General features: G+C 47.1%; 4 protein-coding genes across 12 annotated transcripts in view; all 4 read left to right on the plus strand.

Annotated features, from left to right (window-relative positions):
- Positions 1-17,311: 17,311 nt before the first annotated feature.
- On the plus strand, positions 17,312-23,735 carry LOC131815665 (protein CD300H-like). Of its 2 annotated transcripts, none has more exons than XM_059147451.1 (3): positions 17,312-17,523; positions 22,020-22,377; positions 23,469-23,735. In XM_059147451.1, exons 1-3 carry the CDS (start codon positions 17,391-17,393, stop codon positions 23,482-23,484), a joined length of 507 nt encoding a protein of 168 aa, XP_059003434.1. In that variant the 5' UTR covers positions 17,312-17,390; the 3' UTR covers positions 23,485-23,735. The 2 variants fall into 2 exon arrangements, with proteins under 2 accessions (XP_059003434.1, XP_059003433.1); XM_059147450.1 differs by having other exon boundaries at positions 17,317-17,523; positions 23,423-23,735.
- A 10,954-nt stretch (positions 23,736-34,689) lies between these two features.
- On the plus strand, positions 34,690-44,247 carry LOC131815663 (uncharacterized). 2 transcript variants are annotated; one of them, XM_059147438.1, is made up of 6 exons: positions 34,690-35,311; positions 35,837-36,172; positions 37,619-37,765; positions 40,939-41,296; positions 42,335-42,592; positions 43,245-44,247. In XM_059147438.1, the coding sequence occupies exons 1-6, from the start codon at positions 35,002-35,004 to the stop codon at positions 43,474-43,476; spliced, it is 1,641 nt and encodes a 546-aa protein (XP_059003421.1). In that variant the 5' UTR covers positions 34,690-35,001; the 3' UTR covers positions 43,477-44,247. The 2 variants fall into 2 exon arrangements, with proteins under 2 accessions (XP_059003421.1, XP_059003422.1); XM_059147439.1 differs by lacking the exon at positions 37,619-37,765 and having other exon boundaries at positions 34,708-35,311; positions 43,245-43,504.
- Positions 44,248-45,933: 1,686 nt separating this feature from the next.
- On the plus strand, positions 45,934-53,574 carry LOC131815667 (CMRF35-like molecule 6). Its single transcript, XM_059147455.1, has 4 exons — positions 45,934-47,470; positions 48,582-48,923; positions 51,046-51,124; positions 52,864-53,574. Exons 1-4 carry the CDS (start codon positions 47,410-47,412, stop codon positions 52,946-52,948), a joined length of 567 nt encoding a protein of 188 aa, XP_059003438.1. The 5' UTR covers positions 45,934-47,409; the 3' UTR covers positions 52,949-53,574.
- An 11,998-nt stretch (positions 53,575-65,572) lies between these two features.
- Positions 65,573-69,946, plus strand: part of LOC131815664 (CMRF35-like molecule 6) — a 17,232-nt gene continuing 12,858 nt past the window's right edge. The window contains exons 1-5 of one of the 7 annotated variants that reach the window (XM_059147442.1): positions 65,576-66,016; positions 66,515-66,850; positions 68,475-68,598; positions 69,105-69,158; positions 69,665-69,946. The exon at positions 69,665-69,946 is cut by the window's right edge and continues 1,872 nt beyond it. In XM_059147442.1, the coding sequence (XP_059003425.1) occupies positions 65,956-66,016; positions 66,515-66,850; positions 68,475-68,598; positions 69,105-69,158; positions 69,665-69,731 (642 nt within the window). In that variant the 5' untranslated portion in view covers positions 65,576-65,955 and the 3' untranslated portion in view covers positions 69,732-69,946. Of the gene's footprint in view, positions 66,017-66,514; positions 66,851-68,474; positions 68,599-69,104; positions 69,159-69,664 lie in introns of all 7 variants that reach the window. The other 6 variants (XM_059147440.1, XM_059147444.1, XM_059147447.1 and 3 more) reach the window with 6 other exon arrangements.

Below are 69,946 nucleotides of genomic sequence, written 5' to 3' on the forward strand. Positions count from 1 at the left end.
CAAAGTCATGAGATGGGGACCTGCCTCGGGCTCCATGCTGGGCACGGAGTCTGCTTGGGATTCTCACCCTCCTTCTGTCCCTTCCTCCTCCAGCTCGCATGCCCACTCTCTCTCTAACAGAAACACAGAAAATAACTTCAAACCCAAGTCCCTATGCTTTTCTTTATCCACTCCTGGCTATCAATGAAATTTCCCATCTATAGGAGGGGAGCCCTCACTGGGAAGTCTTGGAGGGGATTAAAAGGCATCATCCAGGTCTCTCCCTTCTATTGTCTCCCACCTCCCAGTTTCTGGACACATTGTGACTCTAGTGTTGGATTTAGACTCACTTCAGACCCTCTAGTATGGTCGGGTCTTATTCTCACTACTATAAACATTTGGGTGCATGTGCCCCTTTGGATCACTATGTTTGTATCTTTAGAGTAAATACCCAGTAGTGCAATTGCTGGGTTTTAGGAGAGCTCTATTTTCAACTTTTTGAGGAACCTCCATGCTGTTTTCCAGAGTGGTTGCACCAGCTTGCATTCCTACCAGGAGGAGGAGGGTTTCCCTTTCTCCGCATCCTCGCCAGCATCTGTCATTTCCTGACTTGTTAATTTTAGCCATTCTGACTGGGGTGAGGTGCTATCTCATTGTGGTTTTGATTTGTATTTCCCTGATGCCGAGTGATGTGGAGCACTTTTTCATGTGTCTGTTGGCCATCTGGATGTCTTCTTTGCAGAAATGTCTGTTCATGTCCTCTGCCCATCTCTTGATTGGATTATTTGTTTTTGAGTGTTGAGTTTGATAAGCTCTTTATGGATTTTGGATACTAGCCCTTTATCTGATATGTCAGTTTGCAAATATCTTCTCCCATTCTGTCAGTTAGTTGTCTTTTGGTTTTGTTAACTGTTTCCTTTGCTGTGCAAAAGCTTTTGATCTTGATGAAATCCCAATAGTTCATTTTGCACTTGCTTTCCTTGCCTTTGGCGATGTTCCTAGGAAGATGTTGCTGTGGCTGAGGTCGAAGAGGTTGCTGCCTGTATTCTCCTCAAGGATTTTGATGGATTCCTTCTCACATTGAGGTCCTCCATCCATTTTGAGTCTATTTTCATGTGTGGAGTAAGTAAATGGTCCACTTTCATTCTTCTGCATGTGGCTGTCCAATTTTCCCAACACTATTTGTTGAAGAGGCTGTCTTTTTTCCATTGGACATTCTTTCCTGCTTTGTCAAAGATTAGTTGACCATAGAGTTGAGGGTCTATTTCTGGGCTCTCTATTCTGTTCCATTGATCTATGTGTCTGTTTTTGTGCCAGGACCATACTGTCTTGATGATGACAGCTTTGTAATAGAGCGTGAAGTCTGGAATTGTGATGCCACCAACTTTGGCTTTCTTTTTCAATATTCCTCTGCCTATTTGTGGTCTTTTCTGGTTCCATACAAATTTTAGGATTATTTGTTCCATTTCTTTGAAAAAACTGGATGAGATTTTGATAGGGATTGCATTAAATGTGTATATTGCTTTAGGTAGCATAGACATTTTCACAATATTTGTTTTTCCAATCCATGAGCATGGAACATTTTTCTATTTCTTTGTGTCTTCCTCAATTTCTCCCATGAATACTTTATAGTTTTCTGAGTATATATTATTGGCCTCTTTGGTTAGGTTTATTCCTAGGTACCTTATGGTTTTGGGTGCAATTGTAAATGGGATTGACTCCTTAATTTCTCTTTCTTCTCTTTTGTTGTTGGTGTAAAGAAATGCAACTGATTGCTGTGCATTGATTTTATATCCTGACACTTTACTGAATTCCTGTATAAGTTCTAGCAGATTTGGAGTGGAGTCTTTTGTGTTTTCCACATATAGTATCATATCATCTGCAAAGGGTGATAGTTTGACTTCCTCTTTGCCGATTTGATGCCTGTAATTTCTTTTTGTTGTCTGATTGCTGAGGCTAGGACTTCCGGTAATATGTTGAAGAGCAGTGGTGATAATGGACATCCCTGCCATGCTCCTGACCTTAGCAGAAAAGCTCTCAGTTTTTCTCCATTGAGAATGATATTTGCAGTGGGTTTTTGATAGATGGCTTTGATAATATTGAGGTGTGTGCCCTCTATTCCTAAACTTTGAAGAGTTTTGATCAGGAAGGGATGCTGTACTTTGTCAAATGCTTTTTCAGAATCTATTGAGAGTATCATATGGTTCTCGTTCTTTCTTTTATTAATGTATTGCATCACATTGATTGATTTGCAGATGTTGAACCAACCTTGAAGCCCTGGAATAAATCCCACTTGGTCATGGTGAATAATCCTTTTAATGTATTTTTGGATCCTATTGGCTAGTATTTTGGTGAGAATTTTCGCATCTGTGTTCATCAAGGATATTGGTCTGTAATTCTCTTTTTTGATGGGATCCTTGTCTGTTTTGGGGATCAAAGTGATGCTGGCCTCATAAAACGAGTTTGAAGTTTCCCTTCCATTTCTATTTTTTGGAACAGTTTCAGGAGAATAGGAATTAATTTTTCTTTAAATGTTAGGTAGAATTCCCCTGGGAAGCCGTCTGGCCCTGGGCTCTTGTTTGTTTGGAGATTTTTGATGATCTGCCCCTGATTTCATCCTGCTTTTTGACTCCTCTCCCACAATTCATCTCCACCTCTCTTGCAGGTCAGCCAAGCTGAAGGGTTTGCCTTTGCCCATCTTTCTCATCCTACTTGTGTCCTACCTTGTGTCAATTCTGCCCAAATTTCCTTCTGTCATCTAATATTACCTCTTTGAAGCAGAGGAGCATTCCCCCACCCCTGTCCATCTATTTATTAACCTTCAGGGTTCTCCAGGGAGGGGTCTCTCCCAGCTTCACACCCCCCATGGTAGCATTATGGGGTGTACGCTCATACATCCTGTATAGTGTACAGGGTTCTAGATGGATGATGGGTCTTGCTTACATGTGTCCCCCTGGTGGTCCCTCTCAGTATCCAAGAGTCTGGATCCCTCACCCTTGACCTCAAGTCTTCTTCCACAAGCAGGACCAGGATGCCCTGCAGGCCAGCCCTGCTCTGTCCTTCATCCATGAGCATTATGGGTCATGTGGATTTCACAGGTGGTTTTTTGGAGAGAGGGGCATGCTGCTTTGCCTTTCCTTAAAATATCCTTTAAGGCCTTGTGTTCTTTTCTTAAGTTCCAATCTCTTTGGGGATGCTATCCCGTCTTTCCACCCCACAGGCTTCTTCCTGTGCTGCTTGGTCTCCTAAAAATCCTGCATCTGTCACTCCCCACTCAACAGAACAACTGGTCTCCAATAGTCACCAGCAGGACAGAAGCTCATCGTCAAGCGTGAACCCAGTGCTTTCCTCGTTCAGAGGATTGACTGAACAAACTGTCTACAGGGGCCAGGTTCGAAGGAATAGGGCCCTGGAGAGGAAAAGAACTTGGACTGGAGCTGGAAAGGAGCTGGTGGAGGGTGTTTCTGGGAGACGGGACCCAGAGAGGGAATGCACCTTCACCCTGGTCTCTGATGGGGTGAAACTGAGACAGTGTGTTTGCCCTCTGATGAAAGAGCAAATTGGCTGCCTTTGGATGCTTCTTCGCCCGGGGAGGGGGGGGGGCGGTTGTTTCAGGTTGATGGCCCAGCCTCTCGGCCATGTTGGGAATGTGAGAAAGCAGGAATCCCAGCTTCCCCCTCCTTCCCAGCATTTCCTTAACGCTTGGGGAGGGCAGGGCTGGATCCATGGAACAGGTGCCCACCCATGAGTGTCTGTGGGCATAGTAACCACCCCCCACCCAGAGATGTTGTAAACCCCAGACCCATGAATGTGTTAGGTTAAATAGCAAGGGGGAATTTCATGATGCAGATGGAGATGATTGCCAACCAGCTGACCTTGAGATGGGGAGATTATCCTGGGTTATCGGGTGGACCTTATGTCATCACCAGTGTCTTTATAAGTATAAGGACTGGGGAGAGCCAAGCCAGTGTCCCAGTAATGTGGTGTGTGGAGGACTTGACTGCCACTTCTGGCTATGAGGATGGAAAGAACTCCAAGCCAGGGGGTGCTCGGTTTCTAGATGCTGGAAAAGACAAGGAAGGGCTTCACCCTTAGAGTGCCCAGAAGGAACCAACCCTGCCAGCACTTTGATTTTACCCCAGGGAGACTTATTGCAGACCTCTGATCTCCAGAACCATAAGGTCATAAAACTATTTGTCTTAAGCCACCAAGTTGGTGGTGATTTGTTCTAGAAGCCACAGGAAAAGAATACAGAGCATTTCCCTCTGGCATACTCGAGGCTGGAACCAACTACCTCTCTTTGAGGTTCTTGTGGGTTGGGAGGCAGATCAGAAGGAGACCAGAGCCTTCTCTCCCACAGCCCAGCTAAGGCACTTTGTTAGTTTCCTCATAGGGTGTGGGGAGTTCTTTAAGTGCTCAGAGGTATAAAGGATGGAGGTCAGTGTAGACCTTGCTGATTCTCCCCTCCCAGGAAACATCAGTGGGGCCAAGGGGGCGGGTTCCTTGGTAGATTGTCCTGAGGGGAGTGGTCACAGGGCTGCCATAGAAAGCCCCATCTTTTAATGCCCTGCTCACCTGTTGATGGGGTTGATTGGAGTCATGGGCTGGCTGTTGTTGGTGCCCTGGGTAAACAGAGGTGAGGAGTCCCAGCTGGCTGGTGTGCTGCTTAGCACAGGCTTGGGAGAGTCTGTTGGATCCAGTTCTAAACACACAGAGCAGAGCAAGGCTGTGAGAGTGTCGCAGGTGGCTCCCATGGCCTTCTCCACTCCCCACCCCCAGGGTTGAGAAGCTTCTGTCTTAGGGACATCGCTCAGGCACATTGGTCTGTTCTTGCATCTTTTTGGTTTCTCACCCCAAACCTGCAATTACGTCATTTGCAGGGAAACACCAGTTCACCACTGTGGGAGGTGTGGGGGGGGTGGGGAGCGCTGTAGCAATTAAAATCAGCTCAATCTCCTTTTGGCATCACTGAGCATGTCTGAGCCACGTCCCCAACCCTGGAGCTTTCAATCAGCTTTTCTCTGTGTCTCAGCCTTGCTCGAAGCACTGTGACCCATGAGCTGACTGGCCCAGGGTCCCCTGTCTCCTGCAGCTGTCCAGAGCCTGGAGCCCCCGCTGTCCCCTCAGTCCTGTGCACCTCGCCGGGGCCTTTCTTCCTGCACCAGGCCTGCCAGCGAAGGCTTGTCTGGTTGGAGGATCCAGACTTCATGTCTCTGGCCCCAGCTCCTCCTGCACTCCTGTACACATCCACCCACCTTTGTTTTCTTTTTCAGTTAATCTCTGGAACATTCTACACCAGCATAGCTGTCCACTGCCCACATTCACAGACCATATTTGCATATGCTAACTGTGAGAAGACTAACGAGTAGCAGATGTATTTCCCATTTAGTCTGTGTGTCTGCATGTTGGGGAGAAGACTGAGGGGTCCAGAAGTGGGGCTGTGTGGAGGGGGGCCCAGCTGAACACCCTATCGAGGCTTTTCTCCAGGGAGGCCCTAGTGCCTCTGGGACAGCTGTGGGGGAGCCCAGAGTCCCCTCCAAGGCTCAGAGGCAGCCAGAGAGGGGGCCCCTGCCCTCTGCTGGAGTCTGCCTTTCCTTCTCCCAGAAATGGGTTCAGAGTCTCTTGCTCCTTTGTGCTTCTCTTGCCAGAGGAGGGAGAGGGAGAAGGAGTGGGCAGGGAGAGGGTCTCTTGTCCTGCAGCTGAGACCATCAGGATCACAGCTTTCTAGCACCCACTTCTCCCTGCACACCTGACAAGGCCCCACTCAGCCTGGGGTAGAAAGGGGATACTGTGACTAGGGAAAGAGGAGCTGCCTTCCCCGGACAAGTCTAGCCGAGTCTCTGCTTCTCTGCTGCCTCTGGGGAGAGCAGGTGGAGACATGCAGAGATGTGGGGCTCGCTCTTTCTTCCAGTCTTTCCCAGAATCTTGGTGCCTCTAATGATGCTTGCACATGCACACACAGGCACACACAAGGACACGCGTGGAGTCTCAGGCTTGTTTGCAGACTCCTCTCCGTCCATTGGGGAAGAGAGAAGAGCAGTTTGACTCCTCTGCAGGTGGTACCAGGGTCCCCGAGCACAGAAGAGAGTAGTGCCTACCTGGGTCGACAATCTCAGATAATTTGTACACCGGGTCAGCGTCTGTTCTCTCAGTCCCACACCAGTAGGTGTCTGCGTCATCTCGATGGCGTTCCTCCAAGGTCATGGTGAATGTGCATCGGCTGGGATTGTCCTGGGTGGACGCTCGGCCATTCTTCACCAGTTTGTCTGTCCCGGTGGTTTTTATAAGGATTCTGCAGGAAATCCAGCTCTTCCTGCAGCACCACCACTTCTTGTAGGGTTCCCATCCTTGGCCATACTCATAGAATGTGGTCAGTGTCCTCCCCTCTGTGCCCCTCACCATCCCCTCCTGGCAGATGGAGAAGTGTCCCAGAAGACAGAAACCCAATATTTGTCTCATCCTCCCTTGAGCTCTGGGCTGGTCTGGATGCTTCTGGAGCGTCTGACGCTGCCCTGAGGACAGGCCAGGAGTCTCTGGTCTCTGTCTATGTCACATTCCTCCTGTTCCTTCATCCCTGTGGTATGTCTTTAGCTGTCTCTTCTCTTGGATGTTCCTCTTGGGGCTCCTAATTCCTCAATACAGGATCCTGTCCTCACTTGCCAGCTACTGATCACCACCCCTCCCTTGGCCTTGACCAACTCCTCTCCCCAGCAGCGCAAAGCCCACACTGCAGTCCCAGGTGTACTTCTGAATCCGAGAGCTGGTGAGACAGAGAGACCCCTCCCCACCCACCCCCTGGCACTCTAACCCCTAAACACTTAAAATACTTCACCTTCTAATCAACATGTGGCACAGAACTAACACACACACATTCACTCACACAGGTGACTGCTTGTTATTTTACTACACATTTTGCTCTTCTGAGTTTCCACACCTTTGCACAAGCTGTTCCCTCTGCCTGGAATGTTCTTCTCTGCTTGAAAGAATCAAGCCTTTATATTCACCCCTCAAGGCTTGGCTCAAACAGTGTCTCTTCTATGGTGTCTACGATTCTGCAGCCAACTGGGTCACTCCTGGTGCCATCAGAGCATTTGTCCCTGTCTCCATTGTTGTGCTTACAACACTGGATGGTGGTCTAGTCCTTGGCTCATGCAGAGCAAGACTCAGGCAGCCTGATGTGTGGGGTTGAGCAAGTCTCCAGAGAGCCTGTCACACCCAGGTTTTGCTGCCTGTCTTGCTCCCTGTATCTGAGCTCTTCAGAAAAGAAGATCTCAGCTCTAGCTACAAGTCAAGACCAGTTATGCAGGTTTATAAATGATCCAGATGTCTGAACCTCACTTTGACTGAGTAGGTATCAGCTGGAGGCTGGGCTTCTGGTCTCCTTCAAAGTTCCTCTTGAATTCATGCATTTATATATGTGTGTACATATGTGTGCATGTATGTGTCTATCATCTACCCATGCATCCATCCATCCAACCATCCATCCACTCATTAACTCTCTATGCATCTCTCTGCCAGGGTTGACAAGTAATGCACTAGAAAATGGACACTATTTGTGTTATTCATTTTTATTTTCTTTCCCCAACACAAAACTTATTTGTTTTCACGTAACAAAACTTTAAAAAATGTTTTTTTAATGAATAAGTGTCTGGATGAGTGAAATGCTCTGCCATTTCCCCTGGGACAGGTCCTGTGCTTGTCCTGCCCCAGCTCTGGAAGTGCTCCCTTCTGAAGCCCCAGCCCCACTCACCTTGGATGAGGAGAAGAAGCAGAACTCAGAGAAGCCACATGTCCGGCCTGCCTGGGTTGTCTCCCTGGTGCTCAGCTGATGCCTGCTGCTCTCCAGTGTCTGGAACTGAACTCAGGGGCAACCTGCCTTCTATTTTTCTAAAAAAAATTTTTTTAAATATTTTCTCATCTATGTTCTTAATTTTTTTCTTTTGTTATTTCCTAACTTCAAAATTAGGAGAAAGGCAGGGTCATTTGGGGAGTGTATGGCTTACGTGATGAGGTGTGCTCTCTCCCTCTGGCCCCTCACTGCAGCATCCCCTGGAGTCTGTCCCTAGTGACCTTCTCAGGAGGTTCCCTGCCTCAGTCTCTAGCACCACCTTCAGTCTGTGGGTACCTACTTTCTGCCACTCCCATCCCTCAGCCCGGGTCTGGACTTCCATTGGCTTCTGGTGTCTTTGTAGAGCTGTCTACCATATTAGCAGCTCAAATGTGCTCAAAATGCAATTTCATGTCATCTTCACTCCTAAAGTCAGGCTGTCCCTACACCTGGTCCATGCATCCAGGGCCTCCCTCTCCACCTGCCTCCACCAGACTAGCCTTCCTAAGACAAAGCCCATGGGGTCTTCCTGACATCTGTTGCCCTCAGAAGGCCTTGCCAGGATGGGGGGGACAGGAGCTGGAGCATCCAAGGGCTTTGCCAGCAGGAGGAGGAGAGGGTGGGGTGGGTCAGCTCCAGGCAGTGAAGAGGAGGAAGAGTTCTTGTATCCTTCAAGGTCTTTCTAGCTGGGCTAGGAATCAAACTGATGTGAGACAGATTAACAGGAGACTATCAATTTAATAGCATATGTTTGGGAAACAAACACAGACATGGCAGTCAGACATAATGGGGTACAAATGCCATCCTGAATTAAAAGAAGGGGGTAGGGGTTTGGGTCTTCAAAGAGAAGGAAAGCGATTCACAGGAAGAGGAAAATCAGTAAGTTTGGTAGTCAAGTCTTTGCCCTGCCATGTGCTTGTGTTACTCAGATAAGATTTATTCCTGATAATAATCCTTATTCAGCAAAGCCCCTGCAACTGAGATTCCTCTATGTAGTTAAGGGAGGGGCAAAAGTTACTCTGGAGCCTGCAGTGTCTCGAGGGCCTTTAGCTCCAAATAATGACAAAATGGCCCATCTTCAGGCTGCCTGACTCAGGCCCTAGACCTCTGTTTGTGTTCACCTGTAGAACTGAGCCTTCTCCTACGATTGGGGAATCTCAGTGAACCCTGGGGTTTCTGCCTGAGGCAAAGAGTTTCTGAAGGAGTGGAGGGCAGCATCATCCACCTCCCCTCAAAACTACCCCTCCCACTCTTTCTCTATTAAGTTTTAGTGAGGTGTAAGGAGAAAAAAAAAAAAAAAAAGAAACCACATCCTTCTAAAGTATATAGGTTGAACCATTTTTCCAAATTTTACATGTGGTACGATTTTGGGAGTGGTGTTCAGTTCTATGTGTTTCACATACACACCATTTCAGGGAACCACCGCACACATACAAAGCAATGCTAGCCCCTTGCCAGAAAGTTCTTTAACGAAGACTTCCGTTTCTCTAATGGCAGGCAGACCCCCTGGTGAGGTTAGGACTTCAAGTGCTGATGTGGCTTCTGTGGACTGTGGTTCCCACGTGCTCTGGTTCAGCTTTCTGGAGCCCTGCAGGTGCTCCCCAGATGTGCCCCCACGTGCAACCTCTGGTGGCCAGTCTGTGACCAGAGAGGGTCTTCCCCAAGCTTTTAAAGTGGGTATTCCTTCCAGGGCCTGATCAGATGTGCACAGCTGGGCCGCAAGTCTGGGAGATCTAGGGTCACTTTCTTCAGGGGCTTCCTCTTGTCCGTCCCCCTAAGGCCCAACCTCGCTTTCAGAGCCTCCACCCGCCCCTTCCTGGTCCTTTGGCTGGGAAGCTTGGCAAGCTGGGGCTCTTCTCTCCCCAGTCTGCTGCGTACTTCCTGCGATTGGGGTTTCTTCCAGGACCAAGCAGAAGGAGAACAAAGAGAGAGAAGAGGCAGTGGTGGTTTCCCCTCCAGGTTCTGGGACCCTAACTGTTCTGGGCAGCCAGGACTCTCCTCCTTCCGCGTTCTAGCTATCGGCCCCCAGCGGCGGCAGGTGGAATTACAGCTTCTGTCCTGAGGCTTGCTGGGGACCTGGTGGGAGGGAAAGAAAACATAAACCCCAAGAAATCTCCTGGATTCTGACCCCTCTTCCCTAGGGCCTATTTTCTCTACTCATCCTGAGCTCTTAGGGCCCCTGATAGGGTTCATTTTGCCGAGTGCTCAGGTAGGTGGTCCGTATAATGTGTCTGGGTTCTTAGCTGTAGTCCGGGAAGAAGTCTGTGGCATGTGATAACGTCATCTCACCTATCTGGAATCCCGTAGCACAGATTTGCAAGAGGAGAGATGGAAAGGGTCAATGCCAACAAAACAGGAATAGGTAATTATGCTACAGCCACATAATGGAATACTGAGGCTGCTATTTAAAGGATTAAGTAAGCACAGGCTTGGAGAGATTTCATGGTAAAATTTAAAACCTTTTCATTGGAGTATAAAGTACACACAGAAAGCGCACACATCAGAAGAGCACAGCTCAGTATATTTGCACATAAAAGACCCAAACCCATGAACCAGCACTTAGATCAAGAACCAAACGTTCCCATAGCCCAGGAGGTTCTTTAACTTCATAAAATATGTGGGGAAACCGAGGCAGCTAGAGAGGATGCTGGGGGCCACCATCAGTTCTCTTCATTCTGGAATTTAGAAGACCCCCTGTCACCACCTGTGAAAGCATAGCTTATAGTTCAAGAAAGAATGGAAGCTCAAAGAATTTGGCACCCTCTAACCCCCTGTTTCACATACTCAGAGCCTTGATCAACTATGTTCTGGCTCATTTTCCATTACAGTCAGACAACCAACAGTGATCAGTCATGTGAGGCATATGTGGGATATAAAAAAAGAACCAAACCAGACCAGACCAAACTCAACACATGACCACACAGTGAGGAGAGTTTTGAAAACATCAGCAAGCAGAGAACAAAAAAAGAGGTTTTTAAAAAAAGATTTTATTTATTTATTTGACAGAGAGAGAGATCACAAGTAGTCAGAGAGACAGGCAGAGAGAAAGGGGGAAGCAAGCTCCCTGCTGAGCAGAGAGCCTGATGCAGGGCTCGATCCCAGGACCCTTAGACCATGACCTGAGCCCAAGGCAGAGGCTTTAACACACTGAGCCACCCAGGCGCCCCCAAGAAAGGAGTTTTTCAAATGAAATAATAGTTCCTAAACTAAACATTTCATCCAAAGATTGGAAGAGAGAATAAATACACAAAACCAAACCAAATCCTCCCAAGAGGTAGAACTAAGCTGACAAATGTGGAAAACATAAAAGCAAAAAGGGGACAGAAGAATTGACTCAGAGTGGAGAGGGAAAGGGGACAGAGGACAGAGGGAGGAGAGGACATGTGAAGGATGAGGAGACCTTTGTGGGAAAAGCACTTAGGAGGGCATTAGCACAAGCAGTCTGGGGCTGGGAAGAGGTCTTAGTCCGCAGTCAGGGGAAGTAACGCCAAAAGATGGCAGAGGAAGCATCTAGGCCACAATGAGGCTGATGGGGAAAGGCTACTTCTTCTTCCTTAAAATCTCCCATGATACCTGTCAGAAAGACTCAGGACCTCATGAGGAAGACTCAGAGGGAAGGGTAGACTCAGGGCTGGACCAGGGCCCAGGGAGAGAGGGGTGGTCTGGGATGCCCTCAGGTGGGCTGCCCAGAAAGAGACTTAAGATGGGGCTTTGTGTCCAGCAAGGCTGAGTGTAAGCCCTGAGCACTGCGCTCTTCCCCACGTGCAAACCCAATGTGTCTCCATCACTTCCTTGGACCCACACTCTGAGGGTCAGGTATCTGGTCCCTGTTGCACTGTGTCACCTGGTTTGCTGGCTGCCGGCTTCCCAGCTCCTCAGGCACCCTGGAAAGGGACACCCTACCCAGTGAAGTATCCTTGTTCAAACCTCTGGATCAGAGTTAAAGAAGAACATTGTGTCCATCAATCAGGAAAAACACACATTCTCCATGACCATTTGGGGTGAATAAAACAACAATGTGTGTGTGTATGTGTGTATAAGTTCTATGCATCTAAAGCATACATAAGGGTATTTATCTTTCCCTCCCTCAAAGAAAAACAACATGTATTCTTCTGAAGCTTGCCTATTTTCACTGAATGTATTTTGAAAATCACTCCATATCAGTATCCATACATGTTTTAATGGCTTCACTGCATTCCATGCTATCTACATATCATGATTTGTTTTATTTTTTTTGCTCCTGATGGGCATATCCATTGTTGTGGGTTTTTTGCAACTACATGCAATTGTGGAATGAATCTCTTGTGTATGTGGCTTGATATCCATTTATGGCTATGCCTGTTGGGTATCTTCTTACAAAAAAAAATAGCTGTATTATTGGTTGGTGCATTTTTCCAATTTTTCATAAAGGTTGTAAACATTTCTACCCTTGTCTGAATCTGTTAATGGACAGTCAGCTCCCACCCCCAACATTGGGTGTCGTCAAGTTTTTGTCTTACACTCTGATTGGCAGACTTGGCATGTTGACAGCATGTGACCTGGGCTCCCAGGCAGAGGAGAGCACTGTAGGGGTTGGGGGTGAAGGACAGTGGGGAGAAGGAGTAGCGATAGGCACCAAGCAGGAGCCACCAGGTAGGTGATGCTGGGTGGGCTGAGAACCAACGGGACACCTGTCCTCAGGGTAGGGGAGGTTCCAGGTTGCAGACCCTCCCAGCCACCTCCCTCCCCACACTGTCTTTAGCAAGTACCAACTTTTATCCAAAAGGGGAGTAGCACCTTCCAAAGCTTACAGGTGGCAAGAAAAGAGAAGAATACTAGCACAAAACTAATACAGAGCATATATCCTGAGCGGAAATGCCCAAAGGAAAACTGCTCATATAAACAGCTCTATTTAGTCTCAAGGAAATGACAGAGAATGGGATGAATCTAGAAATGTAAAGAGACTGCAGTAAAAATAGGGCAATGAGAAGCAGGCAGGCCAACCTCCGGATAGAGAAGGAGCAGAAGAGCAAGACAGGGCGTAGCCGGGAAGAAATAGCGAGGGGAAGGAACCACAGAAGTCAATGATTAAGCATGTCTGCACACACAGATGTGGTTTTTTGGGAAAGTTCATGAAGGGAGATTTAAGTGAACACAATAGGCACCTGGGTGGCTCAGCTGGTTAACCGACTGCCTTTGGCTCAAGTCATGATCCTGGAGTTCCAGGATCGAGTCCCACATTGCACTTCCTGCTTGGTAGAGAGTCTGCTTCTCCCTGGGACTTTCCCCCTCTTGTGCATGCTCTCTCTCTCTCTCATTCTCTTCCTCTCAAATAAATAAATAAAATCTTTAAATGAGCACAATACAAAAAAATGTGGAGAGGCAGAAAACTAGGTATAGGAGACCGGGAGGTGATTCCACAAATGCACACTGGCTGTTGCCTTGGAGAAGAGAGAAGCCAAAGTAAACAATTGAATTACAAACTAACCAGAAATAAGGAGACGTTTCAGGCTGTAACTGAGAGCCCACATGGTGACCCAGGAAAGGACTATACAGATGATCCACACCTGGAATATTATAAAGTTACAGAGGATAAAGACAGAATCTATGGGCTGGTATCAGCAACGGTGATCGAATTAGAAGATCATACCAGAAGGAGCTCATTGTGTGCGACACAAATAGGCTAGCCTCAGACATGATAACCACACCCCTTTCCAGAAACAGTCAAGGAAAATTTACATGCTCTGAGCAAATGAGAGAATATCCTGGGAATATTCTGACAACAGACAGTCCTTATGAAATACAGCACCCGTGAGCCCTTTAAAAATAGAAAATTTATATCATGATAAAATTTTGCCAACAAAGGGGTAAGTTAAATGTAAAAAAAAAAAGAGAAACTGTGGTCAGCGATGAATGTATTTAAAAAGAGAAAACCCCTAAGCAATGGCGGGAAGTATTACAGAAGAGAGTATAAATAACATAGGTGCAAAGAGCACTGTGCTAGCAAAAACAGCACTGGAAAGAGGAGGGTGGACAAAGGGTGAGATGCAAAAGTCTTCATCTTTTTAAGGCATGGAATCAATAGATAATTTAAATGTGTTGATTTTCCATCTACTACCATCTCTGGGACCCGACCTTCACAATACCATGGAGAACCTCAGGGAGGTTCTCCTGATAATGCAGGCAGTGGATATTTGAAATTAAATGAGACCTCTCCTACTGTGAAAGTGACTGTTGATTTTCCCTGGCAAGTTGCTCCTTGGTGCCATCACCAGGGGTCATCTCTCTTGAAGGCACATTGTGCATCTGGTTTAAAATTGGTTTCTGGGAAGGGGAACCCTCTTATACTGTTGGTGGGAATGCAAGCTGGTCCAGCCACTCTGGAAAACAGTATGGAGGTTCCTCAAAAAGTTGAAAATAGAGCTACCCTATGACCCAGCAAGAGCACTATTGGGTACCCACCCCACAGATACAAATGTGGGCATCCAAAGGGACAACTGCACCCCAATGTACAATAGCCAAACTATGGAAAGAGCCCAGATGTCCATCAAGAGATCAATGGATAAAGAAGATGTGGTGTATATATGTATACAATTGGATACTACTCAGCCATCAAAAAATGAAATCTTGCCATTTGCAATGACATAGATGGAACTAGAGGGTTTTATGCTAAACTAAATAAGTCAATCAGAGAAAGACAATTATCGTGTGATCACACTCATATGTGGAATTTAAGAAACAAAACAGGGCATCATAAGGGAAGAGAGGGAAAAATAAAACAAGAGGAAATCAGAGAGCTAGACAAATCATAAGAGACTCTTAATTTTAGGAAACAAGCTGAGGGTTGCTGAAGGGGGTGGGGCAGGAGGATGGGGTAACTGGGTGATGGACATTAAGGAGAGAATGTGAGGTAATGAGCCCTGTGTATTATATAAGACTGATGAATCACTGGCCTTTACCTCTAAAACTCATGATACACTATATGTTAATTAATCCATTTAAATTAATAAATTTTAAAACTAGAAAAGGTAACTCTAAGGGAAATTTAAAAAGTTATAATTATAATTCAGTTGCCATTTTAGGTTTAATATACACTTTGTCATGACTTCTATTATATAATATTATGTTCATTAGCTATGTATTAATATCTCGTAAGACAATCTAAGAGGTTGTTAACACACAAAAAAATTTAAAAAATAAATTTGGTTCCTGTCCTATTGCCATGGCCTTTGCATACAGCCAAGTGTCCTATCTGTGGCTGAGGAAATGAACCTGGGTTGGCTAAGTAGACCCTGCAACCTCTTCCTGCCTTGACCTGAGACCTAGAGGAAGCCATGACGCCAGCATGCCATGGAGTAAAATTCCAGCTAAGCTAATAGAAACCTCTGGTTGCAGGTTTGCAATTCCTTCCATCTGTCCCTATGAGGGGATTATGCTACTTTGTCCTGTTGACATCAGGGTTGGCCAATGAACGAAGAGCCCAAGAGACATGTGCCCCTTCAAGCCAAAGCTCTGGGAGCTGCTGTGTGGTTTCCCTCTCCCTGTTGCAGACAGGGAGGTCTTCTTTAGAGTGGGTTCCTAAGTAAAGGTGGCCCACTGCAGACATGTAACATGAGTGAGAGAGCAACCTGTGTGATTCCAACATTCTGAGGGTTGGGAGTTTTGTTATAGCAGCATCACTTAGAAAAAGCTGACTGATACAGCCATGAGTTCAACAGCCCTACATTTGCTCAGAATGTGGATGGTGAGAGTGCCTTTCTGGGAAAGTCTGTGGCTATGAATTATCCCCTTCACAGACTCAGACACTGCATTCCAAGGAAGGAAAGTTAAGTAGTGCTCCCTGAACCTGCCTTGACCCAAAGGGGCTCCTCCCAGGAGACTAAGGAGCAGGTGCCCTTTTCCTTGTTTCCAGGGCCATGAGAAGCTCTTGGGGGCTCTGCCCTGACAGGGCTGGTGGTGTAAAATGGGTAGTGGAGGCAGAGTGGCCTCTCACTGGCAGACAACAGTCACAGAAAGGACAGATATGTCCCTAAGAAGCCTGTCTGAGCTGTCTGAGCCTATTGCGGATGGAACCATCTTGGGGCTCAAAAAGGGACACACACCCATGCACACACACCCTCACCTACTGTCAACTGCATCCAGGTGGGGTGAGCTGAGAAGGAGGAATTCAAATCCTGCGCTGAGAGCAATCATGTGACTTGCTTAGGATCCCCCAGCTAATAAATAGAAAGATGGAACTTTCTGGGCATGTCACAGATCACATCGGGGAATGATTTTCCTTCAAGGTCATGTTGAAAAGAAAATAATAATTCTCAGGCAAAATGTCACAAGGACTAGTGAAATAAGGGTATAAAAGATGAATATGAATCTTTGTACCTCTTCAGGTACCCAATCCCTAAGGGTCTTACTTCCCAAGTAAATGGAAGCTAATGAAATGGAGAATCCTTCAGCTTCTGGCAAACTTCCTCCTCTCTAGCTCTGTCAGTTCCATGTCATTGCTGAACACATGGTGCGGGAGATGACTTTCCACCACGAAGGGGAAGGTGCATACACACACACACACACACACACACACACACACACACACACCCATGCACATGCACACAAAACATCAGACTGTATGAGGTCTACCAGTACAGCAAAAGCAAGCAGGCAAGTTATTTACTGAAACATCCAGCTAAGAATGTTTGGCAATAGGATTCCAGAATTTTAGACTTTTCTATTTATGTGAACCTGGGTTCTTGGTTAAGACATCCCAAATTTGCACCTACCTCTATAAGTACCCCATGGCTGTCATGTCATTGGGCACATTTCTGGCTAAGTGCACCTGAGTTACCATTCAATATACTGAAACTCTTGTAGCCATGGGTATCTTGGGGCTCATTTAACCACACAGAATAAAGGTGAGGCTTGAGCATGGCTTGGTGCCAGAGTGCTGGGCCCTGGTCAAGAGTGCATGACCAAGACAGGAAACCATTCAAGGTCTCTGGCGGAAGGCCAGACTGAGGGCTGGGAGCTGAGAGGAGCAGAGTATACCCGTAGAGGGGACCCAGCCTCACACTCTGCTCCAGCAAGGGTTAGAGACAGGTCTGGCCCATGGAGGTGCACCTTTGCAGACGTACCAGGCCCGCACTCGGAAGGTCTTGAGTTAATACTCCACTGTTGTTATCTTGATATTATTGGTAAATGGGACAAAGGCATTTTCATTTTGCACTGGGCCCTGCAAATAGAGGGTCTTGTCCAGAGAAGTCTTGGTCATGCCTTTTCTTCTCAGGACTGCTCATGCCAGCCACACCAGCCACAGGACATTTACCATCCATAGATGGGGGTTGGGGAGGGGTGGAAGCTGGCTCAGAAAATCTAGATAGAAGTCAATGTGACAGCCTGGCCAAAGGCTCGAGGGTGTGTCAGCTGCGGGTGAAGTTATGGTAAAGGCATCATCCTCAGAGGGAACAGAAACAAGAACTGTGCATTCAAATGTGTTTCTGAGGATGAAATTCAGCAGGCCGTCAGCTGACTTCCCAATGCCCTGAGCTCCTCGCTTCCTCCATTTTCTGAGCAGCTCTGAGAAAAAAACTAAGAGGCTAAAGAAGGAAGCAGAGAAATGCCAAGAAAAGCAGAAGAGGGAGATGGGGTGAGTGGGCCCCAGATGAGGCGGCTCCAGCTGCAACTGGAGACACACCAGTGGGACAAGACTATGAGGCTGCCATTAGCTCTTCTCTTCCTCTGTGTCCCAGGTGAGCGGGGCTGGGCAGGTCGGGGTGACAATGGTGTGGGGCAAGGCTGGCGATGGGGAAGGGAAGAGATGAGGAGATAAGCAAAGCGGGGAGGAGGTGAGCACGGAGATACCTCACCCAGGCAAAGAGGAGGAGTTATGGATGATAAGATGATTCCCACAGGAGAGCGCATACTGAGCGCTAAAGAAATTGGCCCCTTGAATCATCATTCCCACCATTTTGAAAAATGGGAATACTGTCTTAGGCACCATCCCGGGGAGGGGAGCAGAAAACTAACAGGAATTGACTAATCCTGTACTACCTGGCTTTCCCTGTAACCGAATCCAATTCTTATCACAATCCTTGAAAACAAGAGACCAAGATGCAGAGAGATGCAAGTTATTTACTCTAGATCCATTCATAAAAGGCAGCTAAGGTTCCAAGTAAAATAATTTTATTTCCAAGGCCATTGCTCTTCTTATAATACTTCTTTTCAAGGTCATCACCTTTTTTTTTTTTTTTTTTAAATAATACATTGGTTACTTACTTCATAAGCCTCCTTGTGAATGGTGTTTATATATGCTGTGTGCTGATGGAGTCCCTGTGTCTCTGACAGGCCCAGGCTGGCCTCAGGGATCTTGCACTATGAGCTGCCTGAAGGTGAAACTGTTGGGGACTTGTGAGCAATCCTACTTTGAGAGCTCCCACAATGTTGTGGGTTCTGAGAGTTCCTATTAACACAATTTTCTCTCTCTTTTGTGTTTGAACACTGGAAGGAAAATATTTTATTATAAATGGGAGAAAAAATCAAGACAACTCACCAGTTTGCTCTGATCCCATGCAAACACAAATGTAGGAATTAGAATACAAAGTAATCCAACACCAGAGCCAACCTTCAGAATCCAAGTAGGAAAAAAATCTTTATTACATTAATCCCATTTCCCTCCACCTCTAGAGGTATTAATCAAGGTGTACTAAGACCCTTAAGAATATTATTCCTAAAACAGGACACTAAAATTAAGAACATAAAGATACTCTGCATGATAAAACTGACTGAACAAACACATCTTAGACTTTTAAACCTTGACCAACGTTTAAATAATAATGCCTTAGTGAAGTGATTAAATTAAAACCTACATTAAAAAAAATGCACATTTAAAACACCAAGTTTGGTGATCAGGATAGGTAAAGTAATTTGAGGATCTAAAAAGTAATTTCTTACACTTACTAAGACAAATCTGAGATGGCCCACATCAAGCACGTGTGTCCTACAGTGACACTGGGCATCTCAGGCATGAAAAGACACAACACCATAGCCCTTTAGGGATAGGATCATTCAGATGGAAAAAAAAAATTAAACTGACTCTCGACTAGGTCATACTGATGAGGATACTTTTGGTTTATTGCTTTGGCACGGGGATGGTGAAGAGTTCAGGGAAGAATCACATTCTTGAAGGTAGCCTCCAGCAGTGCAAGCTTCTCTTTTCCTATTTTTCATCTCAATGATATGTAGGAGACTTTCTGTAATTAAGGAGAGTTATGATTCAATTGGTCTTTAAGCCTGAGTCTGAAAATGCACAGGAGCTGGTTGCCCAGTAGGAAGACTGATGGCAGAGAAAGGGAAAACACACAAGCCTGGGTTCTAGACTGTGACCTTCCAGCAACAGAGATGCTGTGAGCAAGTCACTACAGCCCAGCAGGGAGGCCATACACACAAGAGCCAGAAAAGACCTCAAGCTAAGCCAGCCTCCTGCTTCTCAAGAAGATAGACCTCTCTATCTAGCCAATATTTGCCTTTACACTCATAGGCAGAGAACCCGAGGTCTCTTAGAAGTCAGAGCTGTAGGAAGCATCAGGGGTTTAATGGGTATAGAGCAAGCACCATCTGTGGGATCCTGGAAAGAACCCAGTGTGGGAGAAGGCTGAGCAGCACCTGAGAGGCAGCTGAGATACAGGGGAGAGTGCTCTCATGCTCCGTGACTGACAGGTAATAAGCAGGAGACACCACAAAGGAACAGCTGCAAAATACAGCATGCTCACCAGGACAGAGGACATGCCAAGGACAGGAGCCCACAGTCTGCCCTCTTGCCTGGGAATTTCTACCCCAGCTTCTCCTGGATAAACCTTCTTCTAAAGCGGTGGCTCTCAACAGGGATGACTTACTCCGAGGGGACATTAGGCAATGCCAGTTGACAATTTTGGCTCTTGCCACTGGGGGAAGGGGGCTACTGGTATTTAGTGTGGAGGGGCCAAGGGTTTTGTTGAATGTCCTATAGTGCCCTTGGGAGCTGGGAGTTTCTTTCCCAGGCCCTGGTGGGCAGGAAGCCTGCTGTGGGGGTAGAGGAGTGGAGTGTGGGTGAGGGGGACACGGTGCTGGCTCAGGGTCATGTCTGGGTGTAACAGAGCATCCCTGATAACGTTTTCTCATCCAGCCCTGAGGAAGCAGGCCCATATCTTCAAGGCTGGGCCTTAAGCGACTGAAAGAGGAGGCAAAGTGGAAAGCTTGCTCTGAAGGGTCCACTCACCCCCACCAGGCACTCCTATAGCCTGAGCCCCTGTTGGCAACAACCACAGAGAAGGTTGAGTGTTGATGCCCCCACTCCCCCAGCTCTAAGCCTGTGTCTGGAGGACCTCAAGTTGGGGCATTTCGTCCTCTTGAGCGCAGTTCCTCAACCTCCCAACTGCTGACAATGGGACTGGATCATTCTGTTTGAGGGGCTGTCTTGTGCCCTGTGGGATGTTTAGCAGCATCTCTGGCCTCTACTCCCTGGATGCCAGTAGCCACTCCCCACCCCTCAAGCTGTGACAACCAAAAATGTCTTCAAACATTGTCAAATGTCTCTCGGGGGAGCACTGTCACCCCTGGTTGAGAGCCACTGCTTTTCAGATTATTGGTGGGAGAGACAGATGGCCTTGTGATGGAGAATATCTGTCAGTAGGTCACTTGAACTTACTTGCTGGGAAATGCAGTGAGAAAATGTAAGGTATTTAATAGGAAGAAACAAAAAATACAAATTTTCTTCTAATTATAGCATAAAAGATAGGAAAGCCTCACATTCAATGGATGACAATATATTGCCTGGATAGGTGAATAGAGGGAGAGAAGAATGGATGAATGGGTGGAAAGATGGGTAGACAGACAGACAGATGGATGATAGGTAAGTAGAGGACATGCACAGTTCTTTTTCAGAAGTTTGGTATTTTGCCCAAATTATTTCTCAGTGTCCCTTTGCCCTGGGTTACCACCCTTCCTTGTTAAGAGAAGGTCAGACAAGAGCCATGCATTGGAGTAATGAGAACCCCTTGGGTGTCTGGGGCAGGCATGGCTCTCTAGGCAGGAAGCTAGAGTTTAGGGGGTTGCATCCTGATTATTTGAAACCGGAGCCTCCAGGGTGTCTAGATGAGGGAAGACAATGTCAAAACTCTGGCAGTGGCACAGGGAGCCTGAGGCTCAGTGGGTTAAGCGTCTGCCTTCGGCTCAGGTCATAGTCTCAGTGTCCTGGGATCGAGCCCCACATCGGGGCTCCCCCTTCATTCCCCCCTCTCTCTGCCCGCCTCTCTGCCTTCTTGTGCTCTCTCTTTCTCTGTCAAATAGATATATTAAAAAACAAAAAAACTTGAAGGTGGCAGAAGAGCTAGAGATGAGGCCAGGACATGCCAAAGTTGGTAGGTGGCTGCCAAGGGGTGGGGGAAGGAGCAGCATGGGGCAAGAAGTCCCTAAGGATGTTAGGTGATGGCAAGTGTTGTCACAGGATTCTGTTCCAGGAAAGAAATAAGGAGGAAGTTGTCCTTAAATCATAGCCAAAAGGAACCCCTTCCTGATTGCCTCTTTATACCCTTTGGTCAATAGGCTTCCCTTGAGTGACCCAGACTGTGAGCAGGAGGTTCCACCTATACAAGAGGGGGCTATAAGCTTGGGGCCTACATGTGATCATTTGGGAAGGGGATGTAGTCAGAACCTGAAGGTTTCCTTCTAGCTCTCAATTCTGTGCTTCAGCTGGACTTTCTTGGTTCCCATTCTTTTTTTTTTTCTTGGTTCCCATTCTTGTTTCCTTTTTCCTATTTCAACTGTCTATCTCTCCGTCCATCCATGCATCCATCCATGCCCCATCCATGTGTCCATGCATTCATGTATCCATCCATCCATCCATCTATTCAGAGTATGCTCTGTAGTGTCATTCAGGTCTTGGCGATTGATGGGCATAGCTATCTCCTCTCACTACTGACATGTCTGGGGACCCAGAACCTGTCTGGGGCCACCCAAAATCGTTCTTCCCCCACATTCCAGGTTGACTGACCACATGAAGGCTGGACATGGCCTCTTGAATCCCAGAATCCCACACCAAAATCTCCTCAGGTCTCCCCACTTGTGTCTGCCAATAGCCCATAAGCTCCCTGGTTCCTGTCCCACCCTCTTCCAGCCTCAGGGTGATGTCTGGGCTTCCAGTGGACCCAACCCCACAATGCACCTCCAGCCCAGGTCTCCAGGTGAAGAAAATACTGATGGTGTCTTTCAGGCTCTTTATCTCTGAGTGGCCCCAGCACTGTGATGGGCACCGTGGGGGGATCCCTGAGCGTGCAGTGTCAGTACGAGGAGAAGTACAAGACATTTACCAAATACTGGTGCCGGCAACCATGCTTACTACTTTGGAACCCGACTGTGGCCACTGGAAGGTCTGAGGAAAAGATGAGGAGTGGCCGCGTGTCCATTGTGGACCATGCTGAAGACCTCACCTTCACAGTGACCTTGGAGAACCTCACTGCAGATGATGCAGGAAAATACAGGTGTGGGATCGCAACGATACTGCAAGAAGAAGGACTCCATGGTTTCCTGCCTGACCTCTTCTTCCAGGTTCAAGTGTTTGTTTCCCCCAGGTAAGACCCTGCTTTTCTCTGCTCCCACAGAAGAAGGGATCTGAGCTAATCCCTGAAGAGCATCGGAGTAACTTAGGAGTGCAAACCAGACCTGGTGTTTGTGCCTCAGAGACTGGGGACCAAGTGGGTTGTGTGGGTGTGAGTGTGAGAGAAATGTGAGTGGTGGGAGTGCACAGGAGTGTGAAAGAATGTGTGTGTGCTTGTATGCATGAGAGAGTATGTGTGCAAGCCCCTGAGAATGAAGGATGGCGGGACTGTGACATCCAAGGTCCCTGCCATGAGCCCAGTCTCCTGACAAGAGCCTTGGGCCTCGGGGACTCTGAGGGTGGTGTCCACAAGGGGAGTTCTGGGCTATGCATCTCTATTAGAACTCAGGCAGCTTGTATACCCTCCTGTCCTCCAGGGTTGTGTGTCCCATTAACAAACTTCCTGAAGTGACCTCTGCAGTCTTCTGGCAGGGTGGACAAGGCAGGGGGATGCACTGTCTGGGACTGAGACCTGAGGTCTTGCTCCAGTGCCAACTTTCAAACACTCCCGTTTCCAGTGAGATGAGGGACGCTGTAATGCTTGATGGGGAAGGTGATGATTCTCTGGTCCTGGTTTATGATACATCCATTGCTGAGCAGATTGGGATGGTGTTGAATGGGGCTACACCACACTCTGGCCAGCCCTGGGTCTGGCTAGTGGGAGATGATGGCCCCGGAAGCTCTGTGCCGCTCCTTCCCTGAGTTCCCTCTGCTTTGTGAACTCTGAGAGTTTCTGGGAGCCAGAGCCTCCTGGGTCCCCTCTTCTCCCGTTCTCTCCATTCCTCACCACCACATCCTCATGTGTGTGCTCTGTCCTGATGCTCAAGGTCAGGTCTTGAGCTGAAGGACAGGAGTCTGGGGCACTCAGCAGGGGCTGTCTGGTGCTGATACCAACCAGATTTGATGCAGATATTGACTTTTAGGGCCACAGAATCTGAGCTCAAAGGCAGGGGCAAAAGGCAGAGCCTGGGCCTCCTGTTCAGGAGGAAACTCCTGCCAGTCACTGTGTCTTCCTGTAGGTCTCTGCTTAGCAACGTCCATTTCCTGCTTCTCATACTCCTGAAGGTACCTCTGTTTCTGATGATGCTCAGTGCTGTGCTCTGGGTCAACAGACCTCAATGGGCAATTTGTGGGACACAGAGTCGGCCTGATGAAGACAACATGCAGCCCTACTTGTCCATCGACATCCTGTCCAGAGACACTGCCACTCACACTAGAAGAGGAAGAACTTCTGGCTCCCTTGTTCCCAAAAACTGGTAAATTTAAGAAAAGCTTGAGAAAATGCAATAAAATATGCCACATGCACATACACACAATTGTGTGTATAACGTAGATGTGCACAGTGCTTGGCTGGGAGAAGGGGGAAAGCATCCCATAGGACCCCTAAATGCCAGCAGAGAGTGTCAAGCACAGCCTGGTTGGCCAGAGGAGCCCAAGGTGAGGGCCTGCTTTTCAATGATGCTGCCCCCCTGAGAACCCCCAGGGCAGCCTCCCAACTCAACATTCCTTTCTTCCTCCATCCGAATGTAGAACCGATGTAGCACCAGCCTATATAGACATTGACCTATGAGAAATCACAAAAAACAGTCCCAGCCTGAGCTGGGTTCTTGGGAGCGTGGATGGTAGAAGGAGGGGCAGGGCTTAGGACAAAGCAGCTGTTTGTGGAGCCCGGTCCTGCCCAGGCAAACCCTCTCTCTCTTCTCAATATTGGACCATCTAATGTCCAAAGTCAACTACTAAGCTGAGGGGTTGGGGTGAGTATATGTCCAGATATCAAAGTCTGGCCCAAATGTGGTTATTAGGTGTCCAGGGTCTTGGATCAGAGACATCTGGGGGCAGAAAGGAGGGACCCGGGCCTTCCTCTTGAGGTGGCAGCTCAGTGTCTGTCCCCGTGTCCTTCCCTCCCAGGTTCCTGCTTAGCAGGGTTCACTTCTTGCTCCTGGTCATCCTGAAGGTGTCCCTGCTCCTGACCATGCTCACTGATGTCCTTGGTGTGTCCTCTCTCCTTGTGGGGACCCCGACCAAGAGAAGCTTCAGCCCTTCGTGCCTTTGGATATGCTGCCCAGACACACAGCTCTTCAGAGGAGAGAAGAGAAGATTCACCACATCTGATTTACCCATTTTTCTGTTGATGGCTTAGGGTTGCTGCCCGCTGGGGCTATTCCACAGTGAGTGCTGCCATGAACTTTCTTGTACAGGTCACCTAGTGTATATGTGACATGAATTCACTAGGGTACATACTTAGGGATGGAATTGCTGGGGTTTAGGGTTTGTGCACACTCAACCACACTAGATAATGCCAAGTGATTTTCCAAACCCAAAATTCATGGTCCCACTTAGCTCCCATCAGCTATGACTGAGGGCTCCTATTGCCCTGCCTCTCTGTGTGACTTCCTAGAATATCAGACATTTTAATTGTTAACTTTTGCCAGTTTGAAATAGTTCTTTGTTGCACCATCTACAGGGTGGCCAGGCAGTGCAGCCCACAGTCAAAAGTAGCTAAGTGTGAGCAGGAAAGAGGCCAGTGCAGGTTTTGAAGTCGGTGAGAAGAGACACAATGCACACAGGCTCAGGGTGTGCAGAGTTTCCTTACAGCAGAAGGAGAGAGGGAGGGATCAGGTGGTACACCCTCCCCCATGGTGGGTGCATCCCCTCAGTGGCCAGTGTAGGCCGTGTGGCTGCATGCATTCCACTTGTCCTGTGGTAGAATCCCGGCCCTAATGGTACACCCGAGGGTCCCTGGCTCATGCATTTAAGCAGAACAGAGGAGCCCTCACGGAGCCTGGAAAGTATTCCCACAACAGACAATAAGCTCAGCACTGTCCTTGTGGGTTTTTTATCTCTCAGCGAGGAAGTGTTCTGGCCCCAGACATATTCCATGTGGCCAAGCAGGAATCAAGGAGGAGGCTGCCTTTCCCAATCTTCCAGTGTTTTAATTTGAGTTTATCTGGCTGCCTCATGGTGAGTATCTTTTCACTACTATTGCATTCCCTCTTCTGTTCAAGTCTTACCCGTCTTTCCTGGGTTTCTCTTTTCCTTACTGAAGCATAGGAGTCCTACTCTGGTTGGTGAAATTCTATCAATGATGCCTTTCAAATATGTGCTTCCATAATTGGTGGCTTTTTCTTTTCTGCAAGGTAGAGGTGTGGAGAAATGAATCTGATGTGATATATTAGAATATAAACCACAGGGGGAGAGAGACTCCATCAGCCAGCACCAGGAAGTGATACAGTAGCAGAGCACAAAGTTAGAGATTTTAGAAGTCTGCTCCAGTGAGGGAAATCCATGCTTTGTAGGTGCTCAAGTGGTAAAGAAGAATAGAATCCTAACTGGGACAATGTGGTCTCAGGATCCCCAGGATCATAGAAGACCAGAAGTGCCTCAGTGTCACCTAGTTCCCAGGCATCAGTGAGGAAGCTGGCTGCAATCAGCAAGCCCAGGCGTTGGCTCTCAGTTTGTGGTTGTCATAAACCACAAACCGCAGCATGGTTAGGGGACTGCTTTCCAAGCCGGGGCCCAGCAAGTGGCAGAACCAGCGAGATCCCCCTCCCTTTCCACCCCCACCCACCACAGGATGAGCAGCTCAGTGTGAGCTGCAGGAGTCTGCAGGATTTGGAGACTCAAAACTGGGCTGTGTGCCTGAGATACAAATGCTCAGTCACAGGCTGTTTGAGCAGAGAAGGCAGAAACAGACCAGGGAGACAGGAGTGACTGACTGTATTTCCCTGAGGAGGCACTGAGTAGTGGGGCCCCTAGTTCTCAGCTGGAGGACTGGAGATTGGGAGCAGGCATTTTCATTCTCAGTCTCTAATGCCCTCCGGAATGCCTTCAGGGAACAAAAGCCACACAGAGCAATCTGAAGCAGATTAATTATCATGCCCCCCTGGCAAGGATAGTGCAATTCCCCCCGGGGCAAAGACACCTGAAAATCAGTGTAACAGGCCCCCTCCCCGGAAGATCAGCAAACATTAGCTAAGACCAAGTTTACCAATCACAGAGAACTGCAAAACTCCAGAGCTTAGAAAATAATACATGTAATTCATGGGTTTTCCCCGACGAGTCTTTAGTCTTTTAATTTTAATGTTTTTCCTCTTTCCTTTTTCAATGAATTTCTTATAGTATCAACTCCTTTTTTAAAAAATATTTTTAAATTTTTATTTTTACAGTTACATTCTATCCTTTCATTGTATGTAATTTTATTTGTGTGTGTGTATATATATATATAGATTATATATATACATATATGTACATATATACATATACATGTGTATATATATACACACACATATATAGATGTATATACATACATATATGTACATATATACATATACATGTGTATATTTATACACACACAAATAAAATTACATACAATGAAAGGATAGAATGTAACTATAAAAATAAAAATTTAAAATATTAAAAAATATATATATGTATATATACACACACAAATAAAATTAAATACAAATTAAAAATTAAAAAATACAAAATATGAAAATACCAAAAAACAAATTAAAAATTTAAAAACTTCTATATATGTATACATATATGTATACATATACGTGCATGTATATATGTATATACATACATGTACATATGTGTATACATGAATAAGTGTATATATACATGTATGTACGTGTATATACGTGTGTGTGTATATATATATATATAGAGAGAGAGAGAGAGAGAAGTTTTTTATTTCTTTACAGCTTTGGGATATAGCTTCTTCTAACTAACAGACCAAAATACCCCCAGAGTCTAGTGTATGGCTCTGTTCTCTTCACTTGTCTGATGATATCATTTCTCTTTTTTGTTGTTAAAGTCTTTTTAAATTTTCATCTTTACAGTTACATTCTATCCTTTCAGTATATTTAATTTTATTTTTGTATACATATATAAGCTTTTCTTTCTTTACAATTTTTGAGATGTAATTTCTTCTAACAAACTAAGCAAAATACACTCAGGATATCATATATTGCTCTGTTCTGTTCACCTGTCTATTGATATGCATTATTTTTTCTTTTTTTTTTTGTCTTTTAATTTTCATTTTCACAGTGACATTTTATCATTTCAGTGTATTTAATTTTATTTTTGTACATATATAAGTTATTCTTTCTTTGAAATCTAGGGATCAAGTTTTCTAACAAACAGACCAGCATACATACACACAGGACCCAGTGCATTTCTCTGTCCTGTTCACTTTTCTGATGAACATTTCTCTCTATTTTTAATTTTATTTTTATTTATTTATTTAGATTTTTGGTTCGGGTCTCTTCTGATTTTCTTAGTGTATATTTCTCTGGGGTCATTGTTGTCATTTTAGTATTCTGTTCTCTTATTCATCTATTCTTCTCTGGACAGAATGATAAGATGAAAAACTCACATCAAAAGAGAGAATAAAGGGCAGTACTGACTGCTGGGGACATAATCAGTATGGATATAAGTAAAATGTCAGAACTAGAGTTCAGAATAATGATTATAAAAACAGTAGCTGGGCTTGAGAAAAGCATAGGACACACTAGAGAATCCCTTTGTGGGGACATAAAAGAACTAACATCTAATCCAGTTGAAATAAAAAAGCTATCAATGACATGCAATAAAAAATGGAGGCTCTACCTGCTAGGATAAATGAGACTAAAGAGAGAATTAGTGATATTGAAGACAAAATGGTGGAGAATAAAGAAACAGAAAAACAAACAACCACTGAATCACAAGGGGAGAACTCAAGAGATAAATGATACCATAAAACAAAACAATATTAGAATAATTAAGATCCCAGAAGTAGATGAAAGAGAGAGAGGACAGCGGAAGGAATATTGGAGTAAATTATAGCAGAAAACCTTCCTAATATGGGGAGGGAAACAGGGATTCAAGTCCAGGAGTTACAGAGAACACCCCTCAAAATCAATAAAATAGGTCACCCCAACATACAACAGTGAAACTTGCAAATCTCAGAGACAAAGGAAAACCCTGAAAGAGGCTCGGCACAAGAGGTCTGTAAACAACAAGGTACAAACATTAGACTGGCAGCAGAACTATCCACAAGACCTGGCAGGCTAGAGAGCACTGGCATGATATATTCAGAGTGCTAAATGAGAAAAATAGGCAGCCAAGAATACTTTATCCAGCGAGGATGTCATTCAAAATAGAAGGAGAGAACAAAAGCTTCCAAGACAAACAGAAACTAAAAGAATCTGTGATCACTAAACCAGGCCAGCAAGAAATAGTAAAAGGGATCTGTTAAGCAAGGAGAGCTCCCAAAAGTAACATAGACCAAAAAGGAATAGAAACATACAGAAACAGGGACTTCACAGGTAATACAATGTCACTAAATTACTATCTTTTAATAGTTATTCTGAATATAAATGGGCTAAATGACCTGATCAAAAGACACAAGGTATCTGAATGGATAGAAAAGCAAGACCCACTGACATGCTGTCTGCAAGAGACTCATTTGAGACCCAAATCCACCTCCAGATTTAAAGTGAGGGGGTGGAAAACAATTTATCATGCTAATGGACATCAAAAGAAAGCTGGAGTGGCAATCCTAATATCAGACAAATTAGAGTTTAACACAAAGACTGAAATAAGAGATGAGGAAGGACACTGTATCATAATTTAAAGGGCCTATCCAACAAGATCTAACAACTGTAAATATTTATGCCCCTAACATGGAAGCAGACAATTATACTAGCCTATTGATAACAAAATCAAAGAAACACATTGATAACAATACAATAATTATAGGGAACTTCAACACCCCTCACTGCAATGGACAGATCATGAAAGCAGAAAATTAACAAGGGAATAAGGTCTTTGAATAATATACTGGACCAGAATGACTTCACAGATATATTCAGAGCATTCCATCCTAAAGCAAAAGATACACATTCTCCTTGAATGCACGTGGAATGTTTTCCAGAATAGATCACATACTGGGCCACAAGTCAGGTCTGAACAGGTACCAAAAGATTTGGATCATTCTCTGCATATTTTCAGACCACAATGCTTTGAAACTGAAACTCAAACACAGCAGGAGATTTGGAAAAAACTAAAATATATGGAGACTAAAGAGCATCCTAGTAAAGAATGAATGTGTCAACCAGGATATTAAAGAGGAATTTTGGGGTACCTGGGTGACTCAGTGGGTTAAAGACTCTGCCTTTGGCTCAGGTCATGATCCCAGGGTCCTGGGATCGAGCGCCACATCCGGCTCTCTGCTTGGTAGGGAGCCTGCTTCCTCCTCTCTCTCTTTTTTTTTTTTAAGATTTTTTTTAAAGATTTTATTTATTTATTTGACAGAGAGAAATCACAAGTAGATGGAGAGGCAGGCAGAGAGAGAGAGAGAGAGGGAAGCAGGCTCCCTGCTGAGCAGAGAGCCCGATGCAGGACTCCATCCCAGGACCCTGAGATCATGACCTGAGCCAAAGGCAGTGGCTTAACCCACTGAGCCACCCAGGTGCCCTCTTCCTCTCTCTTTGCCTGCTTCTCTGCCTACTTGTGATCTCTGTCAAATAAATAAATAAATAAATAATCTTAAAGAAGAATTTTAAAAATTCATGGAAACAAAGGAAAATGAAAACACAAGTGTTCAAAACCTCTGGGATGTAGTAAAGGTGGTCCTAACCTGGAATTATGTAGCAATACAAGCCTTTCTCAAGAAACAAGAAAGGTCTCAAATACACAACCTAACTTTACACCTAAAGAAGCTGGAGAAAGAACAGCAAATAAAGCCTAAACTCAGCAGGAGAAGAGAAATAATTAAGGTTAGAAAGAAATTAATAAATTGAATCCAAAAGAATAGTAGAACAGACCAATGAAACTAGGAGCTGGTTCTTGGAAAGAATAAGTTTGGTAACCCCTGGCCAGAATTATCAAAAAGAAAACCGAAAGGACCCAAATAAATAAAATCATGAATGAAAGAGGAGAGATCACAGCCAACTTTGAAGAAATACAATTTTAAGAACATATTATGAGCAACTCTATGCCAGCAAATTAGGCAATCTGGAAAAAATGGATGCATTCCTAGAGACACATAAACTACCAAAACTGAAACAGGAAGAAATAGAAAACCTGAACATACCCATAACCAGCAAGGAAACGGAAGCAGTAATAAAAAATCTCCCAACATGGGCACTTGGGTGGCTCAGTGGGTTACAGCCTCTGCCTTTGGCTTGGGTCATGATCCTAGGGTCCTGGGATTGAGCCCCACATCAGGCTCTCTGCTCAGTGGGGAGCCTGCTTCCTCCTCTCTCTGCCTGCCTCTCTGCCTACTTGTGATCTCTTTCTGTCATATAAATAAATAAAACCTTAAAGAAAAATCTCCCAACAAACAGAAGTCCAAGACTGGATGGTTTCCCAGGGGAATTCTACCCAACACTTAAAGAAGAATAAATACCTATTCTTCTGAAACTGTTTCAAAAAATAGAAATGGAAAGAAAACTTCCAAACTCTTCTTTGAGGCCAGCATTACTTTGATTCCAAAACCAGACAAAGACCCCATCACAGAGTAAAATTACAGACCTATATCCCTGGTGAACACAGATGACAAAATTCTCACCAAGATAGTAGCCAATAAGATCCAACAGTAAAGGATGATTCACCACGACCAAGATGGATTTATTCCTGGTTTGCAAGCGTGGTTCAACATCCACAAATCAATCAATGTGACACACTACATAAATGAAAGAAAAGACAGGAACCACATGATCTTCTCAATAGATGCAGAAAAACATTTGACAAAGTAAAGCATCCTTCCTTGATTAAAACTCTTCACAGTGTAGGGATAGAGAGAACATATCTCAGTATAATAAAACCATACACAAAAAGCCCCAGCGAATATCATTATCAATGAGGAAAACCTGAGATCTTTCCCCTTAAGGTCAGGATGTCCACTATCATGGCTGCTATTCAACAGAGTACTAGAAGGCCTAGTCTCAGTCTTCAGACAACAAAAAGAAATAAAAAGCATCTGAATCAACAAGGAAGAAGTTAAACTCTCACTCTTCCCAAATGACACGATACTATGTGGAAAACCCAAAAGACCCCCTCCCAAATTTCTAGAACTCATACAGGAATTTAACAGTGTGGCAGGATATAAAATTAATGCACAGAAATCAGTTGCATTTTTATACACTAATAATGAGACAGAAGAAAGAGAAGTTAAGGAGTCTATCCCATTTACAATTGCACCAAAACCCATAAGATACTTAGGAACACACCTAACCAAAGAGGCGAAGGATCAGTACTCAGAGAACTATAGAACAATCATAAAAGAAATTGAGGAAGACACAAAGAAATGGAAAAAAGTTCCTTGTTTGTGGCTTGGAAGAACAAATATTGTCAAAATGTCTATGTTACCTAGAGGAATCTATACATTCAATGCCATCCCTATCAAAATACCATCAAGTTTTTTTCACAGAGCTGGAACAAATAATCCTAAAATTTGTATTGAACTAGAAAAGACCCCAGATAGCCAAAGGAATGTTGAAAAAGAAAACCAAAGATGGCAGCACCACAGTTCCAGACTTTAGGCTCTATTACAAAGCTGTCGTCATAAAGACAGCCTGGTATCTGCATGAAAAACAGACACACAAATCTATGGAACAGAATAGAGAACCCAGAAATGGACCCGCAGCTCCATGGTCAACTGTCTTTGACAGGGCAGGAAAGAATAGCCAATGGAAAAAAGACAGTCTCTTCAACAAATGGTGTTGGGAAAATTGGACAGCGACATACAGAAGAATGAAACTGGGCCATTCCTTACACCACACACAAAAATAGACTCAAAATGGATGAAAGACCTCAATGTGAGACAGGGACCCAACAAAATCCTTGAGAAGAACACAGGCAGCAACCTCTTCAACCTCGGCCCCAGTGACTTCTTGCTATACACATCTCCAAAGGCAAAAAAATGAACTATTGGGACATCATCAAGATAAAAAGCTTTTGCACGGCAAAGGAAAGAGTTGACAAAACCAAAAGATTTCTGACAGAATGGGAGAAGACATTTGCAAATGTCTTATGAGATAAAAGGCTAATAAACAAAATCTATAAAGAACTTACCAAACTCAACACCCAAAGAGCAAATCAACCAGTCAAGGAATAGGCAGAAGACATGAACAGATATTTCTCCAAGAAGACATCTAAATGGCCAACAGACACAGGAAAAAATGCTCCACATCACGTGGCATCAGGGAAATACAATCAAAACCACCATGAGATCACCTTACACCAGTCAGAATGGCTAAAATTAGCAAGTCAGGAAATGACAGATGTTGATGAGGATGTGGAGGAAGGGTAACACTTTTATACCATTGGTGGGAATCCAAGCTGGGAAGTAGTATGGTGGTTCCTAAAAAGTTGAAATAGAGCTACCCTATGACCCAGCAATTGCACTACTAGGTATCTACCCCAAAGATACAAATGTAGTGATCTGAAGGGACACCTGCAACCCAGTGTTTGTAGTAGCAACGTCCACAATAGCCAAACTGTGAAAGAAGCCCAGATCAATCAGCAGACAAACAGATAAAGAAGATGTGGTACATTACCCAGCCATTAAAAAAAAAAAAAAAAAAAAAATCTTGTTATTTGCAACAATGGGGATGGAACTAGAGGGTATTATGCTACGTGAATTTAGTCAATCAGAGAGTGACAACTATCATATGATCTCATGACAGGTGGATTTAAGAAACAAAACAGAGGGGGCGCCTGGGTGGCTCAGTGGGTTCTGCTTTTGGCTCAGGTCATGATCTCAGGGTCCTGGGATTGAGCCATCAGGGCTCTCTGCTCAGTGGGGAGCCTGCTTCCCCCTCTCTCTCTGCCTGCCTCTCTGACTACTTGTGATCTCTCTCTCTCTCTCTGTCAAATAAATAAGCAAAATCTTTAAAGAAAAACAGAGGACCATAGGGGAAGAGTGGGAAAAAAAAAAACCAAATCAAGATGAAAATGCCAGTTATGTCTCATAAACATAGACACAAAAATCCTCCACAAAATATTATCCAATATAATCCAGCAAGGAATTATACATCATGATGGAGTGAGGTTAATTCCAGGTGTGCAAGGTTGGCTCAACATGGAAAAATCAATCGTTGCAACCCCAATACCAAACTAAAGAAGAAAAATCATAGGATCATATCAAATGACACTGAAAAAGCATAGGACAAACTCCAACACCCACTCATGATAAAAAAAGAAACTCATAAAAAGCAGCATAGAAGGAATTTCAACTTGATGAAGATCATCTAAAAATGAAATACAGCTAACATACATAACAATGAAGAATTCAATGCTTTCCCTCTAAGGTTCTGAGCAAGGTAGAGATGCCCACTCTCACTACTGTTATTCACCTCAGCACTGAAAATTATGGCCCTTACACTAGGCCAGAAAAAGAAATACAGGCGTGGATAAAGGAAAAGAAGAAGAAAGCTATCCCTGTTTGCAGACGGCACAATTCTCTATGTAGAAAATCTCAAGCAATCTACAAAACCTCATAGCACTAAGAGGTGAGTTCGTCATGGGATACAAGATGAACACACAAAAATCATCTTCCAGTCTGGTGCAGCCTTCCAATGAGTAGAGCCTGGTAAATATCTTGACCACAACTTTGTGAAAGAGACACTCTGAGTCACAACCACCTAGATAAGCCACTCTCAGATTTGTGACTCTCAGCAAGTGTGAGATAATATTAAGTGTTTTCAGCCACGAAGTTCTGGGGGAATTTGTTATACCACCATAGATATTACATCTTGTTGGACCACAGTTGCCTAGGGCCATGTCTGCAGCCAATGCAGTGTTTTGCCATTCACTCAGTTTGAGTTAGGACAGACCCACCTCCCCACCACCTGTCAAGGCCCATCCCTCATCTCTGCACCTTGAAGAGGCTCCCGGTCACCATGTGAACCCAAAAGGGACACCAGCAGTCAGTGCTTTGCAGACCACCCTCTTGTGACACAATGGCTCCTCTTGCCACTGAATAGAGAGGAGAAACCCAGTCTCAGCTTCACATGTCCCCAACGTCCCATCAGCTCCTTCAATCTCTGGACCTTCTTGTCTGTTGTCAGTCCTCTGCCCTGCGAGTCACAGTAGAATGGCCATTCCAAAGAAGAAAGAGTCAAAGTGAGGTGCACAGGGGGTTGATGATGGCTGTTCCATGTCCATGTCTTGAGAACAGGGAAACACACTGGAAGGAAGCAAGCCTGGGGGATTAATATCCTGGTCGTGAACCCAGAGCCAAACGGAACTTGTGAAATATCTGAGGTCACAGTTCCAACTTGTGTGGCCAGAGAAGAGCAGGGGTCCCATGGAGGCTGTGGGTGCTTTGAACTGTAGGCCGGGGGTGGGGGCCCTAACAGCACTGTGGTCACCACTAATGCCTGAGAGAATGGGCTGCTGGGGGCTCCACCCCGGACATGGTCCATTCTAACTACGAGGAAGTGACATGTCACAGGGGTGAGGAAATCTCACTGAGGAAGAAATGCTCTAGTGTTGCTCCATTGTGTGGGGCGAGTGTGGTCAGTGAGAGGAGCAGATGTTGGCTGTGGAAGGGGATGGCAATCCCAATCTAGACCTGGACCAGTAGCCGTCCTGTCATCTGGATTGAATGGATTCGAGCACCAGGTCCAGGACTCTGCCTCAGCCAGTGCTGCTGCTGTGCCTGAGCTTCCTGCACCCCACCCTCCTTGAGTCAACGTGGAAGAAGATTGTGAGACCAAACGCAGGCAGGACGAGGAAGCAAAGAGGTCTCAGAAAGCAGAAGTGGGCCCTGGAGACTGGACCCTCCGTGAGAAGGCTTGAAATTATCTCCCTTCAGGAGTCTGGCATTGCTGTGGGTGACGTCTGTGCTGCAGACATGACCCCAGGGGATGGGAGGCCTTGGCTGCCTGCAGCGCTGCTCCTTCTGCAGGTCCCAGGTGAGCGGGGCTGAGCTGGGCAGGGAAGTCTGCCCTGAGTGGAGGGGAGGGAGGCAGGGGGATGGGAGTACAGGGAGACCAAAGGGGAGGGAGGGAGGACATGAGAAGGATGACGGAGAGCAGAGGATTCTCGGATCGGCTGGCACTACCTCAGCAGTGACCAGGAGGATTCAGTGCATAAAGCAGGCGAGTCGTGTCTATTACAGTCGACAGAACAGCCCTGAGTGGAGGGGCTCCTGTGACTTCCATTATTGTAGTATCACAGTCAGAAATAAGGTCTTAGTGCATCACACACACACACACACACACACACACACACACACACACAACCAGGAACACACTCTCCTTGTGCCACTTTGGGAGGAGGGAGCTACATCCTTTCCCTCTGGTTTCAGGAAAAGCCAGTCCTGCCAAGGTCTCCTCCAGACCCCAAGGGCCCTTCATGGACACCAGGATCACCATGACCCCAGATCCCCTTGACCCAGGCCCATCTGGTGAGGGGTCACACGTGGCTGTTTTCTCCAGGTTGTTGGTCTCTGCGTGGCCCCACCTCCGTGACGGGCACCGTGGGGGGATCCCTGAGCGTGCAGTGTCAGTACGAGGAGAAATTCAAAGAGAATGTCAAGTACTGGTGCAAGACCCCATGTATGGGGGATATTATGAAGACTGAAGAGGCAGACAAAGAAGTGAGGAGTGGCCGTGTGTCCATCAGGGACCAACCTGCAAACCTCACCTTCACAGTGACCTTGGAGAACCTCACAGAAGGTGATGGAGGAACATACCGGTGTGGGATCGATACATCATGGCTCTCAGAATATTTGCTCGACCTCACCTTCCGAGTTGTGCTGTCTGTGACCCCAGGTGAGCTGTGCACACCCCTCCCCCGACACCAGCACTATGGCTGCCTGAGACTGGGGCTGATCACCCCGACCCTGTCAGGAAAGTGGTGGGACGTGGGATAGAAGAGCGGGGTGAGGATGGGGTGGGTGATGCAGGGCATGGCAGATGTGTGTGTATGTGTCCGTTTGTGTGTGTGGGTGTATGTGTTGTGTCTGTTTACAAGTCTGTATGTGTGTCTCTGTACATGTCCATGTGTGTGTAAGTGTGTGTGCGGGCATTGTGTTTTCTGTACACTCACACAAGCACATGTACACCTCTAGCTGACCTAGGCGCCTCTGTGTGTCCAGCCCTGATACACTCTCACGACTAAAGCTCTCCCGGCGTGGGCAGTGAGAATGGCCCACTGGCTGGCTGGCTGGCTGCCTTTCTGTCCTGACAAGGGTCCTGACCATGCTGAAGGTGTCCTGAGCCTCTTCCTGGACCTCTTTTTGTCCTCCCCTTAGGGCATTGGCTCCTCTCCCTTACTGGCTGCCCAGGACCCTGGGGCTCTAACAGGACATCACTGTGTCCTGGATGGTTCCTGAGCACCAGCCTCACAGCTGTGATCCTGGGGGTCTGCAGCAGCCTTGTCAGGGGCCCAATAATGAAAATCAGTAATACTAATTGTCCCCTGACAACCTGCCCAGGCACACAGCCCATCTGACATGGGCCCAGGGACAGAAGGAAAGTGGAGGGTACCAGGGCATCTCCCTGAGGACGTGGCTCACTGCCTGTCACTGTCCCCCACAGGTCCCTTGCTCAGCAGCATCTACTTCCAGCTCCTGGTCTTCCTGGAGCTGCTCCTGGTCCTGAGCATGCTCAGTGCTGTCCTCTGAGGGAACAGGCCTCAGAGGGAATCTGGGGTGGGGAGGCGGCATCAGCCCAATAGTTCAAACCAGTAACACCAATTGCCGATTCACGATCGACCCAGGAGCACAGCCCATCTGATGGATGGGAACGGCCCTTCTGACCAACACATCCAGCCACTGTCCTTACCTCATTCCGAATACTCTGCGAACTCTTTTGTAAGTTTTCCTGCAAAGTATCATGGACACAAAGAATGTTCTCAATAAATGCATACTCCTTACAGCCCCAATACTCTTCACCCCTTGGGTGCCCACCTCACAGCGTAAGTAATAAACATCATTACTATTGTTTCAGGCTGCCCTCTGAGGAAACCGACTATGAATTTTACAGTCAGGTTCTCCTTGTTTTCTTCATGGGTTTGCCACATATTTACAAATTACTTACTCTAGATCAGTTCATAAAAGGCACCAAGGATAAAAAAAAAAACCAACTTTTATTTCCAACATCCTCCCTCTTCTTATAATACTTCTTTCCCAAGTTATCACTTTTTTTTTTTTTTTAAATAATACAATGGTCACTTAATGCGTAAGCCTCCTTGTGAATGGCGGTTATGTATTCCAGGTGCTGATACTGTCCCTGGGCCTCGGACAGGCCTGGGCTGGCCTCAGGGGCCCTGCACTAGGAGCTGCTCGAAGGTGAAAGTGTTGGGCACTTGTGCGCAGTCCTACTCTGAGTTCCCATCAACAGTGGTGTGTTCTGAGACTTCCCGTAAGCATAGTTTCTTTCTTGTGTTTAAACACTGGAAGGAGAATATTTTATTATACATGGGAGAAAAAATTAAGACAACCTACCAGTTTGCTCTGATCCTGCAAGCATAAGTGTAGGAATTAGAATACAAAGTAATCTGATGTCAGAGCCAAGCTTCAGAACCCAAGCAGGAAAGAATCTTTATTACCTTAATCCCATTTTCCCCACCTCTAGCTGTATTAATCAAGGTGCACCAAAACCCTTAAAAATGTCACTCCCAAAACAGGACGCTAAAACTCAGAACATAAAGAAACTCAGAATGAGGGACGCCTGGGTGGCTCAGTTGGTTAAGCAGCTGCTTTCGGCTCAGGTCATGATCCCAGCGTCATGGGATCAAGTCCCACATCTGGCTTCTGGCTCAGCAGGGAGCCTGCTTCTCCCTCTGCCTCTGCCTGCCACTCTGTCTGCCTGTGCTCGCTCTCCACCCCCCCCCCCTCTGATAAATAAATAAAATCTTTTAAAAAAAAAAAAGAAAAAAGAAACTCAGCATGATAAAGCTGACTGGACCGACAAACACATCATAGAATTTTAAACTTTGACTGACTTTTAAATAATAATGCTTTAGGGGGCCCCCTGGGTGGCTCAGTCAGTTGAATGTCTGCCTTCAGCTCAGGTCAGGATCCTGGAGTCCTGGCCTAGACCCCCACATCAGGCTCCCTGCTCAGCGGGGATTCTGCTTCTCCCTCTCCTTCTCCCTCTGCCCCTCCCTCTGCTCACGCTCTCTTCTCTCTCTGCCTCTCAAATTAACAACAACAACAACAATAATAATAATACTTTAGGGAGGTGATAAAATTAAAAAATAAATTTAAAAAATAAAGCGCCTTTAAAACACCACGTTTTGGTGACTGGGAGAGCCGATATAAATTTATTATAAATTTGAGTACCTAAGAAGGAATTTGTTACACTTACAAAGATAAATCTGAGTTGGCCTACAGCCAATAGGGGTGTCCTGCGGAGTGACACTGGGCTTCCTGGGCATGAAAAGACACAGCCCCACTGCCCTTTAGGAATAGGATCAGCAAGATGAAAAAAAAATTAAACTCTCAACTAGATCATACTGAATAGGACCCTTTTGGGTTCTTTCTGTTTTTTTTTTTTTTAAGAATTTATTTATTTATTTGACAGAGAGAGAGAGATCACAAGTAGGCAGAGAGGCAGGCAGAGAGAGAGGAGGAAGCAGGCTCTCTGCTGAGCAGAGAGCCCGATGTGGGGCTCGATCCCAGGACCCTGAGATCATGACCTGTGCCGAAGGCAGAGGCTTAATCCACTGAGCCACCCAGGTGCCCCATCTGTTGTTTTTTTTTTTTTTTTTAATTTAATTTTATTCTTTCACTGTTCCAAGATTCATTGTTTATGCACCACACCCAGTGCTCCTTGCAATCCGGGCCGTCCATGATAGCCACCACCAGGCCTACCCATCTCCCTACCTCCCTTCCCTCCAAAACCCTCAGTTTGTTTCTCCGAGGCCACAGGCTCTCATGGTTCGTCTCCCCCTCCAGTTTCCGCCAATTCACTTTCCTTCTCCTAATGTCCTCCATGTTATTCCTTATGCTCCACGAGTAAGGGAAACTATATGATACTTGACTGTCTCTGCTTGACTTATTTCACTTCGCATAATCTCCTCCAGTCCCGTCTGTGTTGAATATGATCCTTTTGGTTTATCGCCCTGGCATCGGGACTGTGAAGAGTTCAGGGAAGAAGTCTCATTCTTGAAGGCAGCCTCCAGCAACGCAAGCTTCTCTTGTCCTACTTTTTATCTCAATGATATCGAGAAGACTTTCTGTAATTAAGGAGAGTTATGATTCAATTGGTCTGTAAGCCTGAGTCTGAAAATGCACAGGAGCTGGTTGCCCAGTAGGAAGACTGACGGCAGACAAAGGGAAAACACACGAGCCCGGGTTCTAGACTGTGACCTTACAGGAACAGAGATGCTGTGGACAAGTCGCCACAGCCCAGCAGGGGGGCCAGAAGAAACCTCAAGCTAAGCCAGACTCCTGCTTCTCAAGGAGATAAACCTCTCTGTCTAGCCAATTATTTGTCCTTACACTTATAGGCACAGAACCCGAGGTCTCTAACTTTATAATTATTTTTTAAGATTATATATTTATAAGATTATAAAGATTATATATTAAGATTATAATTATCTCTTAAGATTATTTTTAAGATTATATAGATGGCATCATCTTTACAAGTTGTAAGAAACATCAGGGTTTGATGGTTACAGAGCAAACATGGTCCCTTGGGATCTTAGAAAGAACCTGGGGCGGGAGAGGAGTAAGCAGCCCCTGAGAGACAGCTGAGACACAGGGCAGAGAGCACCATGACCCACGACCCTTCAGGACTGAGCTGGTGGGGAAGAGATGCCAGGAAAGAACAGCTGCGAATATAGCATGCTCACCAGGACAGAGGACATGCCAAGGACAGGAGCCCACAGTCCATCCTCTTGCCTGGGAATTTCTACCCCAGGTTCTCCTGGATGAACCCTCCTCTTCTAAAGCGGTGGCTCTCAGCAGGGATGACTTACTCCCAGGGGACATTAGGCAATGCCAGTTGACAATTTTGGCTCTTGCCACTGGGGGAAGGGGGCTACTGGTATTTAGTGTGGAGGGGCCAAGGGTTTTGTTGAATGTCCTATAGTGCCCTTGGGAGCTAGGAGTTTCTTTCCCAGGCCCTGGTGGGCAGGAAGCCTGCTGTGGGGGTAGAGGAGTGGAGTGTGGGTGAGGGGGACACCGTGCTGGCTCAGGGTCATGTCTGGGTGTAACAGAGCGTCCCTGATAACGTTTTCTCATCCAGCCCCGAAGAAGCAGCCCCACATCTTCAAGGCTGGGCCATAAGCAACTGAAAGAGGAGGCAAAGTGGGAAGCTTGCTCTGAAGGGTCCACTCACCCCCACCAGGCACCCCTAGCCCCCATTGGCAGCAATTGCACAGAGAAGTTTGAGTGTTGATGCCCCCACTCCCCCTAACCACAAACCTGTGTCCGGAGGACCTCAGGCTAACAGCCCATGCCTCCTTGGTTCCTAACCCTTCCCTCCTCCAGCCTCAGGGTGACGTCTGGGCTTCCAGGGGGCCCGACCCCACAATGCACCTCCAGCCCAGGTCTCCAGGTGAAGAAAATACTGATGGTGTCTTTCAGGCTCTTTGTCTCTGAGTGGCCCCAGCACTGTGATGGGCACCGTGGGAGGATCCCTGAGCGTGCAGTGTCAGTACGAGGAGAAGTACAAGACATTTACCAAATACTGGTGCCGGCAACCATGCTTGCCATCTTGGAACCAGACTGTGGCCACCGGAAGGTCTGAGGAAAAGATGAGGAGTGGCCGCGTGTCCATTGTGGACCATGCTGAAAACCTCACCTTCACAGTGACCTTGGAGAACCTCACTGCAGATGATGCAGGAAAATACAGGTGTGGGATCGCAACGATACTGCAAGAAGAAGGACTCCATGGTTTCCTGCCTGACCTCTTCTTCCAGGTTCAAGTGTTTGTTTCCCCCAGGTAAGACCCTGCTTTTCTCTGCTGCCATAGGGGAAGAGATCTAGCTAATCCCTGCAGAGCATCTGAGGAGTGCAGAACGAGGCCTGGTGTTTGTGGCTCAGAGACTGGGGACCAAGTGGGTTGTGTGGGTGTGAGTGTGAGAGAAATGTGAGTGGTGGGAGTGCACAGGAGTGTGAAAGAATGTGTGTGTGCTTGTATGCATGAGAGAGTATGTGTGCAAGCCCCTGAGAATGAAGGATGGCGGGACTGTGACATCCAAGGTCCCTGCCATGAGCCCAGTCTCCTGACAAGAGCCTTGGGCCTCGGGGACTCTGAGGGTGGTGTCCACAAGGGGAGTTCTGGGCTATGCATCTCTATTAGAATCCAGGCAGCTTGTATACCCTCCTGTCCTCCAGGGTTGTGTGTCCCATTAACAAACTTCCTGAAGTGACCTCTGCAGTCTTCTGGCAGGGTGGACAAGGCAGGGGGATGCACTGTCTGGGGCTGGGACCTGAGGTCTTGCTCCAGTGCCAACTTTCAAACACTCTCGTTTCCAGTGAGATGAGGGACGCTGTAATGCTTGATGGGGAAGGTGATGATTCTCTGGTCCTGGTTTATGATACATCCATTGCTGAGCAGATTGGGATGGTGTTGAATGGGGCTACACCACACTCTGGCCAGCCCTGGGTCTGGCTAGTGGGAGATAATGGCCCCGGAAGCTCTGTGCCGCTCCTTCCCTGAGTTCCCTCTGCTTTGTGAACTCTGAGAGTTTCTGGGAGCCAGAGCCTCCTGGGTCCCCTCTTCTCCCGTTCTCTCCATTCCTCACCACCACATCCTCATGTGTGTGCTCTGTCCTGATGCTCAAGGTCAGGTCTTGAGCTGAAGGACAGGAGTCTGGGGCACTCAGCCCAGAGCTGTTTGGCACCAGTACCAACCAGATTTGATGCTGATATTGACTTCTAGAGCCACAGAATCTGAGCTCAAAGGCAGGGGCGAAAGGCAGAGCCTGGGCCTCCTGTTCAGGAGGAAACTCCTGCCAGTCACTGTGTCTTCCTATAGGTCCCAGGTTGTCAGCATCCACTTCCTGCTTCTCATACTCCTGAAGGTGCCCCTGTTTCTGATGATGCTCAGTGTCATCCTCTGGGTCAACAGATCTCAATGGGCAATTTGTGGGACACAGAGTCGGCCTGATGAAGACAACATGCAGCCCTCCTTGTCCATCAACATCCTGTCCAGAGACACTGCCACTCACACTAGAAGAGGAAGGACTTCTGTCCCCAAGCCTCCTATCTCTTCTCACCTTGTTCCCCAAAACTGGTAAATTTAAGAAAAGCTTGTGAAAACGCAATAAAATATGCCACATGCACATACACACAATTGTGTGTATAACGTAGAAGTGCACAGTGCTTGGCTGGGAGAAGGGGGAAAGCATCCCATAGGACCCCTAAATGCCAGCAGAGAGTGTCAAGCACAGCCTGGTTGGCCAGAGGAGCCCAAGGTGAGGGCCTGCTTTTCAATGATGCTGCCCCCCTGAGAACCCCCAGGGCAGCCTCCCAACTCAACATTCCTTTCTTCCTCCATCCGAATGTAGAACCGATGTAGCACCAGCCTATATAGACATTGACCTATGAGAAATCACAAAAAACAGTCCCAGCCTGAGCTGGGTTTTTGGGAGCGTGGATGGTAGAAGGAGGGGCAGGGCTTAGGACAAAGCAGCTGTTTGTGGAGCCCGGTCCTGCCCAGGCAAACCCTCTCTCTCTTCTCAATATTGGACCATCTAATGTCCAAAGTCAACTACTAAGCTGAGGGGTTGGGGTGAGTATATGTCCAGATATCAAAGTCTGGCCCAAATGTGGTTATTAGGTGTCCAGGGTCTTGGATCAGAGACATCTGGGGGCAGAAAGGAGGGACCCGGGCCTTCCTCTTGAGGTGGCAGCTCAGTGTCTGTCCCTGTGTCCTTCCCTCCCAGGTCCCTGCTTAGCAGGGTTCACTTCTTGCTCCTGGTCATCCTGAAGGTGTCCCTGCTCCTGACCATGCTCACTGATGTCCTTGGTGTGTCCTCTCTCCTTGTGGGGACCCTGACCAAGAGAAGCTTTAGCCCTTCGTGCCTTTGGATATGCTGTCCAGACACACAGCTCTTCAGAGGAGAGAAGAGAAGATTCACCACATCTGATTTACCCATTTTTCTGTTGATGGCTTAGGGTTGCTGCCCGCTGGGGCTATTCCACAGTGAGTGCTGCCATGAACTTTCTTGTACAGGTCACCTAGTGTATATGTGACATGAATTCACTAGGGTACATACTTAGGGATGGAATTGCTGGGGTTTAGGGTTTGTGCACACTCAACCACACTAGATAATGCCAAGTGATTTTCCAAACCCAAAATTCATGGCCCCATCAGCTTGACTGAGGGCTCCTATTGCCCTGCCTCTCTGTGTGACTTCCTAGAATATCAGACATTTTAATTGTTAACTTTTGCCAGTTTGAAATAGTTCTTTGTTGCACCATCTACAGGGTGGCTAGGCAGTGCAGCCCATGGTCAAAAGTAGCTAAGTGTGAGAAGGAAAAAGGCCAGTGCAGGTTTTGAAGTCGATGAGAACAGACAACATGCACACAGGCTCAGAGTGTGCAGAGTTTCCTTACAGCAGAAGGAGAGAGGGAGGGATCAGGTGGTACATCCTTCCCCCATGGTGGGTGCATCCCCTCAGCGGCCCGTGTGGGCGGTGTGGCTGAACGCATTCCACTTGTCATCCTGAGCACATTTTCACTTATGTTGCATTCCCTCTTCCGTTCAGATTTGGCCCATCTTTCTTGGGTTTCTCTTTTTCCTTCCTGAATTATAGGACACACACTCTCACTGGTCAAGTTTTATCATTGATGCCTTTCAAATATGGGCTCACAGAATTTGGGGTTTGTCTTTTCATTCTGGAGTCTTTTCACAAATACACCACAACTTTAGAGTATTTGAATTCATCAGAGTATTACGGTTTGTATATTTTGTACCATATTCAAGAAGCCTTTCTTATCCCAAAGTTATAAAAATATCTTCTTATGTTTTTTCTAAATACTTAAAGTCCTGGATCCATCTGGGATTGAATTTTTTTCCCTTACATGTTGTGAGGTTGGAGCCACTTTCTTTTTTCCCGCATGAATAATCATATCCTCCAGCGTATCTATTGTTCTCCTTCTTTCCTCATTTACACGAGTTATATCAAGTGTCCATGTAAAAACAGGGCTGTTTATGGGGGCTCTATGCTATTTAATCAAGCTCCTTACCTATCTGTGTTTGTTCCCATATTGTCCTAACCATGATAGCCATATAAAGCCCCTCCACATTATACCTTTTTTTAGAAAACACTAGAAGAAAGATAAAAAGAAAAATAAAAAGGGAGACTAATAGGACTGGGAGACTCATAATATAGTATCTAAAAAGTCCAGGATCTAATAGAAAAATCACTTACTTTACCAAGAACCAGCCATCTATAGATTCAATGCAATCTCTATCAAGATTCCAATGGCATTTTTTATAGTGGCAAAACAAACAAACAAAAAACTCTTAAAATTTTTGTAGAGTTGTAAGAGACCCCAGATAGCCAAAAGGATTCTGAGAAAAAAGAACAAAGCAGGAGGCATCACACTTCCTGATTTTAAGCTATATTATATAGCAATTATATATCTAGTCATACATATATATATGACTCGATATATGATTATATATGAAGCCATATTATAAAGTGATAGTCCTGAAGACAGTATGATACTGACATAAAAACAGACAAATAGACCAATGGAATAGAACAAAAATAAACCCAAACCTATATGGTCAACTAATATTTGACAAGGGAACAAAGAATATGCAATGGAGAAAAGGCAGTCTCTTTAGCAAATTGTGCAGAGATAACTGGATATTCCCATGTAAAAGAATGAAACAGGACTCCTTTTTTTTTTTTTTTTTACACCACTCAAAGAATTAAAGACAAATATAAGACCCCAAACCATGAAACTCCTAGAAGAATTATCATATGGTTTCACTTACTTGTGGAAAATGAGGAATAGCATAGAGGACATTAGGAGAAGGAAAGGAAAAAGGAAGGGGGGAAATCAGAGGGGGAGACAAACCATGAAAGACTGTGGACTCCAAGAAACAAACTGAGGGTTTTAGAAGGGGAGGGGGGTGGGGGGATGGGTTGGCCCGGTGCTGGGTATTAAGGAGGGCACGTATTGCATGGAGCACTGGGTGTTACATGTAAACAATGAATCTTGGAACACTACATCAAAAACTAATGAATGTATGGTGACTAACATGACATAATTAAAAAAAAGAAAAAGAAAACATAGGAACAAAGCTCCTTGAAATGGGTCTTGGTAATGATCTTTTGGACAAACAGAGCACAAGCAACAAAATAAAAAAAGAAATAGGTGGAACTACATGAAACCCAAAAGCTTCTGAATAGGGGCACCTGGATGGCTCGGGTGGTTGGGCATCTGCCTTCAGCTCAGGTCATAATCTCCAGGCCCTGGAGCTATTTTTATTTTGTTTAGGTATATTCCTAAAAGTGGAATTACAGGATCATATTGTATTTCTATTTTTAATTTTTTTAAACTTGTATTTTTTGTTAAGATTTTACTTTTTTTTTTTTTTTTTTTTTTTCAGGAAGAGAAAGAGAGAGAGAGAGCATGGGCCAGTGTGGGACAAAGAGCAGAGGTAGAGGGAGAAGCAGACTCTTGGCTGAGCAAGAATCCCAATGTGGAGCTCAATTCAGGACCCCATGACCATGACCAGAGTTGAAGGCAATTACTTAACCGACTCAGCCACTAGGGTGCTCCTATTTTTGATTTCTTGAGGATCATCTGCACTGTTTTTTGTAGTGGCTGCACCAATTTACATTTCCACCAACCACCACTATAGGGTTCCTTTTTCTCCACATCCGTTTTCAGCATTGGTTATCTCTTGTCTTTTTGAGTTTGGCCATTCTAACAGGTGTGCGGTGTTATCTCCTCGTGGATTTAATTTGCATTTTCCTAATGACTAGTGACCTGGCTCCCTACCAATTCCAACATAAACTCAACCCCAAACCATGTTTCTCATGTCATGAGAAAAAGCCACTGTGAGTTAGGACAGACCCATCTCCCCATCTCTTGGTATGGACCATCCCATATCTCTGCACCTTGAAGAGGCCCCTGGTCATCATGCAAACCCAAAAGGCACACCAGCAGCCAGTGCTTTGGCAGACCACCCTCTTGTTACACAATGACCCCTTGTACCACTGGATAGAGAGGAGAAGCCCAGTCTCAGCTTCACATGGCACCAACGTCCCATCAGCCCCTTCAATCTCTGGACCTTCTTGTCTGTTGTCAATCCTCTGCCCTATGAGTCACAGTAGATTGAACTTTTCAAAGAAGAAAGAATCCAAACTGAGGTGCACATGGGATTGGTGATGTCCATGTCTTGAGAATAAGCAAACACACAGGAGGGAAGAAGCCTGGGGGATTTGTACCCTGGTGCGGAACCCAGGAACTAAATGGAACCTTTGAAAGCCTCTGAGGTCACAGAGCCAACTTGTGTGGCCAGAGGAGAGCAGGGGTCCCATGGGGACTGCGGGTGCTTGGAGCTGCAGGCTGGGGGGTCCTAACACCACTGTGGTCACCACTGATACCTGAGAGGATGGGCTGCTGTGGGCTCCATGCTGGACATGATCCATCCTGACCACAAGGAAGTGACATGTCACAGGGGTGAGGAAGTCCCACGGAGGAGAAAATGCTCTAGTGTGGCTCCATTGTGTGGGGTGAGTGTGGACAGTGAGAAGAGCAGATGTTGATTGTTTAAGGGGATGGCAATCCCAATCTAGATCTGGACCCCGGAGCTGTCTTGTCCTCGGGATTGAGCAGATCTGGTGCACTAGGCCCAGGACTCTGCCTCAGCTCGTGCTGCTTCTGTCCCCAAGCTTCCTGCACCCCAACCTCCTTGAGTCAGCGTGGAAGAAGATTGTGAGACCCAACAGAGGCAGGACGAGGAAGCAGAGAGACCCCAGAAAGCAGAAGTGGGCCCTGCAGAGGGGACCCTCTGTGAGGAGGCTTGAAATTATCCCCCCTCACTAGCCTGGCATTGCTGTGGGTGACGTCTGTGCTGCAGACATGACCCTAGGGGATGGGAGGTCTTGGCTGCCTGCAGCGCTGCTCCTTCTGCAGGTCCCAGGTGAGCAGGGCCTGGGCAGGGAAGTCTGTCCTGAGTGGGAGGGAGGGAGACAGGGGAATGAGGGTGCAGGGCAGCCCAAGGGGAGGGACGGAGGGAGGACATGGGAGGGAAGACAGAGAGCAGAGATTCTCCTCAGATTGGCCAGCACTGCCTCAGCAGTGACCAGGAGGATTCAGTGTATAAAGCAGGTGAGTCATGCCCATTATAGTGGACAGAGCAGCCCTGAGTGGAGGGGTTCCTGTGACCACCATTACTGTAGTGTCACAGGCAGAAACAAGATCTTGTTGCATTGATGAAGTTCTAGAACCTAGGTGAGGTTTGGTGGGCTGAGGTCCGGAGCCGATGACCAAGAAAGAATTCTTGAGACATCTTTGGTGCAAAATGGTGGTTTACTAAAGCACGGGACAGGACCCGTGGGCAGGAAGAGCTGCTGCCCCGGGGTTGTGAGGGATGGCAGGTTCTGTACCCTGCTGTTGGGGGAAGGTGAGGGGAAGGGAGGTTTCAGTGGAGTTTTCATATGCTAAAGAGGGCCTACAAGGTGCCAGGATGTTCCAGGCCTGCGGGAGGCCTTGCCCTTGCTGCTGGATCAATGTTGTCTTTAGACCAGCCATTAACATTAAGATCTTTGGGAGACTTTTTGGTGGGGTCTCACAATCCTGCTATCAATCGTCTTTGTTAGTGAGATTTAGGACATTTGTAAGCCAAGGGAGACTCCTGTCTAGCAGGATTGTGAGCTCTGCAAGTTAACTATTTGCTTTTTGTTCATGGCAGTCAGGGCTGCCTGAGGGATGCTACACTTATGGAGGGGAAAGGGTGAAGAGGGGGTGCAAGGCGCCAGCTTTTGCTTTGTCCTCAGCCAGCCTCCTGCTCCCTCATCAGCATCACACACACACACACACACACACACACACACACACACATATCAGGGACACACACTCATTGTGCCACTCTGTGAGGAGGGAGTTACATCCCCTCTTTCTGATCTCAGGAAAGCCCTGACTTCTGCCAATGCCTCCTCCTGACCCTGAGGGCCCTTGAGGGACGTGGGGGTAACCTTGACCTCAGATCCAGGCCCCTCTGGTGAAGGGTCACCCTTGGCTGTGTTTTCCAGGCTTTGTTTCCCAGATTCTGAATAGTCCCATCTCCCTGGTGGGCACCGTGGGGCAATCCGTGAGTGTGGTATGTCCATATGAGAAGATCTACGAAAACAATACCAAATACTGGTGTAAAAGCCCATGTTTGTGGAAGATTGTGGAGACCGCAGTCCCAGATGTAGAAGCATGGAATGGCCGTGTGTCTATCAGAGATGTTTCTGCAACCCTCTCCTTCAGAGTGACCATGAGGAACCTCAGAGAGGAGGATGCTGGGACATACCGGTGTGGGATTGATACATCAGAGTTTCCAGGATATTTGTTCGACCTCACCTACCCAGTTGTGGTGACTGTGACCCCAGGTGAGCTGTGCATACCCCTCCCTCGACACCAGCACCAGGGCTGCCTGAGACTGGGGCTGATCACCCTGACTCTGGCAGGAAAGTGGTGGGACATAGGACAGAAGAGTGGGGTGAGGATGGGGTGGGTGACACAGGACACCAGGGGTGTGCCTGTGTGTGTGTGCACATGTGTTGTGTCTGTGTATTTGTCTGTGTGTGTCTAGGTGTGTGAGTGTGTGTGTGTGAGTTGTGTGTTGTCTTCACACTCGCACAACCACATGCACACCTCTGGCTGACCTAAGCGTCTCAGTGTGCACTTTCATGCCTAAAGCTCTCCCAGGATGGGCGGTGGGAATGGCCCTGAGTCTGGGGACGGCTGTCTACCTTTCTGTCCTGACAAGGTCCTGCCCACGTTGCAGGGGACCTGAGCCTCTTCCTGGATCTCTCTCTGTCCTCCCTATGGGGAACGACTGTAGGGTACAGGTTCCTCTCCTTTACTGGCTGCTCAGGACCCAGGGGCTCTAACAGGACATCACTGTGTCCTGGATGGTTCCTGAGCACCATCCTCACAGCTGTGATCCTGGGTGTCAGCACCAGCCTTGACAGGGGCCCAAGAACGAGCCCCAGACTCTGATGGGGGGGCTTCTGTGAGCATTTAGGGAACACCCTGCCCCTCTGGTTTGATCCTCCCCGTTCCTTCCGTCATCTTGTCCCCACCGGAGGGAACCCAGAGAAACCGCTGAAAGCTCCCTTCAGACAAAGGAAGGGAAAAAAATGAGAAAAATGAGTTCTCAGGTTCTATGGCCCCAAATATACTTCCATGTGCTGCAAAGAATTCTTTACTAGAACCCTGTTTTTGTTTCCTGAGACCCACATGGAGGTCATCCTTCGGAGTGTTCAGGTTTTGGTCTTGTGTTCTTACTCCGATGTTGGCCTTGGCTCCTCCGACGTCCTTCCTGCAGGGCGTCTCTGTCACACGGGGCACTGCCCTCCCAGGCCCCTTGTGAGCTCCTATTTAACAGTGAGGAGCTGAGTGTCCTTGGACACCACCGCCTGGAAGACAAAGACCATTGTCCAGCTGGCTTCAGGACAGGGAACTTTCTGTGTGGTGCCCTGGGTGTGTGTCTGTCTCACTAGATCTTTCTTTCTGTCTATCCTTCCGTCCCGTGGCCACCTAGGTTCACAGTTCTGGCTGAGAGTTCCGGGGCTGAGTGCACTGAGTGCAGGACCCATCATTCAGTGTGGACTCTGCTGAGCCCCTGTTTCAAGGTCCTCACTCCAGACATCAGCCCTCCCTGAGGACACGGCCCCCACCCCCAGCTCTGGATCAATCTCTACAGAGGAAAGCTCAGCCCATCCTCTGCCAGGGGAAAGCAGGGGTGGGGTGGCTGAGCCCAGAGCCCTGAGCTCCATCCACACACTGTCCCATGTCCTGCTGGGAGGATGCTCTGCCTCTGAAATTGCCCATCTGGGCAGGTTGCACCTGCAGAGGGGGCCGGGTAGGCCAGAGTTCCAGGCAGGCCTGGGTGTGGCTGTGGGCGGATGTGGAGCCTGGACACCTGTCCAGATGTCCTGAGTGACCAGGACTATGTGAGTCGAAGCCACACAGCTGCCAGAGAATGGGAGAGCCCGGGGGAGGACAGCAGGCCTGACATGTGCTTCCCCTCCAGCCAGTACTGCAACCCCGAGCTCCGTGAGCCACCCCCCTCCAGCACCTTTGATGTGGTTTTGGAATATGGGTGAGGTTTGGTGGGGTGCGGTCCAGAGCTTTCAACCAAGAAAGAATCCTTGAGGCATCTTCAATGCAAAATGGTGGTTTCATTAAAGCTCAGGGAAGGACCCCAGGGCAGTGCCTGGGCTTGTGAGGGATGGCTGATTGTATACTTGGAAGTTTGGGGAGGTAAGGAAAAGGGGAGGTTTCAGAAGGCTTTTCATGTGTTAAAGAAGACTCCCAGGATACCAGAGGCCTTGCCATTGTCAGTGTTCGGGTTCTTTTTCCCTCTAGGAAGGCATTACCATGAAGACAGCTGGGAAGTTCCTGGAGGAGTGTCACCTGTCCCACCCAGGAGTATGGGGGGTGGGGTTGTGGGGTGTCAGCTTTGGCTTATCCTCAGCCTGCCTTCTCTTCCCTCATCAACCCCAGGTCTTCACACGGTCCTGCTAGACCCCACATTGAATACCGAAGCCTCCGACGACTACTATGCCTCCAGCCTATATTCTGGGTAAGGGGCTAGCAGTGGGAGACCTTTGACACCTGGGTGATTTCTGGGGAACACGGGGGGCTGAGGTGTGTGGGTGTGACTGTCATGGCCTCAGTCCCACACTTACTTACCAATTCCACACCTCACCGTGGAAGTCCTACCATGCGCCAGGCCCTCTTCTAGGGATACAGCCCTGGGCCATCAAGACACAGTCCGGCTCTGACAAAAGTTGGGAAATTCACATAGTGAAGAAGTCAACACGTTCATCAATAGACAAAATGCCAGTTCCTAATGAGTGCTTGGGGGAACTAGCACAGATGGGTGGGGGAGAGCATGTGCAGGAGAGCCATAGGGCGGCAGGGGTGGGGGGTGCGGGGGTGGGGTGGGAATTGCTCTTCAATACACAATGATCAGGGAGTCCTGGCCGGTGAGAGGACATTTCCCTAGAGACCTGTAGGACTGGGGGAGCTGGGACTCAGGTATCTGCAGAAATTGGACTCTGGGGACAGGGAAGACAAGTGCCAGTGTTGTGCAAAGGGGGCCTTCAGGTCCCGGCCCAGGCCAGGTGCTCTGGGGGCCCCTGGTTCTCTTCTCTGCTTCCCCCTCCTCACCACACCCTCGTTGTATTGGGTCCCCCCAAAATTGGGTACCCCAATAATGGGTCCGTGATTAAAGGAGTGAGACTGATACAAAGCGAAGGTCAAGCAAAGCTTTATTTCACACCAAGCATCAGGAGTCAAACTGGATGGCCAGGGCCGCACCTCTTACAGAGAGGGTGACCCCTCTCTGCTTTTCAAACTAACTTTTTATAGAGCAAAGGCCATGTGGTTGGGCCTGGCCACACACAGGTGGCCAATGAGATTGTGACACACACAGGAAACTCCACAGTGATGCTAGGTGACCAACTGAATTACAATTTACCCTATTAGACATTTGAACCAGCCTATCACCTAGTTCAGAATTGGCGCCCAAAAGGTGCCCAAATGGTGGGGCCCATACTCCTCAGTAGCTAGGAGACAGTATGCACCCCCACTGATTGAATACCTACACCTGGCCTGACCCACCCTTGAATTTGGGACTTTGTTACCTGGGACTGGTTTCCCCGGACTTGCTTTTAAATAAGTTCCCCTGGGGGTGGGGGGCAAGGTCAATTTAAGTTTTACAACAAAAAGGCCATTCAACCGGGGTGAGGCCACTCTGGCTGAATAGGCCCTACAGTTGGGAGAGTCATCCTGTTGAAGACCAGGCCTCTAAGAGAGATGAGAGGTGAGTGGGGTCATTGATTACCTCCAGCATTAACTACTGAGTTTAAGGCTAAGATTTAGAAGCTGCCACATCATCCCTGGGACTAAAGCAAATATTTATGATACCAAATGGGAACTACTGTTTGTGGGAGAGCAGACATCAGACAAATAACCCAGTTATTTGCTAGTCCACGGATAGGTAACTCCCAATGGGGAGGGTTTAGATAGAACTCTTTTCCCGGCCCAGGTCCTGCCTGCTCCCTGGGGTCTCCCTCACATCACTCCAATAGCCAGGCTCTCTCCAAGTCCACATCCTGTCTCAAGGGAAATTGTTAGCCTGAGGGTCACAGAAGTGGTCTGTTGATAGGACGGTCCCAGCCATGGACCCACATGGGCCTGATATCTGTGTGGATTGTTGTGGCCCCAGAACATTGACACAGGGACAGAAAGAAAGTGGAGGGTACCAGGGCATCTCCTTGAGGACGTGCTCACCACCTGTCACCATGTCCCCCACAGGTCCCTGCTCAGCTGCATCTACTTCTGGCTCCTGGTCTTCCTGGAGGTGTCCCTGGTCCTGAGCATGCTCACTGCTGTCCTCTGATGGAACAGGCCTCAGAGGGGATCTGGTGGGAGGCAATATCTGCCTGATAATGACTATTGGTAATACCAATTGCCTATTGACGACCTGCCCAGGAACACAGCCCATCTGATGGATGGGAATGGCCTTCTGACCAACACATCCAGCCACCATCCTTATTTTATTCCAAATACTCTGTAAACTTTTTTGTAAATTTTCCTGCAAAGTATCATAGACACAAAGACTGTTCCCAATAAATGCATACTCCTTGAAGCCCAAATACTCTTCAACCCTTGGATATATCGTGAATATTTCTGAAGTCCCTCTGAGGAAACCAACTATGAATTTTACAGTCATGTTATCCTTGTTTTCTTTATGGGTTTGCCACATATTTGCAAATTATTTACTCTAGGTCAGTTCATAAAAGGCACCAAAGTTAAAAAAAAACAAAACAAAACAACTTTTATTTCCAAGGTGATTGGTCTTCTTATAATACTTCTTTCCCAAGCCATCACCCTTTTTATATAATAAAAAGGTCACTTATTGCACAAGCCTCCCTGTGAATGGTGTTTATGTATTCCAGGTGTTGATGGGGTCCCTATGCCTCTGACAGGCCTGGGAATGGGAGAATGGGAGAAAAAAATCAAGACAACTCACAGGTTTGTTGTGCTACACTTGTGTTTGGACAGGATCAGAGAAAACTGGTGAATTGTCTTGATTCTTTAAAATTATTAATTTTATCATTTACTTTTTAAAATTTATAATTAAATATTTTCTTTCCAGTGTTAAAAAAAAAAAAGAGAGAGGGAAACTGTGTTTATGAAATGCAGCAATTAGAATACAAAGTAATCTGATGTCAGAGCCAACCTTCAGAACCCAAGTAGGAAAGAATCTTTATTACCTTAATCCCATTTTCCCCACTTCTAGCTGTATTAATCAAGGTCCACCAAAACCCTTAAAAATATTACTCCCAAAACAGGACACTAAATCTCAGAACATAAAGAAACTCTGGAAGATAAAGCTGTCTGAACAGAAAAGCACATCTTAGAACTTTAAACCTTGACTGACTGTTAAATAATAATGCTTTAGTGTGACTCCTGGATGGCTCATTTCATTGAAAATTTGCCTTCAGCTCATGATCTCAGGGCCCTGCAGCCAATCCCCACATCAGCCTCCCTGCTTAGTGGGAATTATTCTCCCTCTCATTCTCTCTCTGACCCTCCCTCTGCTCACTCTCTCTCAAAATAATAATAAAGTAATGCTTTAAAGAGGTGATTAAATAAAAAAAAATTAAAAATAAAGCTCCTTAAAAACACCCAAGTTTTGGTGATTGGGAAGGTAAAGTAATTTTCTTATAAATTTGAGGATCTAAAAAGTAATTTGTTACATTTACTAAGACAAATCTGAGATGGCCCACATCAAGCATGTGTGTCCTACAGAGTGACATTGGAGTCTCAGGCATGAAAAGACACAGCTCCACTGCCCTTTAGGGTTGGGATCATCTAGATGAAAAAAAAAAATTGTACTGACTCTCAACTAGGTCATACTGAATAGGATCCTTTTGGTTTATTGCTCTGGCATGGGGACGGTGAAGAATTCAGGGAAGAAGTCTCATTCTTGAAGGCAGCCTCCAGCAATGCAAGCTTCTCTTGTCCTACTTTTTATCTCAATGATATTGAGAAGGCTTTCTGTAATTAAGGAGAGTTATGATTCAATTGGTCTGTAAGCCTGAGTCTGAAAATGCACAGGAGCTGGTTGTCCAGTAGGAAGACTGATGGCAGACAAAGGGAAAACACATGAGCCTGGGTTCTAGACTGTGACCTTACAGGAATAGAGATGCTGTGGACAAGTTGCTACAGCCCAGCAGGGGGGCCAGAAGAGACCTCAAGCTAAGCCAGCCTCCTGCTTCTAAAAGAGGTAAATCAGTCCAGCCATTTACTTGCTCTTATGCTCATAGGCAGGAGACTGAGGTCCCTTTATAATTATTATTTTTTTAAGATTATTAAAGGCAGCATCTTCACAAGTCATAGCCATAGGAAGCATCAGTGGCTTGATGGTTACAGGGCAAGCACAGTCCTTTGGGATCAACAGGCAATTGTGGGCAATTTGTGGGACACAGAGTCAACCTGAGTAAGACAACCTGGAGCTGTCCTTGCCCATCGATATCCTGTCCAGACACACTGCCGCTCAGACTAGAGGAGGAAGAACTTCTGGCCCCAGACCTGTCTCTCCTCACCTTATTGCCAAAAACTGGTAACTATACATACATATATACCTACTTAAATGGATGCAATGAACCATCACACACACACACACACACACACACACACACACACACACACGTAATATGTGTGGTGATTTGCTGGGGAGCATGGGGAAAGAACTCCATAGGATTCCTAACTTGCAGGTAGAGAGCGCCAAGGACAGCCTGATTGGCCAAGGGAGTCCAAGGTGTGAGTGTGCTTTTTGGTGGTCTTGCCCTCATGAGAACCTCCAGTGTAGCCTTTCAATTCAACTATCTTTCCTTTCTCCGTTCATTCACCAAATATTCACCAAGGGCCTCTGGAGCACCAGGCTTCTTTCTAGGTGCTGGGGATACAGCTGTCAGCAAAACACCGGCCATCTATTCTAATGGGTACTTTCAAAAAATAAATTAAAAATATTAGTTTATGAGAAATGTCATGAAGAATGGATGAGAGTTCAGAGGACGGGGTGACAGAGGACAGGGACAGCCTCTTGGGAGAGAGCGTCAGGCAGGTGAGGAAGGGAGGGTGGAAAGTCTGAACAAAGGCAAAGCTCAGGGCAGAGAGGGTCCTGAGAAGTCAGTGGGGCAGGATTCTGGGGGGTCAGGTAGATGTGGATAGGTAGGGCAGGCAAAAGAATCCAGCAAAGAATTATGCACCCTGATGGAGTGAGGTTTGTTCCAGGTATGTAAGACTGGTTCAACTTTGAAAATGAATCACTGTAACCCACCACAGCAAACTAAGGAAGAAAAATCATAGGATCATATCAAATGACACCAAAAAAGCATATGCCAAACTGTAGTACCCACTCATGATAAAAAAAAAAAACCTCATAAAAAGAGTAGAAGGAATTTCCTTAACTTGATAAAGATCATCTAAAAGAAAAATACAGCTAACATTATAGTTAGTGATCAAAAACTAAATGCTTTCCCTGTATGATCCTGAGCAAGGCAGAGATGCCCACTGTCACCATATAGTCATCTTAGCCAGAGCAATTCTGGCCATTGCGATAAGTCAGATAAAGAAATAAGGGCATAGAGAATGAAGAAGAAGAATAAAGCTGACCCTGTTTGCAGATGACATAATTGTCTATGTAGAAAATCTCAAGCAATCTACAAAACCTCCTAGAACTAAGAGGCAAACTAAGAGAACTAAGAGGTGGGCTAGAGTCAGAGGTGTCCTGTCTTTCTGCCTGGTTCTATACCCTCCCCTGGGCACAGGTGGTGAGGGTCCTGACTTATTCTCATCTGAATTACCCTTTGGGCTCCAGAACTGAGTTCATCAGGTCATGGGATACAAGATGAACACAAAACAGTCAATCATATGTCCATATAGTAACAAGTGAACATATGGAAATCAAAATTAAAACTGCATTCCATTGGGTGCCTAGGTTGCTCAGTGGGTTAAAGCCTCTGCCTTCAACTCAGGTCATGATCTCAGGGTCCTGGGATGGAGTCCTGCATTGGGCTCTCTGCTCAGCAGGGAGCCTGCTTCCTTCCCTCTCTCTCTTTGCCTGCCCCTCTGCCTACTTGTGATCTCTGTCTGTCAAATAAGTAAATAAAATCTTTTTTAAAAATGCATTCCATTGCATTCCTAGACACGTATAAACTACCACAACTGAACCAGGAAGAAATAGAAAACCTGAACAGACCCATAACAAGTAAGGAGATTGAAACAGTCATCAAAAATCTCCAAACAAAAGCCCAGGGCCAGACAGCTTCCCAGGGGAATTCTACCAAACATTTAAAGGAGAATTAATTCCTATTCTCCTGAAACTGTTCCAAAAACTAGAAATGGAAGGAAAGCTTCTAAACTCATTTTATGAGGCCAGCATCACCTTGATCCCCAAAACAGACAAGGATCCCATCAAAAAAGAGAATTACTGACCAATATCCTTGATGAACACAGATGTGAAAATTCTCACCAAAATACTAGCCAGTAGGATTCAACAGTACATTAAAAGGATTATTCACGGGGCGCCTGGGTGGCTCAGTGGGTTAAGCCACTGCCTTCGGCTCAGGTCATGATCTCAGGGTCCTGGAATCGAGTCCCACATGGGGCTCTCTGCTTGGCAGGGAGTCTGCTTCCTCCCTCTCTCTCTGCTTCCCCCTCTCTTTCTGCCTGCCTCTCTGTCTACTTGTGATCTCTCTCTGTCAAATAAATAAATAAAATCTTAAAAAAAAAAAATTATTCACCACGACCAAGTGGGATTTATTCCAGGGCTGCAAGATTGGTTCGACATCCACAAATCAATCAATGTGATATAACACATTAATAAAAGAAAGAACAAGAACAATATGATACTCTCAATAGATTCTGAAAAAGCATTTGACAAAGTACAGCATCCCTTCCTGATCAAAACTCTTCAAAGTGTAGGGATAGAGGGTACATACCTCAATATTATCAAAACCATCTATGAAAAACCCACCACAAATATCATTCTCAATGTACAAAAACTGAAAGCTTTTCCACTAAGGTCAGGAACATGGCAGGGATGTCCATTATCACCACTGCTATTCAACATAGTACTAGAAGTCCTAGCCTCAGAAATCAGAAACAAAAAGAAATTAAAAGCATCAAAATTGGCAAAGAAGAAGTCAAACTATCACTCTTTGCAGATGATATGATACTATATGTGGAAAACACAAAAGACTCCACTCCAAATCTGCTAGAACTTATACAGGAATTCAGTAAAGTGTCAGGATATAAAATCAATGCACAGAAATCAGTTGCATTTCTTTACACCAACAAGACAGAAGAAAGAGAAATCAAGGAGTGAATCCCATTTACAATTGCATCCAAAACTATAAGATACCTAGGAATAAACCTAACCAAAGAGACTAAGAATCTATACTCAGAAAACTATAAAGTACTCATGAAAGAAATTGAGGAAGACACAAAGAAATGGAAAAATGTTCCATGCTCATGGATTGGAAGAACAAATATTGTGAAAATGCCTATGCTACCTAAAGCAATCTACACATTTAATGCAATCCTTATCAAAATCCCACCCATTTTTTTCAAAGAAATGGAACAAATAATCCTAAAATTTATATGGAACCAGAAAAGACCTTGAATAGCCAAAGGAATATTGAAAAAGAAAGCCAAAGTTGGTGGCATCACAATTCCGGACTTCAAGCTCTATTACAAAGCTGTCATCATCGGGGCGCCTGGGTGGCTCAGTGGGTTAAGCCGCTGCCTTTGGCTCAGGTCATGATCTCAGGGTCCTGGGATCGAGTCCCACATGGGGCTCTCTGCTTGGCGGGGAGCCTGCTTCTCTCTCTCTTTCTCTCTCTCTCTCTCTCTCTCTCTGCCAGCCTCTCTACCTACCTGTGATCTCTCTCTGTCAAATAAATAAATAAAATCTTTAAAAAAAAAAAAAGCTGCCATCATCAAGACAGTATGGTACTGGCACAAAAACAGACACATAGATCAATGGAACAGAATAGAAAGCCCAGAAATAGACCCTCAACTCTATGGTCAACTAATCTTTGACAAAGCAGGAAAGAATGTCCAATGGAAAAAAGACAGCCTCTTCAATAAATTTTCCCAATAAATTGGGAAAATTGGACAGTCACATGAAGAAAAATGAATTTGGACCATTTCCTTACACCACACATGAAATTAGACTCAAAATGGATGAAGGACCTCAATGTGAGAAAGGAATCCATCAAAATCCTTGAGGAGAACACAGGTGGCAACCTCTTCAACCTCAGCCGCAGCAACTTCTTCCTAGGAACATCGCCAAAGGCAAGGGAAGCAAGGGCTAAAATAAATTATTGGGATTTCATCAAGATCAAAAGCTTTTGCACAGCAAAGGAAGCAGTTAACAAAACCAAAAGACAACTGACAGAATGGGAGAAGATATTTGCAAACGACATATCAGATAAAGGGCTAGTGTCCAAAATCTATAAAGAACTTAGCAAACTCAACACCCAAAGAACAAATAATCCAATCAAGAAATGGGCAGAGGACATGAACAGACATTTCTGCAAAGAAATCGAGATGGCCAACAGACACATGAAAAAGTGCTCCACATCACTCAGCATCAGTGAAATACAAATCAAAACCACAATGAGATAGCACCTCACCCCAGTCAGAATGGTTAAAATTAACAAGTCAGGCAATGACAGATGCTGGCGAGGATGCGGAGAAAGGGGAAACCTCCTACACTGTTGGTGGGAATGCAAACTGGTGCAACCACTCTGGAAAACAGCACTGAGATTCCTCAAAATGTTGAAAATAGAACTACCCTATGACCCAGCAATTGCACTACTGGGTATTTACCCTAAAGATACAAATGTCATGATCCAAAGGGGCACGTGCACCTGAATGTTTATAGTAGCAATGTCCACAATAGCCAAACTATGGAAAGAACCTAGGTGTCCATCAACAGATGAATGGATCAAGAAGATGTGGTATATATACACAATGAAATACTATGCAGCCATCAAAAGAAATGAAATCTTGCCATTTGTGATGACATGGATGGAACTAGAGGGTATCATGCTTAGTGAAATAAGTCAATTGGAGAAAGAACTATCACATGATCTCCCTGATATGAGGAAGTGGGGATGCAACATGGGGGGTTTGGGGGGTAAGAGAAGAATAAATGAAACAAGATGGGATTGGGAGGAAGACAAACCATAAGTGACTCTTAATCTCACAAAACAAACTGAGGGTTGCTGGGGGGAGGGGGGTCGGGAGAGGGGGATGGGGTTATGGACATTGGGGAGGGTATGTGTTGTGGTGAGTGCTGTGAAGTGTGTAAACCTGGCAATTCACAGACCTGTACCCCTGGGGATAAAATACATTATATGTTTATAAAAATAATAATAAATTAAAAAATTAGAAAAAAATACATTCCATTTACACACTTACTCCAAAGAAAATGAAATGCTTAGGTATAAGTGTAACAAAATATGTCCTGGATATGGATGCCCAAAATGACGAAATGCTGATGTTGGGAATCAAAGAAAATTTATATAAATGGAAGGCAATTGTTGTATTAGTAGTTTCAGAGGTAGGAGTTAGTGAGTCGTCAGCCTTACATCACACCCAGGGCTCATTACATCACGTGCCCTCCGTAATGTCCATCACCCAGTTACCCCATCCCTTCTGCCTCACCTCCAGCAACCCTGTTTGTTTCCTATGCTTAAGAGTCTCCTATGTTTTGCACACAAGGCATTTCTAGTTCCCAACCTCCAGCATGAGGATGAAGTAACACTCAGAGCACACTTGTGGCAGTTCTTCAAGCCACCAAAAGATGGCGATAGTGGCCATTTGCATTTCTGGGCAACCCCTCTTCAAGGGCGCAGATTGCATGGAGCACTGGGTGCGGTGAAAAAATAATGAATACTATTATGCTGAAAATAAATAAATTTAATTTTAAAAAATAAATAAAAAAAATAAGGAAAAGGGAGTTGGGAGAAATTGGAAGGGGACACAAACCATGAGAGACTGTGGACTTTGAGGAACTAACTGAGGGTTTTGGAGGAGAGGGAAGTGGGAGGTTGGGTGAGCCTGGTGGTAGGTATTATGGAGGGCACGTATTGCAGGAAGCACTGGGTGTGGTGCATAAACAATGAATTCTGGAAAATTCTGGAACACTGAAAAGAAATTGAAAAAAAAAAAATCCTCTAAGAGGATTGTTTCTCAGCTGCTGAGTCCACTGGGATGATTCAAATACTCTGATCCTGGCCACCCCAGGGGTTAGAACTAGACCCACTGTATCCTGATGACCTTTCTCCTCAAGCTAAGTCCTACAGCCTGCTTCCCTCCCCATGTCCCATCCTGCACATCAGCCTGAGCTGTGTCTCCCTTGGGCTCAACTAGAGGTAGACGCAGACATTCACAGTCCAGAGCTTGAGATGCAAGCAGGGGCCTGGAGCCCAAAGGGTAGTTCAGACGAGAAGTCAGGACCCCCACCACCTGTGCCAGGGAAGGGTACAGAACCAGGCAGAAAGACAGGATACCTCGGACTCTAGCCCAGGGCTTCAGCTTTATTGAGAAGCAGTGCCCCTGTGGCTCTTCTGCAATTCGTAATCCCTGGAAGAGGTCGATAGACCCAGTGCTCCCTCCTGACCACGGTCAGCTGAAATGAAACTTCGTATGGTGACATCTGGCAATGTTTCCTCTTATTGCCCAGGAGTGAGGGAAGCAGCTCTTTCAAGGACTCCCTAGGGTCTGTGCCAGTGAGGTCTAAGGAAAGGTGGCTGAGGGGATGGGAAACAAGGAGACAGAGGTGCCAGGACCAAGAAGATGGGCAGAAATGGGCAGGAGGTCGGGGTGGGAGAATCTATCTTGCAGTGCAGGGAGAGAAGCCTGCCCTTTGGTTCTGGCTGGCCTCCCATTAGCAGCGTCAGTTGTCATCTTTAACATTATGTCTAAGTTGAATTATCAATACAATCACAGGGCTGCCCTGACTTATATGTTCATCCTGCTATTTTGACATGTGTCTTATTCCAACCAACCACTAGTGAATTAACTTTCTAATTCAGGAATCATTTTTCTAGACCAATCAATTATGTCCAAAAGTTGATTCATGCACATGCCCACGAGCCATAGGCACACACCTCTCCTGGTGTCCTAGAGATAAGCTGGTGCCCATGGGAACACCGTCAGAGACTGGGGACACTGAGGTTCCAGGTACAGGCTGGCTGGGGAGATCTTCATCCTCCTGGCTAACATTGGGACCCAAGGCAAGCACTTTACTCCTCCCACTCTCAAATAGCCCAGAATGTTTGTAACCCAACTTTGACATCCCTCTTTTCTTCAGATGCTGACAGCTTCACAAAACAAAAGTCTCCCAGACGTCTCTGAGCCTCACAGAGGCCTAAAGCCAAAGAGGAGTAAAGCAGATCCTTCTGATTCCAGCCGAAGGAAAGGCAGTAACATTTGCCTCTAACTTGGCCTTTGTTCATCACTATTTCCCTCTCAAAACGCAGACCCAGTTCACGGGGTGTGTGGGGGGGGTCCCCATGCTCTTCCATGCTCAGCATGCTGACATCCTGAGTGTTTTCTCTGTTTCTGTGTAGCAGCCCTTGAAACACCTACATTCCATCAACTCTAGGAGATGTCCTGGGAGGCCACGCTGCAGGTGAGAGGAAGTGGTGAGGTTTTGGATCTTCCTGTTGAGTCCTCACAGGGATCTTCCTGAATGAGGTCCTCGTGTGCAGGCTTGGCATTGAAGAAGTCAATTGCCACAGGGTCAAATACACACGTGTATCAGTGAGGGTTCTCTGGACAAATGGAACCAGTAGGAGAAGCCTGCCTATGAAGAGCTCATTAAAGGAATAGGCTCCCATGGTGATGGGAGCGGAGGAGTACCCAAGAGAGCTGGTGGTGAAATCCATTCTGAGTTCAAGGGCCTGAGAGCCCGGAGTACAGAATGTGGGAAAAGACGGACGTCCCAGCTGAAGCCATCAGGCAGCAAAGGGTGAATTCCTCCTTCCTCTGCTGGTCATCCACTTCTACTCAGACCCTCAACAGATTGGATAGGATGAGGCCCACCCACCCCAGAGAGGGCACCCACCTCACTGAGTCCATGGATTCAAATGCTCATCTCCTTCAAAAACGTGCTCCCAGACACACCCAAGTTCATCTTCCATCTGAGCCGCCCGTGGACAGTTAACCCATCTGTGAACCATCACACCGCGGACTCAAAGCTGAAGTCAAATTTCTGTTGTAATTGCTCTGTGCACCTGGTGGGTCTTCCAACTTCTCTCTCAGCTCAGCCACGAGCTGCAGAAACTGAAGTTTTTAGAAAAGGAAGACGCCCCGGGAAGTGAAAGAGAGAAGGAAGAGAAGGTGGCAGGTTGAGAAGACTGAAGAAAAAGCCACAAACTGCCTAACAAACCCTCTCATTCTGCTTCCTGCTTCTCCCTCTTGCTGGCTCTTGGCCACTGTGTGTCTCTGCAGAGTCATGGTCTGAGTGAAAGACACTTGAGGAGTTGTGCCAGAGGAATCTGGGTTCAAATCCTACCATCATCACTTACGATAAGCTTCTGGTCATTTTGTTGACTGAGCTGTTGGCAAGGTAACTGGGGTGTGGGAGATTATGTAAACTCTTCGTTATGTGAAAAAAGACCAATAAACAGAAAATCTCCCCTCGGACATCAAGCAAAGTTTCAGAGGTCTACTTTCATGGTTTGGATTCTGTGTTTTAAATTTTTATGCAGTGTTACATGAGAACAGGAAATTGCACATATCCTATATACACAATTTACTGACGTTTCAGGAAATGATATGCATTCAAAGTCTCCACTCAGACCAGATCTCCACATCCCTTGGCAGGGGTCCTCTATATTGTGTCAGGGTGGGTGTGCGGTCTCCAGATATGGCAGAAGCAATGGCACACGACTTCCAAGGATAAATCATAAATATGCTGTGCCTTGTTCTTCTTGGGTCACTCTCCGCGGGAGAAGCTGGATGTCACCTCATGAAGACACTCGAGCAGTTGTATTGGGTGAGGAGGTAAGGACTCCTGCTAACCCCCAAGTGGACGTGTCATCTCTGAAGCAGATCTTTCAGGCCAGTCCAGCCTTCTAATAAGTATAGCCTGGTCAAAATCTTGACCACAATGTTGTGAAAGAGACACGCTGAGCCACAGTCACCCAGATAAGCCACTCTCAGATTTGTGGCTCTCAGCAAGTGTGAGATAATAAATACGTTTTCAGCCACGAAGTTCTCAGGGAATTTGTTATACCACCATAGATATTGCATCTCATTGGACCACAGCTGCCTAGGGCCATGTCTGCAGCCAATTCTGTGTTCATTAACTCAATCACTCTTTCACTCATTCTGTGAACAGTTATCAGAAGCCAACCATTGGTCACAAGGTGCAACTGGCCACTGAGTCATTGTGTGAAGAATGAAGCAGACCCTGAATGCTGCTATGATATGAGCTCTATCCCAGTGGTGGAGATGCATAGAGACCACCAAAAGTAAACACATGACAAGATTCAGTGAACTATGCAGAAAACAGACAGGGATTGGTGGTTGAGACAACAGGGTGACCATAGGAAGAGTGTTCGGGGAGACCTTTCTAAGGGAGTACACCCAAGGTAAAATCTAAAGAGTAAAAAGGAAGAAGCAGTGAGAAGAGGTGGGCAGAGGATTTAAGGAGAGGGACAAAGAGATGCTAAGGGGAGGGATGGGCTCCATGGCTAGAGCATTGGGCACACTGGGGAAGGGGACCAAGATAGAAATGGAGAACCCAGCAGTGGCTGGGCCACTCAGACCATGTAAGCCAAGCAAGAAGATGGGGTTTCATCTGAAGGGGATGGGACCAAGGGTGTACTGGCTACTTCTGAGTTTTGTTGAAGTGCTCTCTTGCTGATGAGTGGAGCAGAGGGAGGACAAAGCATGAGGGGACTGGGAAGGACAGGGATGTCACCATTGTACTGAGAGGAGAGAGGATTGCTGTAATGCCAGGAGGAAGAGAGGATATGGGCAGATGGAGATGCTAGAAGAAATATTAATGGGGAGGAGCAGAGAGAGGAATCCCGGATGACAGGGTCTGGTTGCAATAACTCTGGGAATACTGTGGCCTTAGATCAGGAAGACATAGTATGGAGGAGGAGCAGATCTGGGCAGAGAGTGTTTAAGGGGAAATTGATGGACCTGGTTGTTCTGACAAGTTTGAGGAGTTGGCGTAACCCAGGGAAGTGTCAGACTCTGCACTGTGACCCACTTCCTTACCATTTCCAGCATAAACCCATCCCAAACCCATCATGTCATGAGAACAAGCCACTCGGAGTTAGGACAGACCCACCTCCCCACCTCCTGGTAAGGACCATCCCCCAACTCTGCACCTTGAAGAGGCCCCTGGTCACCATGTGAACCCAAAAGAGACACCGACCCCCAGTGCTTTGTCAGACCACCCTCTTGTTACACAACAGCCCTTTCTGCCATTGGATGGAAAGGAGAAGCCCAGTCTCAGCTTCACATGTCCCCAACATCCCATCAGCTACTTCAGTCTCTGGACCCTCTTGTCCATTGGCAGTCTTCTGCCCTGAGAGTCACGTAGGGTAGACATTCCAAACATGAAGGAGTCAAAGTGAGGTGCACATGGGGTTGGTGATGGCTGTTCCCTTTCCATTCTTGAGACCAGGCAAACACACAGGAGGGAAGCAAGCCTGTGGGATTAGTACCTTGGTTCAGAACCCAGAACCCAAATGGAGCCTTTGAAAGCACCAGAGGTCACAGTTCCAACTTGTGTGGCCAGAGGAGAGCAGGGGTCCCATGGGGACTGTGGGTGCTTGGAGCTGTAGGCTGTGGGATCCCTAACACCACTGAGGTCATGACCGATGCCTGAGATGATGGGCTGCTGGGTGCTCCACGCTGGACATGATCCATTCTGACCACAAGAAGTGTCACGTCACAGGGTGGGGACATTCCCCTGAGGAGGAAATGCTCACAGTGTTGCTCCATTGTGTGGGGCAAGTGTGGACAGTGAGAGGCGCAGATGTTGGCTGTGGAAGGGGACTGCAATCCCAATCCAGTCCTGGACCAGGAGCTGTCTTGTCATCGGGATTGAGTGGATCCAGGGCACCAGGTCCAGGACTCTGACTCAACTTGTGCTGCTTCTGTCCTCAAGCTTCCTGCACCCCAACCAGCTTGAGTCAGCGTGGAAGAAGATTGTGAGAGCAAACACAGGCAGGACGAGGAAGCAAAGAGGACCCAGAAAGCAGAAGTGGGCCCTGCAGAGAGGTCCCTCTGTGAGAGACTTGAAATTGTCCCCCTCAGGAGCCTGGCATTGCTGTGGGTGACGTCTGTGCTGCAGACATGACCCCAGGGGACGGGAGGCCGTGGCTGCCTGCAGCGCTGCTCCTTCTGCAGGTCCCAGGTGAGCGGGGCTGAGCCTGGGCAGGGGAGTCTGTCCTGAATGGGAGGGAGGGAGGGTGGGGGATGGGTCTGCGGGGCAGGGGAGGGGAGGAGGACTTGGGAAAGAGGAGGGAGAGCAGAGAAGGTTCTCGGATCGGCCAGCACTGTCTCAGCAACCACCAGGAGAATTCAGTGCATAAAGCAGGTGAGTCGTGACCACTGTGCCAGAAAGAGCAGCCCTGACAAGAGTGGGGCCTGTGACCAGCATTACTGTAGGGTCACAGTCAGAAATGACATCTCCGTGCATCACACACACACAGACACATCAGGGACACACTCACCTTGTGCCGCTCCAGAAAAGGACCTACGTTCCCTCTTTCTGATCTCAGGAAGACCTGTCTCCTGCCAAGGCCTCCTCCGGACCCTAAGGGCCCTTCAGGGACTCAACGGTCAACTTGACCTGAGATCCCGTTGACCCAGGCCCCTCTGGTGAAGGGTCACACTCGGCTGTGTTTTCCAGGTTGTTGGTCTCTGCATGGCCCCCCCTCTGTGACGGGCACTGTGGGGGGATCCCAGAGCGTGCAATGTCAGTACGAGGAGAAATTCAGAGAGACTCCCAAATACTGGTGCAAGAGCCCATGTGTGAGGAGGACGCTAAAGACCGAAGGGGCAGACATTGAAGGGAGGAAGGATCGTGTGTCCATCAGGGACCATCCTGTAAACCTCACCTTCACAGTGACCTTGGAGAACCTCACAGAGGATGATGCCGGGACATACTGGTGCGGGATCGATACATCAGGGAAACCAGGATATTTTTTTGACCGCACCTTCCAAGTTGTGTTGTCTGTGACCCCAGGTGAGCTGTGCACACCCCTCTGCTCACACCAGCACCAGGGTTGCCCGAGACTTGGGCTGATCACCCCAACCCTGGCAAGAAAGCAGTGGGATGTGGGAAGAGAGTGGGGTGAGGATGGGTGGGTGACACAAGGCACCTGGGATGAGCCTCTGTGTGTGTGTGTGTGTGTGTGTGTGTGAGTGTGTGTGTCTGTTTGTGTATATGTCCGTGTGTGTCTAGGTGGGTGTACATTTCTGTGTCCAGGGGTTGTGTTGTCTGCATACTCATAGAAGCACATGCACACCTCTGGCGGACCTGGGTGTCTCTGTGTGCCCTGACACACTCTCATGCCTAAAACTCTCCCAGGGATGGCAGCGGGAATGGCCCGGGTCTGGTGATGTCTGGCTGCCTTCCTGCCCTGACAAAGCCCTGTCCATGTTGGAGTGGACCCAAGTCTCTTCCTGGACTTCTCTCTGTCCTCCCAAATGGGGAACAGAACCCTAGGCCATTCACTCCTCTCCCTTACTGGCTGCCCAGGACCCCGGGGCTCTAACAGGACAACACTATGTCCTGGATGGTTCCTCAGTGCCAGCCTCACAGCTGTGATCCTGGGGTTCTGCACCAGCCTCGACAGGGGCCAAAGAAGGAGCCCTAGTACCCTGATTTGGAGCTTCTGTGAGCATTTGGGGAACACCCCTCCCTCTGGCTTGACGCTCTCCATGCCTTCCGTCATTTCCATAGGAGGGAACCCAGAGAAATAGCTGAAAGCTCCGCTCAGACAAAGGAGGGGAAAAATGAGAAAAAGGAGTTCGTAGATCCGATGGCCCCAAATATACTTCTATGTACTGCGAAGAATTCTTTACTAGAACCCTGTTTTTGTTTCCTGAGACCCACATGGAGGTCATCCTTCTGAGTGTTCAGGGTTTGGTCTTGTATTCTTACTCCGATGTTGGCCTTGGCTCCTCCAACGTCCTTCCTGCAGGGCGTCTCTCTCACACGGGGCACTGCCCTCCCAGGCCCCTTGTGGGCTCCTATTTAACAGTGAGGAGCTGAGTGTCCTCGGACACCACCGCCTGGAAGAGAAAGACCATTGTCTAGTTGGCTCTAGGACAGGGGACTTTCTGTGTGGTGCCCTGGGTGTGTGTCTGTCTCACTAGGTCTTTCTTTCTGTCTATCCTTTGTCCGGTGGCCACCCAGGTTCACAGTTCTGTCTGAGAGTTCCGGGCTGACCCATCATTCAGTGTGGACTCTGCTGAGCACCCTGTTTCATGGTCCTCACTCCAGACATCAGCCCTGCCTGAGGACACGGCCCCCACCCCCAGCTCTGGATCAATCTCTGCAGAGGAAAGCTCAGGCCATCCTCTGCCAGGAGAAACCAGGGGCGGGGTGGCTGAGCCCAGAGCCCTGAGCTCCTTCCACACACTGTCCCATGCCCTGCTGGGAGATGCTCTGCCTCTGAAATCGCCCACTTGGCCAGGGTGCACCTGCAGAGAGGGCCAGGGAGGCTGGAGTTCCAGGCAGTTCCACCTGTCCAGATGTCCTGAGTGACCAGGGCTATGTGAGTCGGAGCCACACAGCTGCCAGAGAATGGGAGAGCCCAGGGGAGGACAGCAGGCCTGACATGTGCTTCCCCCCGCCCCCGCAGCCAGCACTGCAACCCCCAGCTCTGTGAGGTCCCCCAGCACTCCAGGTCTTCACAGGACACTGCCAGTCCCCACATGGGACACTGCGACCCGGCAAGAGTCCTCCACTTCCAGCCAACGTCCTGGGTAAGGGATTAGCAGCTGGAGACCTTTGACACCTGGGTGATTTCTGGGGAACACGGAGGACAGGGTTGTGTGGGTGTGACTATCATGGCCTCAGTCCCAGACTTATTTACCAACTCCACACCTAACGGGTGAAAGTCCTACCGAGTGCTGGGCGCCCTGCTACGGATATAGCCAGGGACCACCGAGACACAGTCCTGCTCCGACAAAAGCTGGGAAATTCACACCGTGGACGACTCAACCTGAGAACAGATGGTCAGAGAGAGCATGTGTGGGGAGCCATGGGGCGAGATTGCTGTTCCATACACAATGATCAGGGAGTCCTGGCCGGTGAAAGGACATTTCCCTGGAGTCCTGTAGGATTGGGGGAGCCTGCACTCAGGTATCTGCAGAAATCGAGCTCCGGGGACAGGGAAGAAGAGTGCCAGGGTTGTGCAAAGGGGGCCTTCAGGCTCTAGCCCAGGCCAGGAGCTCTGTGGGCCCTGAGCTCTCTTCCCTGCTCCTCCCAGGCCCTCACTGGAGAGTCATCCTATTGAAGACCAGACCACAGAGGGAGAGAAGAGGTGAGTGGGGTCATTCATTCCCTCCATCATTAAACACTGAATCTCAAGGCTAAGGTTTGGAGGGACCACACAGGTGCCAGATGGACCCTGGGACTAAAGCAAACACTCTATTCCCTCGTGGGAAGTACCGGTTATGGGAGAGCAGACATTAGACAAGGAACCCAGCACCGATTTCTAGTCCATACACAGGGTCACTGCCCATGGGGAGGGATTAGATAGAACACTTTTCCCAGGCCAGGTCCTGCCTGCTTCCTGGGGTCTCCTCATGTCACTCCAATAGCCAGGCCCTCTCCATGTCCACATCCTGTCTCAAGGGCAATTGTAAGCCTGAGGGTCACAGAAGTGGTCTGATAATGGGGCGATCCCAGCCATGGACCCACTGGACCTGATTTCCTTCCGGACTGCTGTGGCCTCAGGACATGGACACAGGGACAGAGGGACAATGCAGGGCACCAGGGCATTTCTGTAATGATGGGGCTCACTGCCTGTCACCGTGTCCCCCACAGGTCCCTACTGATCAGCATCTACTTTCCTCTCCTTCCTGGTCTTGCTTGGAGGTGCCCCTGGTCCTGAGCATGCTCAGTGATGTCCTCCATGGGAACAGGCCTCAGAGGGCATCTAGAGGGAGGTGGCTTCAGCCTGATAAAGCCAGTAATGCCAACTGCCCATTAAAGGATAGGAAGATGGGGTGCACGGGAAGACGGTGGGCATGAGAAAGGAATCCAGATTCATTGAAACCAAATGACAAAGAGCCTGTTTGGGTTTGGATTTCCTGAAATCAGATGGGG

Source organism: Mustela lutreola, chromosome 15, assembly GCF_030435805.1.
Source record: "Mustela lutreola isolate mMusLut2 chromosome 15, mMusLut2.pri, whole genome shotgun sequence".
In the NCBI taxonomy this organism is placed as follows: Eukaryota; Metazoa; Chordata; class Mammalia; order Carnivora; family Mustelidae; genus Mustela; species Mustela lutreola.

What these genes read in the sequence shown, in the direction of transcription:
- LOC131815665 (XM_059147450.1), top strand. Translation starts at nt 17,391, where the DNA reads ATGCCAAGAAAAGCAGAAGAGGGAGATGGGGTGAGTGGGCCCCAGATG. An exon ending in TCTCTTCCTCTGTGTCCCAG is followed by an intron (nt 17,524 to 22,019) that starts GTGAGCGGGGCT and finishes GGTGTCTTTCAG; the next exon opens with GCTCTTTATCTCTGAGTGGC. An exon ending in CAAGTGTTTGTTTCCCCCAG is followed by an intron (nt 22,378 to 23,422) that starts GTAAGACCCTGC and finishes GTCTTCCTGTAG; the next exon opens with GTCTCTGCTTAGCAACGTCC.
- LOC131815663 (XM_059147438.1), top strand. Translation starts at nt 35,002, where the DNA reads ATGGATTCGAGCACCAGGTCCAGGACTCTGCCTCAGCCAGTGCTGCTG. An exon ending in TGTGCTGTCTGTGACCCCAG is followed by an intron (nt 36,173 to 37,618) that starts GTGAGCTGTGCA and finishes TATGTATTCCAG; the next exon opens with GTGCTGATACTGTCCCTGGG. An exon ending in CACCTTGTTCCCCAAAACTG is followed by an intron (nt 42,593 to 43,244) that starts GTAAATTTAAGA and finishes CTTCCCTCCCAG; the next exon opens with GTCCCTGCTTAGCAGGGTTC.
- LOC131815667 (XM_059147455.1), top strand. Translation starts at nt 47,410, where the DNA reads ATGACCCTAGGGGATGGGAGGTCTTGGCTGCCTGCAGCGCTGCTCCTT. An exon ending in GCTCCTTCTGCAGGTCCCAG is followed by an intron (nt 47,471 to 48,581) that starts GTGAGCAGGGCC and finishes TGTGTTTTCCAG; the next exon opens with GCTTTGTTTCCCAGATTCTG. An exon ending in GCCTCCAGCCTATATTCTGG is followed by an intron (nt 51,125 to 52,863) that starts GTAAGGGGCTAG and finishes TGTCCCCCACAG; the next exon opens with GTCCCTGCTCAGCTGCATCT.